Source organism: Canis lupus, chromosome 7 (assembly GCF_048164855.1).
Source record: "Canis lupus baileyi chromosome 7, mCanLup2.hap1, whole genome shotgun sequence".
Taxonomy (NCBI): domain Eukaryota; kingdom Metazoa; phylum Chordata; class Mammalia; order Carnivora; family Canidae; genus Canis; species Canis lupus.
The window spans coordinates 70,469,818-70,525,617 of record NC_132844.1 but is presented as its reverse complement, the minus strand read 5'-3'; the positions used below and the strand labels follow the sequence as shown (position 1 = coordinate 70,525,617).

Sequence of the window (55,800 nt, the reverse complement as noted above, 5' to 3'; positions counted from 1 at the left end):
TGTTGAAGCCTAATCCCCAAAGTGATGGTATTTGGTATGTCCACATTTGGGAAGTAATTAAGAGATAACAATGGAGCCCTTAGAAATGGAACTAGTGTCCTTGTAAAGGAGACCCCACAGAACTCCATCAACCCTTCAGCCATGTGAAGACACAGTGAAAAGACAGCCATCTACAAACCAGGAAACAAGCTCTCACTGGACACCAAATCTGAAGACAACTTCTCAGCCTCCAGAATCATGAGAAATAAATTTCTGTAGTTTATATACCACTGAGTATATGGTATTTTTGTTAGAGGAGCCCAAACAGACTAAGACAGTTTTTTGGGTCTGGAGTTTATAATGATCAAATTTAGAATATATTTTTGGTTCTTATTTTCTCAAATCTTTTTTCTGTCCACTCTCTTCTTCTTTTCAAGGACTTCGGCTGCCTTTGTATTGGGCCCTTTGAAGTTTTCCCATGACTATTGATAGGCTTTGTTTTTTTCAATTCTTTTTTTTTGCGTGTGTGTTTTATAGTTTTTGTTTCTATGTTTTATAGTTTCTATGTTTTATAGTTTTTGTTTCTATGTCTTCCAAATTCACTGATCACTTATTTCTGCAATGGTTAATCTACTGCTAGCCATATTCAATATAATTTTCATCTCACACATTGTCATTTCCATCTAAAGAAGTTAAATTTGTTTTTTTTAATGGATATCTCTAGTGAATTTTTTGAGTATCTGAAATATAGTTATAACTTTTATTTTCATGTCATTGTTTCTTAAATCTAACACCTGTATCAGTTCTGTGTCTATTTCAATTTATTGATTTTTCTGTTCAATTTGAGTTGGGTTTTCCTGCTTCTTTTCAAATCTGTTAATTTTTTATTGGATGTCAGACACTGTGAATTTTATCATGTTGAGCTCTGCTCTGGAATGAAGTTAGATACTTGTAAATAAATTGATCCTTTTGAGTCTTGCTTTTAAGATTTGTTCATCCGTATTGGATATTGGATCAGTTTTTAGTGTAGTGCTAATTATTCTCTGCTACTAGGGCAAGATTTTTCTGGGTATTCTACCCTATATCCACAAATTTACCAGGTTTTTCAGTCTAGCTCATGAAAGTACATTCTCTTCTTACCCCTGTTTAAACCTTAAGTACTATTTCCTCTAATCATCTTATTAGAGGGGGAAAAAGAGCCTTTCCTTACTTCTACTGGTGAATATACTTAGAATTCCCCAAAGTAGTCATTTCCCTTATTAATATCTTTGGCAAAGCAATAAAATGTCTTTCTTTAAATACTTCAATATATTCTCTCCTCTTTGGTTTTCCTAGACCTCTACCATGTTGACGTCATCATATTTGTTAGAACTGGTTTGTGCTTAGATATTTGTCTTTTTCTTTCCTCAAATTATCCTTGTATTTAAGATATAGCTTAGCATGTATCAAATTATAACTTTTCTCCAACATTTGAAAATAGCACTATTTTGTCGCTTTTATTTAGCATTGCTATGGAGAAATGGGAGGAGGTTTTTCTAATTTTTACTCCTTTGAATACTGCTTTAACAGTGCTACTCAAAGTGTTGTTCACAGACCAGTGAGCTATATTAACTATTTCTTACCAGTTCTTTATGAGACAAATACAGAAATAGAATATTACAGATGTTTTAGAACAAATCAACAGAGAAATTTTAAATATATTGAATCTAACAATAAACTAATTACAACTTGTAATTGTATGCATGTTTTTTATTAACTTCATATTTCTAGTAATTTATTTTAGAAAATTATCAGTCTTTGGGGATCCCTGGGTGGCTCCGCGGTTTAGCGCCTGCCTTCAGCCCAGGACGTGATCCTGGGGTCACTGGATCAAGTCCCACATTGGGCTCCCTGCGTGGAGCCTGCTTCTCCCTCTGCCTGTGTCTCTGCCCCTCTCTGTGTCTCTCATGAATAAATAAAATCTTAAAAAAAAAAAAGAAAATTATCAGTCTGTGATATATTAAATATAAAGCAAGAAAGAGCACTTATAACAATAGCAACTACAGCATAAAAATTCTTCTCTGCAATTAAGAAATACTGCTTAATATAATCAGGAACTGTGTTCCTGAGGACTTATGGAGCCTCAACCCGAGAGGCCTCATAATCAGTGAGGCTGAGGTCACGGATTAGAACTGGCATGCTAGGGTTTACAGAGAATGGGCTATTGTCTTCACAGTATAGATTCTTCCTGTAAGTCACTTAATATTGCAGAGATGGGAATGCTCCATGCATTTAAGATTGAAGTAAGGATAGACTGACCCAGAGAAGTTTGTCTGGGTGAAGGAAAAGATGTGGGTGCCCTCAGTCATGTCATAGAAAGAAATGTCATTGTCTTCATAATCCAAAAAAATCACAATCTTTTGTGGACACTTTCCTATCTGGAGACAGTCATCCTGGGAAATGTTTGGGGGGCAACAGGTGAGAGTCCGGTATTCACTTCCTTTCTTCTCTAAGACTCTGAATTTCTTGTTTTGTAGATCTGTGGATAGCTCACTCTTGTCTGTGAGTTTCTCATAAACACCGAGAGTCCACTCATCAATGTCTTTAATATTTACTTCCCAGTAGTGTTTTCCTGAAGTGAAGTCTTCCTGATTAAGTGTGATAAGGTTGCAGTCTCCTTGCTTATCACTAAGAGACAGATCCTGTGTTTCCACTCTAAAGTTCTCATTTCTCTCTGAGTCAGAATTATTCTGATGAAAGATTTCCATGTTCACAGTCACATTGGCTGGGAAGAAAGAAAAGGGAAAGGAAGGGTCAATATTATATATTATATAATATATATGTTATATATATATATTTCAGAAAGCTGTTGTGCTGGTGAAACCTTAAAGAAATTAATCAAGTAGTGAAAGAACCCCTGTCCTCTGAATGTGTGTGTACTGGGAAAGGTGGAGCTGTGGAGTGCTCTCACCATGGGTTCAATGCTACTTAGCTCATTTTATCTTACCTATGCTATTATCAGTGTCTTGGCAGAGTATCAGAGTGAGTTGGGACTTGCAGTGTTTACTTGAGAATAGTGTTCTTCCCAACTTCTCTACAAATTCCAACTATGTTCTTCAATTAGTAATAGGCTCCATGTCAGCTGGCCTCTTTTAAAAGAGCAGCTGTGTTACTCATCATTTTGAGCACTTTTTACACAGTTGGAGATCTCCTCAACTGAGGGGCTATAATTTCTGTTCAGAACCAAGTGCCCCGACCACCACAGGTGAAAAAGCATGGCCAATATGTGAAAGTGGAAATATAACCAGAGTAGCTAATCCTAGCAGCAATTTTCAGTTGAGGCCAACAAATAATGATCTTCATGTTCTTTCCTTTCTTTGCCTCTGTCTTTTTAACTAGGAGATAATGTTGAGAGGGAAAAATGGGATAACAGAAGGCAGGTTAGAAAGGGGTCAAAAGGATAAAAAAAAAAAAAAAAAAAGAGCTACTCACCACACTGGAAGTGTTTCTTCCTCCAGTCTGAAAAAGAGCAATACAAATTGAACCTGTGATGGAAGCATGCCCACAGAATGAAAAGGAGGGACACACTTCCTTTCCTATCTCTTCTCAGCTCTCTTTTCCTCCTCCTTTGAGCCCTTTGAACTCTGCAGTGTCCAGAAACTACAAGACAAAGGGTGTACTTCCTGCATGTGTCTCAATTAGAAATGATCCCCTCATTGGGCGGATGCTGGAGGAGTAAGTCTGGAGAACATCTAGAACAGGGTCTAGTGTTCTAGGCACCTATGCTTTTAATACTTTTGTGGCACTCCTCATTGAGGATGAAAGCTATACGATGTCCTTTCATTTTATTTTATTATTTTATTTTATTTCAGGGTTTTCCCAGCCAGTGACCACCTCAGAGAGTAGAGTTTAAGCTTATAACCAGGGCTTTTAAATGTTCCTTTTTTATTTTAATGCTTGTAATCATGTTTTTAATATTTTTCTCCAGAAATTTCTTCATGAGGAATAGAACTACATCTGCTTCTGCCTGGACCCACTTCTCTTATGACAGAACTTGTGACTTTATTTAAAGACTGGATATTCTCTTAGTGTCTTGGGGCAATAGGCAGTAAGAATTTATCCATAGGGATGTCTGGGTGGCTCAGTGGTTGAGTGTCTGCCTTTGGCTCAGGGCGTGATTCTAGAATTCTAGAATGGAGTCCCACATCGGGCTCCCTGTAGGAAGCCTACTTCTCCCTCTGCCTATGTCTCTGCCTCTCTCTGGGTCTCTTATAAATAAATAAATAAATAAATAAATAAATAAATAAATAAAACTTAAAAAAAAGAATTTATCCATAATTCTTGATGGTCTTTCACTGAGATGCTTCTTCAAAGAAGGGTAGCCCTCTATACATAGAATTGATGAATATATAAGGAGGCTGAGATCAGGAAAGCAAAAAATGATTAAATTCTTCAGCTGTGATGGAGCTAAAACTAAAATCTGTATGTCCTCATCCTTACTATACTTTGTTCTCTCCTCTAGAATCATGGGAACATTTTTAAACACCTTCTGAAAGAAAACTATTAGTAGAAATTGCATACTGACTTTAACCCTTGGGAGGGGCACCTTGACCTATTTTATCAAAGTACTTATCACACTGTGAGCAGTTGGCTGGTTCTTACCTTACTTCTTCCAATGGATCTTAATTTCTACACAGTCAGAGATTATGGTTTATGCCATCAACATCTAGAACAATAGTGAGCTTATAAAAATTTCACAACTATATATTTAAGGAAAGACCTAGTATGCTTTTGAGGTCTAACTCTGTATTGCACATGCACACACACTGTCTTAAACACACACAGTACATGGACCAGAGATTAGAATATATAAAATAGCCAATTCCCTCTATCATCAGACAAATATATCTTCACAATGGTAGTAAAATATTTAGAAAGATTGTTTTTCAAACTTTTTCAAATATAAACCTTGTTCCTGTATATTGAACTTTCCTTTCCTTATTTCAAATAGGTAAAATAAATAAAATAATAATTAATATATTTTCCCAAATAGAAAATATAATATATTATCTGCTTTTTAAAACTTTATTGAGAGTATAGCAATGCTGATATAATATAGAGTATTCTTTAGTCTTCTTAAATCTCATCAAAATCACTCTGAGTTCATTCTTCCCTTCTCCATAGTGGATGGGTTAACAATTGATGTTGAGTCATACTCAATAATATAGAATTTATAAGTCAACAGTTATTTCTCCTTTAACCATAGCTGTAAAAAACAACTGAATATATGAGCTTCCAAATACAAAATACTATAGATTGATACCAAATAAATCTTTACAACTTGCAAGTAGATGTGTGTATGTGTGCTTATATCTCTACTTATTGCACTCAGAATATCAGAGACACATAGCAAGATCTAAGTTACTTACCAGGATACAGCAGGGCCTTCTTCCAATCTAAAACATAACAAATCCAGTTCAGACAAGGCAAGACATCCAGAGCCTCACATTCTCCTCCCTCCCCCTTATTTTTTTTCACTAGTCACTCTTAAATCTTTCAGTCTTTCCCTTTGAGGAGAGGGAGCTAAGAAAGTGTTAGACATCAAAACTTTGAGTGGTGAGGAAAACCCAGTCTCTTACCTTCAAGGTATAGTGCCTTTCGCTGTTCTGAAAGAAAGAACATTCAGTGAGTCCTAGAACAGATGTAGAAAGGGGAGAAAATTCTACACAGGGCATGAGAGGAAGTAAGACTCACCAAGCTCTGCCTTGAGTTTCTCTGAAAGAAGAGATAAAAAATCCATCAAATTGGGTTTTGGCTTCTCTTGAGTTCATGGAGTAGCTGAATGAATTCAATGTGGCCCTTCCTCAGAGGTCCCATAGTTAAGTAGGTAAGAACAATTAGCAAACACACATTCAGAATCTAAAATGACAAGTGCTAGGAAAAGTTACATGGGAAACGTCATAAGTTCATTGAGGAAGGAGTGCCCATGCTTCAATGGGAATTTAAGATTTCTTAGGTGTTTAAGAAGCTTATTCTTGAAGGAAGAATAGGAGGAGAAGACAGGGGAAGACATTTCTACAAGGAGACATAACAGCACAGTTTGGGTACAGACGCATGAAGGCCATGGTGTGGTTTGAAGAGCCCCACCTTAGAGGCCTGATAGCCACTGCCCACAACTATCCAAGCTTCTCACATGGTTTCCTCCTTTTCATAGGGCTCCAGCTTTATGGAATTTGAATTTATGAAACAAGGGTATTCCATGTTTCCCTTAGGGTCCTTTGGCAACCTTTTATTTCCTCGCCTGCCTTATACAACCTGTACCCCCAGCTTTTCCATGAACCCTATTTGCTCTGCTTCCTTGATTTACCTGTGGCCTTCTGTGCCATTTCCTTTTCATTTTTCATCTGATCTCTTTCATTAAGTTCTCTCTTCTTTTTCTTTACTTCCTTTTCTTTGGCTTGATGTTCTCTCCAGCCAGTGTAGCTGATTCCAATGAGGAGGAGCATCAGCACAGGGACTGTCCCAGCCAGAGCTGCTTTCCATGGGTCCATCTTGGGGAAGAAAGGCTCTGACACAGGCATGTGAAGACACAGTGAGGACTAGCCTGGAGACCATCCTGCCCTTTCCCCAAAGCTTCTTGAGCCCTCTTTCCCTCTTCCCTGCCCTCATCACACTCCCAACTCTGCTTTGGGGTTTGTGCCTCATTCACCTGGGAGGAAGATGCATGATACTTTCTCTTGTCCGGAGAGGGGATTCTGGATGGAACAGGTCACATTGCCCAGAGAGCTGTCCATGACCACAAGAGATGCTTCCACATGGAAGAGCCCATCTTCATCTTGGGTCTGAGACTCAGAGAGGGACTGTAGATTCACTCCCAACATGTCATTCCACTGTACCTTGGGTTTTGGAAACCAGCCATCTGAAGAGCATAGCACTCGGATCCCACCATCCTCAGGTCCCATCATGTGAACATGAGGCACAGAGCCCAACCCTGAGGAGATAAGGCATGTGTTTAAGGCCTGTGGTCCTTGGGGCTTAGGAGTCCCTGAGGCTGAAGGTTGAAGTGCCCTCACTATACTGATAAGTAAACTGAAGCTCAGAGGTCAATAAACCTCTCACAGTAAATGTTAGGACAACCTGTGATTCAATTTTGAAATCTTGAAAAGTTGATGTCTTTGCACTAAGACTAAGAGAGCTTGGGGTCATTTCAAGGAGAGGAAAAAAACAGGTACAATTAAAGTTAGAAAAAGAAGCTTAATTCTATAAATTGTTTTTCTCTACTGATTGGGTGAAAACTAATGTCTGAGGGTGTCAGTACCTGTCTGAATTAATACTAGTCAATTAATTTTCTGGGGTCTTTTAGGATACCAAAACATATTCAGAAATATTGCCTTATTTGGTGTTTAAAGTGAATAGAATATATAGTCTTATCCTCACTGCACAGCTTAGAAAATTGGTATTCTGCAAGGTAAATTAATGTAAGAATATAAGGATGATCATAAGAAATGCCAAGGTAGGAATCCAGACATCCTCATTTTTCTTTTTGCTTTATACCTTGATATACATATTCTATGCCAAGTTAACATACCTATGACATGCAGCTCCACAATAGCCTCTTGGGAGCTCTGACCATCCTTAAAATGACACTGGTACTGGCCATGATCAGAGGCACGAACATGTTGGATCAGCAGGGCCACACCTCCTCTGTTGATGGAGTCCCTCACCAACTCTGTCCTGCCATGGTACTCCAGCATTTGCTCCCCACCTTGTTCCTGTCCATTCTGGTACACAAACACAGCTGGAGAGAATTGGGTTCGGTACCACCGAATGTGCATGTCAGCTGCACTCTGCTCTGGGGACAGCTGGCAGGGCAGAGTGGCATTTGCCCCTAGCAGAACCATGATGGGCTCAACGGGTCCCTTCACAGAAAACCCAGACACTGCATGAAAATCAAAGACAGATTGGGGAAATGAGTGAGGGGGATAAGACAAAAACACCCATCTTAATTTCTTTCTTATTTGCATTGTTTCCCAAAAAAGTTATATATATATATCCTAACTTTATATATATATAACCTAACTTCTTTAACTATATTCTCCAGAAGTAACAACTACTGATAGTTTGGCATTTGAAAGGACAATTTTTCCATGCATTTACAGATAGTATTTGTATGTAAATTATGTAAAACCTATATGAAAGAGATTTACTTAGAATTAAATGTGGCAAAGTAGTTCATTAAGCAATTATCCCTTCTTTTGGTAGGAGAGGAGTAGAAGGTACTTCTCTCCACACCCATCTCTTTCTCTCCCAAGAGAAATGCTGCAAGCTGAAAATGAAGACTTTGCTTAATTATGGAATAAGCTCCTTTGTCAAGTCACTTAAGGCATCTGCTTGAAAATTACTTTATTTAAAAAAAAAGATTTTTATTTACTTATTTGAGAGAGAGAACACAAGTAGGGTGGAGGGTCAGAGGGAGAGGGAGAAGAAGACTCCCTCTCTGAACAGGGAACCTGATGATGTGGGGCTCCATCCCAGAACCCTGGAATAATGACCTGAGCCAAAGGCAGACACTCAATGGACGGAGACTCCCAGCTGCCCCTGAAAATTACTTTAGTACAGAAATCAATCATAACTAAAAGGTGACTGATGTCCCCTGGGCAAAACTTGTACTGGCAAAGGCCAAAGATGTGGCTTTTTTCTATGGTTAAAGCTTAAAGGCCCACAAATATGGTGACTCTGGAGTGGGAAGAATTCAGAAAGGCATGGCTATGAGGGGACCCAGGAGTGTTGGACCAATGGCAAGGCCACATGAGCTCAAAGGAAAAATCCCATGGTCAATCTGTCTTAGAGAGGGTGGACTAGGCTAGGCAAGGAGCATGACATTGGCCATCAGGCTGGATGAAGGCCATGGTCTCCCTTCTCTCCCATTCCTGTGTAAAACCCAGAGTACTCAACAGATATGTGTTCTTAGTTAACACAGAGCTACTGGCTGTACATGTTGTATGAGTCATTTAATTTAGGGAAAGATATTTGACATTACTCATAGCCACAATGTAGTGTAAAAGTGATTTTATTTCTCTTAAATGGAATCATTACATACCAGTTTCTGTAATAAGGAACATCTAATCATTTTAGTACAGATAGGTTAGCTCTACCTATTGTTTTTGACACAGCATATAGCATCATGTTTAAGCTTTTCCTGTATCAGTGTAAATATTTATGTTGCTTCCAATTTATTATTACTATAAACAGTCCCACAATAAACATTTAATACATATGTACATATACACATGGGAGAACCTTTTTTTTTTTTAAGATTTTATTTATTTATTCATGAGAGACACAGAGAGAGAGAGAGAGACAGAGACAGAGACAGAGGTGGAGGGAGAAGCAGGCTCCATGCAGGGAGCCGGACGTGGGACTCAATCCTGAGTCTCCAGGATCACGCCCTGGACTGAAGGCGGCGCTAAACCTCTGAGCCACCTGGGCTGCTCCAAGGAGAACCTTTTATTTAAAAAAAAAAATTAAAAAAAAAATTAAAAAAAAAATAAAAAAAAAATAAAAAAAAATTTTTTTATTATTTATGATAGTCACAGAGAGAGAGAGAGAGAGAGAGGCAGAGACACAGGCAGAGGGAGAAGCAGGCTCCATGCACCGGGAGCCCGACGTGGGATTCGATCCCAGGTCAGGGATCCCCAAGGAGAACCTTTTTTATGATAAATTGTTGTAGAATTACTGAGTCAACATGTATGGATATCAAACATTTTAATACTCCCTGCTAACTGACATCAGATTAAAGAGATTTTAATTAAAAAATCTCATTACTGTAATCTCATGGTTGATTTCTCTCCAAACTAGAGTCTGAAAACTTTATCCTGAGGGTCCTTTCTATTTTATGAAAGAAGGACTCAAATCCCAGAGGAAAACAAAAATTATTTTTCAAAGATCATAACCAGATAGAGCCCAGGGTTTCCAAATTCTTTGTGCTCAGACTTGGGTTTTCCTCGCAGTGGGGAATGTTATAAAGTATATTTAACTGATAATATTACATTGAAATTAAGCAGGTTTAAATTACCCGAAATCAATAAATAAAGATTTAAATAAACATTATAGCTATGAGTTTTATAAGATCTACCCAGAGTAATAAGGGGTGTTGATATAAAGACCACTCCCATTCTTACCCAGAACCTTCCAGTCTTCGGTTAGCACTAACACAGTCACAGTTTTCTCCAATATAAGGGCCTTGGAGAGGAGGTACATGACAACTGATACATGATCTAAGTTTTGTCATCATCTAAGAAGAATCAGTAAAAACAAGCCAATAAAAAAAAAGGAGAGAGAACACTCACCTGCTGAGTACCATGTAGACACCTCAAGAAGGAGGAGAGGGAGGAGGAAGCCAGCAGGAGAATAACCAGGAGAACCCACCATCTTCTTCAGAGCAGAAAGTGAAAGGACAAAATGTTTACTCTGACAAGGAAGTACTGTGTAAGACAAGGTGGTGAGAAAGCCACAAGAGTGAAAACTTTCAAGAAAAAAAAAAATCCCCTGTTCAAAAATTTACTTTTATACACAGTTTTGGCCTGTTCTTCACAGACCACTACCAACTTCAACCTCTCCCAATGCATTTTCTTTTCTTCTTTCTGAAAACCAACTATTTCCCCAACAGATATAGAAAACTATAAACCATTCTCTTGTGACCCACGGGCTCTCTTGAAATTGAAAAGCTCGAGTTCATTTTGAGAAATAAAGGCAGACACAAAATTAATCCACTCCTATTAGCCAATCTAACTTCCTCTTTCTTGCATTCATTCGTTGATTGATTCATACATTCACATATTTATTTTGACCACAAACACTCTTGTGGCTTAACTCCAGAAAGAGAAGGGAGTTTTCTTACCATGTGACCAGGATCCCAAGCCTTTTTGTTTTTACGGCCTTCATCTCCCTCAGACACATCTCCACATCACCACACATTTCTCTCACCATTCAGATTGAGCCAAGAGACTTCCTGGAAGTTTCTGATCTCCTCAGACTACAAGGTCCAGCTCCAGACACAATTGGTACCTGGTTGCTCTTGTGGTCAGCATCCAAAGATATGGCTGGAAGGGTTGGGAATAGTAGGTTTCTAACCCATTCTTAGACTGGAAAAATATCCTTAGGAAGGGGGTTACAGGCACTGACATGTGAATGCCTCTCCTAGAATGGATCCAGTGAAAAAGTCACAACCTGTCTGCAGTTCTTGCAGCTACTTTGAAAGTGGAGGTAAGAAAGGTCATCCTAGGGGACTTTGGACTGGTGGGGCTATAGAACAATAGTGTGCCTTGGTTAAAAAAAAAAAAAGCTCAGTGTAGCTTCCTCCTCCTACCTGCAAAGGGCTGAAATCACATTATTCAGGAAGAGAGAATCCTCTTCCTGTGTGATATTCAAGGATGTTGGTCATCCCAATGTTGAACTCACAAAGTTAACCGATTGAGGGAACAAGAGTAAGAGATATAGGCTTCTTCCTACCATACCCTAACTGGCACTGAAAGCTGTGCAGGGAAAAATAAGAGTTGGAAAATAAAGGACTTTGTGCTCTGTAAAGCTTAGGGCTGTATTTCCAAATCTTTAGGGCTCCCCAAAGTAAAATGGGAATAATAACACGGTTATATGATCTTAGACATAGAATGTGCTCAAAAGGCATTTCTTACTACTTCAATTCTTTCCACATCCAAGTCATGTTTTTTCATGTCACACAAGGCTTACAGATAATTAAGGACACAAATAGCTGTTGCATAGATATTAGTATGAAAGCCACTAACAGAAAGATGAATGGATAAAGAAGATGTGGTCTATGTATACAATGGAATATTACTCAGCCATTAGAAACGACAAATACCCACCATTTGCTTCAACGTGGATGGAACTGGAGAGTATTATGCTGAGTGAAATAAGTCAGTCGGAGAAGGACAAACATTATATGGTCTCATTCATTTGGTGAATATAAAAAATAGTGAAAGAGAATAAAGGGGAAAGGAGAAAAAATGAGTGGGAAATATAAGAAAGGGAGACAGAACATGAGAGACTCCTAACTGGGAAATGAACAAGGGGTTGTGGAAAGGGAGGTGGGCAGGGGTGGGGGTGACTGGGTGATGGGCACTGAGGGGGGCACTTGATGGGATGAGCACTGGGTGTTATGCTATATGTTGGCAAATTGAATTCCAATTTAAAAACATATGTAAAAAAAAAAGGAAAAGAAAAAAAATAAAAAGAAAAATTCAAAAAAAGAAAGAAAGAAAGCCACTAGCAATCTGGCCAAAGGAATACCAAGATCTTAAATAAATATTCTCTAGAAACAGTGAGGTACATCTGACCTTTTAGAAATCAAATTTATGGAGATATAATTTGCATACAGTGGAATGCATGGTTATGAAATGTACATTTCAATGAAGTTTACAAATGTTTACACTCATGTAACTACCACTTCCCTCAAAATATGGAACATGTCCGGGCATCTGGGTGGTTCAGTGGCTGAGCGTCTGCTTTTGGCTCAGGTTATGATCCTGAGGTCCTGGGATCCTGTCCCACTTCAGGCTCCCTACAGGGGGCCTGCTTCTCCCTCTGCCTGTGTCTCTGCCTCTCTCTCTGTGTCTCCCATGAATAAATAACTAAAAACTTAAATATATATATATGGAATATGTCTGTCTCTTGCAAATTTCCCTCATCTCCTTTGTCTGTCAATTCATTCCAGGAAAAACAAACAGTACTCTGATATAAATCATGATAGTTTAACCTTGCCTATTCTAAAACTTCAAAAAACAACAACAAAAAAGAAATTATACAGTATGTCTACTTCTATGTTTGGCTTTTTTGGAAAAACAATGTTTTTTGAGATTCAACCATGTTATGTTTATCAATACATGTAAAAGTTTTTTTATTGCTGTATAATATGGCATTTTTTGACTATAGAACAATATATTCTTCTGCAGTTGTTTTCACATACTCACGCCCTCCTGGCCCAATCAGCCCTCCCCACTGAGGCCTCTGTTTCACTTGGCCTCTGACATCCACTTTAGGTCTGAAGTATTTGGGAATGGGAAGAGAACACTGAATGAGAAATATAAGGATTAAAGTTACTACTTGCTTCTTGTTTACTTTGAAATTTGTGAATATGCATGTGGGTATATTCTATTCCAAAATGTAAATAGTTTAATATGCATTTCCAGTAAAGCTAGAAATATAAATGTGAAAAATTCATATAAAAATCTTAGATAGTTTTCCAAATGATAGAGAATTATTTGAGGAAAGTCCGTTAATTTGTGGAGAATACTTTAATGGAATTACATCATGTCTATAAGAATGCTCACACGTTTAAGGAGGATGAGGAGAGGAAGGGAAAAAGCACTACAAGATATTATTGATTTCAAAAAGCAGTTTGATTAAAAAAAATTTTTTTGTTTCAATATTACTCTTTATTGTTTTTTTCCCTCTCTAGATCCCAGCCCAGGATCACATGTTTCATCTAGTCATTATTGTCTCTCTTGATACAGGAACGGATTTCTAAGTTTTAGTTGTCATTAGTGGCATTGACAATTTTGAAGAATAAAGGGCAGCTACTTTTAGAATATTCATCACTTTGGATTTGTCTGATACTGTCAAAAAGCAGTTTTAAAATGGCATGAACAGTATAATCTTATTTGTGTAAGAAATACGAAAGGATAGACATCAAAATCACAAAAAAATGATATGGTGTGATATGACTTTTTTCTGAGTGATATGATGTTTCTGTTGTTTTTGCTTATGTCAAAAATTTAGATTTTTCTCATGAAAAAGTAAAGACTAATATGTATATGAAGATTTTTTAAAATACAAATGTAAAACACAATAGGAAGGATTCATTTGCAGAAAATGCAGGACTAAAGAAATAATTTGTATTCTTGGGAGTGGATAACTGACTTAAAATAGAAACCAACTAGCACAGTCAGATATTAGAGTAGACACATCTAAAGGTCAAAATATTGGGGTAAGAGCACTGAGTGTTGCATGAAAGTGTTGAATCACTAAATCATACACCTGAAACTCATATTACATTACATGTTAACTAAGTGGGATTTAAATTAAAACTTAAAAAATATATATTTTTGGGGCTAGAAAAATGGAGTTACTGGATTCTTCAAGAATATGATACTTTAAATCAAAAAGATAATATCTAAGAAGCATAAGTTCAAATAAGCACATCAGATCCAGAACTTCAACATTCATCTAATAGGTAGGTTTTCTAAACTGGGAAGCATATTAGGAGCAGAATCAGAAGAAAGGGCACTTTATAAAGAGTTCAATTATTGGAAGAAAAAAATGCAATTTATATGTGAATTTTTTTAAAGTTTTAGAACTACAAACAAACAAAAGCCTCAAAGCTTCTACAGTCCGAAATACCTGTTATGTACAAAAGAAAAAAGAATCAGCTTCCGTTGTACATTTGTCACGTTGAATTCTTTGCTAGAAAACAAATGTAGTCTTTACATTTCCTAGTAGAAATTAGAATGATCTAAGCAACAAAATGAACATCTAAATGTAGGGGCATAGGAAAGAAGTTTTTGAACAGGCAAAGAATTAGAAGTTTCTGCCTCAAAACTTTTCGTATCTAAAGAGTAAGTGTTGCAGGTTTTGAATGCAGGGCTTGGAGCAGGGAGAAGGTTTTGGAGCTACATCCCAAATTCCATTTATTCCACTTTGGGTGGCCACTGTTATTTGAGTTGGAGTAAGGTGGAAGGATAGATTTGGTAGATATTGTCTACCAAAATTAGTTACCTAGGAATGGAGAAGGCACATGCTGACTATATCTGTTTTCCTTTTTCTGGTAGCCTTTCTCAATAGAGTAGATCCCTCCAAGGGAGATTATGTGGCTTTTCTTGTGGTAGTGATTTACTTCATGAATTTAAATTCAAGTATCATTCATATGCATGTCAAATCCCTGACTGTTTAGAAAATGTGAATCCAAATCTCTATTGAGATTAAATACTTAAGCAAGTTGCAAAAAGAATCCTCGAAATAAGAAGATAATTTTGGTATTTATTTATAAAAGAACACCTGGGAAAGATCTGGCACTCCCAACACAGTGTAGGAAGGGGTTAGGTAAGTGTCACACTGGGTCATTTGTACTAATCCATCTTAATTGCCTGCAGTGGATGTATATTAATAAAAAATTAAGAGAAATTATTGGATCTCATAAAGTCATAAAGATTTGGCATAGCATAGTTTATATAATTTAAAACTTCTATAACTTCATTTATATGTTCTATAATGATTCTGTTCATTTCTGACTATGACTATAACTTTCTTTTGGAGTTCCCAACTGATTTTGCATTATTCAATCCATCTGTATGTCATTAGCACCACTTGAAAGTCCATGTTGTTAATAAATGTATCTATTTGAAACGGCAATTCTGTTTCTTTGAATTATTTCTCTCTGAATGTTACTTTTATTTTAAAATTAATAGTACCATATCTACAATTGTATAGAATATGTCTGGTTTGTATTTGTTTACTTCTTGTTTTGCTATGTCTCTTATAAACCATATATAGATATTCAATCTTAGATTCAGAATTTCAAAAATGTAGATTAGAATTTTTAAAATTTTTTCAGTATCTAACTCAGAATTTCTTTCAGTCATTCTAAGCAAGAAACAATTATTCTAGAATTCATAGAACTTGAAGGCTCTTTGAAACAAAAATAATTTACGTAGATAGGGGACAGTAATCTCATCCTTACTCCTTCCATTATTTGCAGCACCGAAGGAAGATGAGAGTCTCAGAGAATCATTTGGGGAATTTTATACTGTTTTTCTTTTATCCTGGTTGAGATGGATAAAAGCCAGATGTCAGTGGAGAAAATTTCTGTCTGGGAGAAGAGTCAGAGAGTGTGAATGTGCCCATGTCTTCTCAGTTCATTGCCTAATGGAATAAGGGGTCCAACTGGGAGATGAAAACTCATCATCAGAATGGCAGATATATTGTGGTAAGGAAGACATTAAAATAAAAATTGCTAATGACCTACACATAATTTATAAGTTATTGATACTCTTCTAAGTGCTTTAAATACATTCATATGCTCTTCACCCAAAACTTAGGGTAGATACTATTATTCAACCCATTCTCACATGAGGAAACTGAGGCTCAGAGAGGTTGTATAACTCACTCAAAATCTTAAGTTGTAAATAGCCTTACCAGCATTTTAACTCTGGTAGTCAAGTTCTATATCTATGCTATTAATCTAGACAATATACTTCTCAGAAAGAAAGAAATCACTTGCTTTTGATCCTCTCTATACTTTGTTAAGTATGTAATCATTAAATAGACTTATTATACATGACAGGTCAAAGTTTGCTTTCTTTAACTTATTTTACTTTCAGTTTTGAGTGTGTCAGGGTGGCCAAAGAGAAGTGTACTGCTGGGAGATTCCCATGCCGGGGGGGTGTCTTTCTCTCAGTTGTTTGAACTACCTTAAAAAAACTACCCCAGGCTTCCTCCTGGGCTCCATGTTTTGTAAAGTCTGATATCCTGTGGGCATTTTGGAGAAAGTCTCACGGGAGACACCTGTGGGCAGCCAAGAACAGGTAAGTGGGAGGAATGGCAGAGAGTATTTATCCCTGGTGCCTGTGGCCATGAGTCTAGGAAGTTTCAGGATGCCTTCATCTCTGTAAGAAGAATTTAAAAGATGTGAGTGTTGCATTTTATGGGTGATGGGCAAGAGAGAGAGAAGTGAGAGCATTTGGGCAAGGATCCTAGAGGTTGGCAGAGAACAGGCCACGTTATATATGCTCACATTCTATCAAATAGGAATGTGGGAAGAGTAGAATTCATTGAGGCCAAATTAATGTTTGTGCTAAAGTCAGCTCTTTCTGTGATTGTTCACTGCCTCTTCACTGTCTCTTTGTCTCTTTATCCCCTGGACAAAGTGTTCTTGAGTTGGAAAAAGAGTTCAGAGAAATTGTGGACAGATTTATCACTGTAGAACATGGCTGTTGAGATGAAGACTGTTTCCTTGAAAAAGGGAAACAAAAGGTATTTTTTTGTGACTGTTAAAACTTCTGTAATATTCCCTGGGAGAGACACACAACAGATGTTTGAGAGCTTCTGGAAGCCATTTCCTAGAATCACTGAACTGCCTTAACTGTGATTGTTTTTACTTTATGAATCCCATTTTTGTCTTCAGTCCAGCTATTTTCAGACCTTACTCTGTGTCATACTGTTGTCTACTCTGGGAAAGATGGTGAATTCCCTGGACTCCTCTCTGCTAAGAGATTTCTTCTCTATCCTACTTCTCCAGGTATCCATGTGGGGCTCCGGTAAGAATATTTAGTATTTTATATTATTATATTCTCTTATTCTTAAACCGAATGATTAAATTACTCCAGCACTACTCATATATGCCTAGGTTAATTCTAAATCCTTTATTTTGGTATAATGATTTATCTGCCCACACACGAGGGCAAATAAGTCATTATATGGTTACTTTAGAGAGAAGGAGCAGGTGGAATTATTTCACTAATTTCTTCTAATTCACTCAGGTCTCTGCTTCATGGAGAATGCATTTTCTGATGCCCAAGACCTAATTAAAAACTCAGGTTTCATGATTTCCCAGCATTATTCCCTCCTCCTTCATAGAATTTATCACCATTGCAATTTTAAAAATCATTTGTCTAACAAGAGGCTACCCTATTGACTGGGTGGAGATCCTTTTTGTCTTGTTCACTGCCATCTTCAGCCTGAATGTGTGCTGCAGAGAAGTGGTGAATGAATGGCAGACTGTCTACGGGGTTCTACTGGGCCAGTAATGCTGCTGTGTTCCAAAATGCCTGGGCAGTTCATTGATATTCTTTTCACTGTGGCTCTATTCTACAGATTCATTCTTGGTTATCGGCCCCTCCGAGCCAATTGTGGCCATGCTGGGCACTGACACGGTGCTGCCCTGTCGTGTGTCCCCACCCCTGAATTTGGAGAGCATGGAGCTGAGGTGGTTCCGCTCCCAGTTCTCCGAGGCTGTGTATGTGTATAGGAATGGAATGGAGCAGGCTGGAGAACAGCTGGTAGATTTCAAGGGGAGAGCGGAGCTGGTGAAAGATTACATCACTGAAGGAAGAGTAGCTGTGAGAATCTACAGTCTCCGGATCTCAGACAATGGAATGTACAAGTGTTTTTTTAAAAAAGACAGTGACTTTGAAGTAGCCACTTTGGAGCTGAAGGTGATTGGTGAGTAATTACCAGAGAATACTGATCACTCTACAGGAATGTAAGTGTTCTGCATTTGATTTCAGGGGAGGATGATGAATAGGACAGAGACGAAAAGGCAGATATTCTTGGAGCTGGTCAACATCCTTGACATTGGATTTAACCTGAAATTCTCCTAATCTATTTATACATTTATTGTACTGTAGTTTAAAATTCAATGACTTCCATAAATATCTACCATAAAAATAGATCATTTATTTCCCGGGTATGTCTCTCCCTGCACATTTTGAAGGAAGCCATCATGATTACCAAAATGTACCATTACTCTCAGAGACCGGAATCCCAGTTGGCTGCTGTGATGGACAGAGGTTCAGCTGGGAATGTCAATGGTAGAGTCTTGAATGCACTGTTTGAAGGAGGTGACTGTGGTGGTCGTGACAGAGTGGACTGGGATTGCAGAGAACAAAATTTGTCATCAGAGGATTGAGGCCAGAAAATAACCAATGCACAGTGGTTAAGTGAAGCAGGAGTAGCTTTTGGGGAATAGAAAGATTCTTGAAGAGAATGGCCAGTGTGAAAAGCTGGAATGGACTGAGATTGGTCCACAGGACATTGACTTGGCCACTCTAAGGTTTATCATCATTGGTATTGTTTCATTTTTAATTATAATAAAATTATAACTCATTGGCTTGAACTCAAACAATTCAGAAACATGAAATATAAATTGATAATCCTTCATTTCCCTTCAGTATTCCTTTTTCTACTCCAAAGTAACTATTAATACCAAATTGTTCTATGTCCTTTCAATTATCTCTCTTTTTAATATATTTATATAAAGATATCAATAATCATGTATTATAATATAATAAACATTATATAATATTATGATATATAATTGTATAATATCTTGATATATAATATATATCAATATCATAATATTATATATTTATGTAGCAGACCTTAATCATTGTCCTAAACCCATGTTTAAAATGTTTGTATTAACTTGTTTAAAGACAAAATTGAATCTTTGAGCCCTCAGCCAATCAGACTAGTGTGAAATTTTGTCTTAGTTCTTACTGGAGCTTCCAGATCCTCTCCCCATGAGTAATAACTGTGCAAAGGTCCTATGTGGCCCAAAGCATTCAGGAGTTAGCTCCAGTCTTCGGCCCTCTCTGGTTGGTCCTAGGAGGCTCATCGTCCAAGGTTTTGTTACATCTCTCCCGTTGACTCCAAAGATTAAGTCACAGATATTATTAGACTTACAAAAAAAAAAGATTTTATTTGTTTATTCAGAGAGAAGAGCCCAATGCAGGGTGCCATCTTAGATCATGACCTGAACTGAAATCAAGAGTCAGATGCTTAACTGACTGAGCCACCAAGACACCCCTATTAAAGACTTAGATGCAGCACTTCAAGAAGCACCTGAGGATCTCTATCTCTTTATTAGGTTTTGAGAAATGTCTCATTATTATCAAAGCTTCCTTCATTGACATTCTTTTCCCCACCTATATTACACAATTGCTTTCACTAATTTGTGCCAAAAAAAAAAAACCCATAAAAGACACTAGAGAATCCCTTATTACAGAGATAAAAGAACTAAAATCATGTCAAGCTGAAATTAAAAATATAACCAAGATGCAAACAAAAATGGAGGCCATAAAAACAAGGGTGGAGCAGAGGTTCGAATAGGTGATATAGAAGATGAAATTAAGGAAAATAATGAAGCGAAAAAGAAGAAGGAAAGAAAGGTAATGGATTATGAAGGTAGACATAGGGAATACAATGACTTAGTAAAAGATAATAATATTTGTAGATAGATCAATGGAACAGAAAAGAAAACCCAGAAATGGTCAACTAATCTTCAACAGAGCAGAAGAGAATTTCCAATGGAGAAAAGATAGTCTCTCCAACAAACGGTGTTGGGAAAATTGAACAGCAACATGCAGAAGAATGAAACTGGACCACATTCTCACATCATACACAAAACTAAATTAAAAATGGATTAAAGTCCTAAATGTGAGACAAGAAACCATCAAAATTCTAGAGAACACAGGCAGAAACTCTTTGACCTTGGCCTGAACAACTTATTAGACATATTACCACAGGCAAGAGGAACAAAGGAAAATGAACTAATTGGGACCTCATCAAGATAAAAAGCTTCCTCGTAGCAAAGGTAGCAATCAATGAAACTAAAAGGCAGTCTATGGAATGGGAGAAGATATTTGCAAATGACATATCTGATAAAAGATTAGCATCCAAAATCTACGAAGAACTTTTCAAACTCAACCCCCCAAAAACAAACAATCCAAATTTAAAAAAATGGGCAGAAGAAATAAGGACATGCCTTTTCAAAGAAAGCATCCAGATAGCAACAGACACATAAAAAGATGCTCAGCATGACTCATCATCAGGGAAATACAAATCAAAACCACAATGAAATTCCAACTCACACCTCTCAGAATGGCTAAAATTAACAACACAAGGAACAATAGGTTTTGGTGAGGGTATGGAGAAAGGGGAATTCTCTTACACTGTTGGTGGGAATGCAAACTGGTGCAGCTACTAGGGAGAACAATGCTGAGATTCTTTAAAAAGTTAAAAATAGAACTACCCTACAATCCAGCAATTGTACTACTAGGTATTTACCCAAAGGATACAAAAATATAGATTCAAAGGAATACATGCACCCCAATATTTATAGCATCATCATCAACAATAACCAAACTATGGAGAGAGACAAATGTCCATTGACTGATGAATAGATAAAGAAGATGTGGTATATACATACAATGGAATATTACTTAGCTATCAAAAATGATGAGATCTTGCCATTTGCAGCAATGTGGATGAAGCTAGAGTGTATTATACTAAGTGAAATAAGTCAGAGAAAGATAAATACCATATGATCTTATTTATATGTGGAATTTAAGAAACAAAATAGATGAGCAGGCAGGAGAAGGAAATGTAGAGTGAGAGAAAGGGAATCAAATCATGAGAGACTCTTAACCATACAGAATAAACTGGTGGTTGATGGAAGAATGTGGTTGGGGGGGTAGATTAGATGGGTGATGAAAATTAAGGAGGGCACTTACTTGTGATGAGCACTGGGTGTTGTATTTAAGTAATGAATAACTGAATTTTACTCCAGAAACCATTACTGCACTCTAAATTAACTACTTAAAATTTAAGTTTAAAAAATTAAAAACAATTTTAAAAATGGAAAAAAATAAACTGACTTTGTTGAGGGTATTGATCATGAATGGATGTTGTACTTTGTCAAATGCTTTTCTGTATCTATTGAAATGATCATATGGTTCTTTATCTTTCTTTTATTAATGTGGCATAACATGTTGATTGATTTTCAAATATTGAACCACCCTTGCAACTCAGGAATAAATAGTACCTGATCGTGGTGAACAATTTTCTTTAATGTATTGTTGGATATGGTTTGCTAGTATTTTACTGAGAATTTTCCCATCCATGTTTATCAGGGATATTGACCTGTAGTTCTCTTTTCCAGTTGAGTCTTTATCTGGTTTTGGTGTCAGGGAAATGCTAGCCTCATTGAATGAATTTGGAAGTTTTCCTTACTATTCTATTTTTGGAATATTTTGAGAAGAATAGATATTAACATTTCTTGAAATGTTTGGTAGATTTCACCCATGAAACCATCTGGACCTGGACTTTTGTTTTTTGGGACTTTCTTGATTACTGATTCAATTTCTTCGCTGGTTATCGGTCTGTTCACGTTCTGTTCTATTTCTTCCTGTTTCGGTTTTGGTAGTTTATATGTTTCTAGGAATTTATTGGCAAATCGTTTTTCATAATGTTATTTTATAATCTTTTGTATTTCTGTGATGTTGGTTATTATTTCTCCTCTCTCATTTATGATTTTATTTACTTGAGTCCTTTCTCTTCTTTTTGATAAGTCTGGCTACAGGTTCACTGATTTTAATTTCTTAAAGGAATCAGAACCTGATTTCATTGATACATTCTATTGTTTTTTTAGCTTCCATATCTTTTATTTCTTCTCCATTCTTTTTTTTTTTTTTTTTTTTTTTGAGAGTGAGAGAGAGAGCATGTGAGGGAGGAACAGAGAGAGAGAGAGAGGATCTAAAGGAGACTCCATGCCAAGTGCAGAGCCCAATGAGGGGCTTGATCTTGACCCTGAGATCATGACCTGAGCTGAAATCAAGAGTCAGATGCTTACACCACTGAGCCAACCAGGTGCCCCTGCTGTATTCTTTATTATTGCCTTCCCTTTACTATCTTTGGGCTCCATTTTTTTTCCTTAGCTCCTTATCATATATGGTTAGGTTGGTTATTTGAGATTTGTCTTGCTTGTTAGGGTAGGTTTGTATTGCTATATACTTCCATGTTAGGACTGCTTTTGCTGCATTCCAAAGGTTTTGAACCATTGTGTTTTCATTTTCATTTGTTTCCATGTATTTTTAATTTATTCTTTGATTTCCTGGTTGACCCATCCATTGTTTATTAGCATGTTGTTTAAGCTTTGCTGCATTTTGCTCGTGACCATTTTGCTTTTTTTTCCTTTGATTTGTGGTCTTTCCGGATTTTTTTCTTGTGGTTGACTTCATTTCATAGCATTGTGCTCAGAGAAGTTGCACGGCGTGACTTCAATCTTTTTGTATGTGTTGAAGCCTGATTTGTGACCTAATATGTGATCTATTCTGGAAAATATTCCATGTGCAATTGATAAGAACATGTATTTTGCTATTTTAGAATGAAATGTTCTGATTATATCTATTAAGTCCATCTGGTCCAGTGTGTCAATCAAAGCCATTGTTTCCTTGTTAATGTTTTGTTAAGATAATCTGTCCCCTCCTATTATTGTATTATAATCAATTAGTTCCTTTGTTCTTATTTTATATATTTAGTAGCTCCCATGTTGGGTGCATAAATATTTACAATTATTAGATCTTCTGTTTGGATTGTCCAATTTATTATGATATAATACCCTTCTTTATCTCTTATTACAGTCTTGGTTTTAAAGTCTAGTTTGTCCCATATAAGTATTGCTACTCTAGACTTCATTTGACATCCAAATGCATGGTAAATGTTTCTCCATTATGTCACTTTCAATCTACAGGATTGAAAGAACTAATGAAATTCACCCATTCTGTTTTCTAAGCCAATGGCTTTGGGAAAATGTCTCTCTCTCCCATGCTTCTCCATGACTATAGCCCCCTCCTCTTCATAGCATCATGATCCCTTTCTCCTTGAAGTCACATGTCCCAAACCCTTACGTAGTTCAATGTGGCTCTTATCTCCCTTCAGTGGTGGAGTTTGTTCTGTCATCCTTCAGGTCAATTTCTGGGGTATTTAGGATGATTTAATACTTATCTAGTTGTGTTCATGGGACAAGGTGAGCCTAGGGTCCTCCTACTCATCTGCCATCTTCTTCTTTCCAATGGAAGTTTGTTCCTCTTAATCTTTTTTACCAATTTCTCCCATCCCTACTCCCTTCCCTTCTGGCAACTGCCAGTTTGTTCTCTGTATTTATGAATTCATTTTTTGTGTGTTTTGTTTATTTCTTCACTTGTTTTTAGATCATACATATAAGTGAAGTCATGTAATATCTTTCAATTGTAGAAGTTTAGAAGTATTACACAGTCTTAACTATCAACATTACCATTTATGTCTTTTTAGTTTTTTAGTGCTCTTAGATGTACAATTGTATACCAACATCACAAAAAATATCTCAACCTTCCTTTCTTCTAATATCTTTTCAGGAAATATACTGAAATGTAACATATGCAGAGAATTTACTACTGATTTTAAATGTAACACATAATGAATATTCACAAAGTGAACACACCTGAGAAACCAGCACCCAAATCAAGAAAGAGAGTTTAGTTAGAATCTAGGAAAATCCATTTTTTTTCCTTTTCAATATGATTTCCTCAAGGGTAATCAGTATTTTGATTTCTAATTTCATAGATTAGTTTTTGTCTGTTTTTGAATTCACATATGTGGGCTCTTTTATGTCTGGCATTTTTTGCTCACCATTATGTTTGTGAGATTTTTCTATGTGGTTAAGTGTATGTAGTTTTAGTTAATTTCTATCTCACTTTTATTGCATTGATTTTTACATTTAGATCTTTAATATATGTAAGTATTATTTTGGTATTAAACTTTATAGAATGCTCAAAATATTTGTTCCTAATTATTTTCACTCACTTCTATGCTATTAGCAAATGATATAGAAAATCTGTACTGATTTACAAATGCATATTTTCCATATACTCATAGATATCAGGGAAAATTATAAATTATCTATGTGTTCATAATTTATCTGTTTATTTCTTTGACAATATAATAATGTTTCCATTTTTAAAACTTATTCTCTGCCCAAACTTCTTATTTGCAATGTTTTTCTTCATTTTTGCATGTGTTAGGCCTATCTTAAATTAATACCTCTGATTTGATTTTATCTGACAAGATATCTATAGGCTTATTTTATCCATCTTCATTATGATAAGAAGAATCTAAATTTAGTAGGTCTTGAAGGAAAGAGTAACAAACTCTCCTGAGCAGTTACTGTGATCTCACTCTAGTATCTTCTAAGTAGGAAGTCAAAGCTTTCACCGTTCCAAACATAGCTTCATAGAAGTCATGCTATTTTTTCAGTACCTTTCCCATAACTGTTCATTGACCAATGGATATAAAGTCCAAAGTTTAGAAACGGTTGATTGTATATCTAGACTTACCTTCTGTTCAGTTAAACTTTGCCTAGTACAGCTGCTTCTATGCTCAGGAATGAGCATGCTTTTCTGTTCCTCTTTTTCAACATAGGTATAGTTTTTGCTTGTTTCAACTTGGAGATTCAATGGTTATATTCTTCCACGAGACACAAGGTCTATTTTGTCTAATAATATTTGCTTCCTAAGCTTTGACTGCTGCATTTTGCTCATGACCAGTTTCTTTTTTTCCCCTTTGATGTCTTTCTTCCTATTTTCTCTTCCAATTTCATCCATCCCCCCACTCCTCCCTTCTGGTAACCATTAATATGTTCTGTATAGTTAAGAGTCTGTTTTTCTCATGACAAGTTTCACTCACTTCTATTAATTTTCTTTGTTCAAGAGATTTGGCAACTCCCTTAAGCAATTCTGAAGACTGTCTTTTAGATTGCTTTCTGTTTTTTAGAAGTGTATCCCTCCCAGGCAGATTGGGATCTGATAGTTTAAATTATTAATTTCATTATAATTTTTAGCCAAAAAAAATCTCTGAGGGTTCTAAGATATTTTCTACATCTGAGTGATCAGAGTAGGACTGAGCCAGATCTAATAGGATCCATGTCATGAGATATTAAGTTTAAAAAAGACAAAATAATATATAGCCTTAAATGCCAGGATAGTCATTATTCTCAAGGAGATATTGGAGTCTTCTAGCATTCTAGTAATATAATGTTTTAATATAGGTGCTGGTGACATGGATCCACTAGTATACCCACTAGTAGACTGTGCAAAGTTGAGAAGAAATATGAAAAGAAATAAATGAGAGTGGAAAAGTTAAAATATATATATATATATATATCCCTCCATGGAATAACTGCACTTGGCTACCTTCATCTTTTAGATGTTCTCTACTCAGAGGAACAAAGAAAACTTGGAAAACATTACAAAATGAGATGTTTAAGGTAGTGATTACAAGACTCCATTGAATCACAGAAAAGTAGTCTTCCTTAAGGCTTCAATAAGTGGAATAGATAGATAGATAGATATAGGATAGATATAGGTATATTGGTGTTTTCCTAAAAGAACATAACATTGGTAAAATTTACTCCACTCTTTTCCTTTTATGACCAATTGCAAGTGTGTGTGGGTAGAGCAGGTGTGATAAGCATCACTATGGAATCCTAGTATCAGCTTCAAATTTCTTGATATCCAGCCACAATTACACATTTATCTCATGAGAGAAGAAAGGAAACTCTCTCTTCCCACCAAGAATGATGATGCTTTGTCCATATCCCCACACTGATGTTACTGTGTAAGATTAGGGACTCTGGACCAAAAGTGTCCAGGTTTCAGATGAATGACTTTCTCCTCTCCAGGTCTGGGTTCTGGTCCTCATGTTTTCATGGTGGGTCCAGAAGATAAAGGAATAAGGCTGACATGCAGAGGCAAGGGATGGTTTCCTCAGCCTGAGGTACAATGGACAGATGCAAGGGGAGAGAAGATACCATCTCTCTCTGAGGATGAGACCCAAGATGATGATGGGTTGTTTCAAATAGAGGCATCCCTCATTGTGAGAGACAGTTCAAAGACAGAAGTATCCTGCTCCATGAAGAACCCTTTCTTTGGACAAGGACAGGTGGAAACCATTTCTATTCCAGGTCAGTGTTGTTCATTTGGGGGACAGAATAAGAGTAAGGAGGGAATATTTAGGAGCTGGGATGGGACAGGATTATTTTGTATATGTTTTTAATCAGGTTTTGGGGGCCTCTGTATCAGAATCCTTCTTCCCTAGGACCTCTCCTTGGAAGATAGCATTTGCTGGGACTTTCCTCATACTTGGGGGTTTTGTGGTTGCTGTTATGTTTTTGGCCTGGAAACAACAACAGGAGAAGAGAAGAGTATGGGAAGTCCAGAAGGAAAAAAAGGAAGAAAGCAAAGCCAAAGGTAAAACTGTGACTCAGAGTTGGTGGGATCTGTGAATTTATGAGTTTGTTAGCTGTGCATATGGATGGAATCTTTTGGAAAATAGAAACATGATTGTACTTACCTAGAGCCTCAAGACTTCTAGCAAGACATGAAGCCAAGGACCTTTATGAGAAAAATATTATAATAGAGTCCAATGGAAAGAGAAAACTCACTGGTATAAACATGGAGTTAGAAAAAATGGTTATAGTATTCTCAGGGTGAATTTCTTGATCTAGGTATATGGAAGTAGCATTCAGGATCTGGATGTAGGTAACACAGTCTAGAAAATAAACCTTGGACTTGTTATCTATAAAATGTTTTGTTACTTTCTTTCCTTTTTAGAACTGCTTGAAAAAGAGCTTGGTAAGTTTTCCATTTTTCTTTGTTCTAGTAAATGAAATAGAGTCCCTACTGCATGCTGTGTATTTTGCATCTCACAGGTTATTATTCCTTTTCAGTCAAAAGGAAGCAATTGTATCAACAAGGTGAGTTATATCAATGTTATAGTTGGACCAATCATCTCATCTGTCTTTCTGTTCTGATCATCTCCTGTTCACCTTGCTAGTGAGGGAAGAATTCCCTACTCTAAGTAAGATAAGGTGGTTATATACAGGACACTCAAGACTGGACATATGAGCTTGACAGCAGTTTAGTAATCACCTATACTCACACCCTGGGGGAGGAGGACACTACAAGTCATGTGGAACCACATGTTGCACTTGGAAACAGAGTGAAGCAGCAGGGGCTGAGGGAGACAAGCTTTTTAGTAACAACAAGATGAGGTGCTACTGGTTTCTGTGGAAATGTGTGACTGGCTTGTTTGAGTAATTTTGCAGGCTGACAGGGAAGTGAAACTCATTAGTTTGAGGACCGGGTGGGGGGGGGCGGGGTTCAGCTGGCTTGACTGATAGGAAAATTAGTTGAGTGTGAAGTTTTTCCTGCTGAGTGGAGACATATCTGGTGAGAGCAGGGGAGCTTACAGGCATTTAGAGCCGTTTGAGGCTTAAAGACATCAGCACATGAAATTTTAAGCTTTACAGTACACTCTCACAAAGTTTATCTTCTCCTCTCCCAAATGAATCAGAACCTTATATTTTATCACAAGTATGTTAGTGCAATGTGGAAAATGTGAGAAATAGAACAGGAGATTAAAGAAGACAAATATCCCAGAATTGTCATTGAGGTGATGAACACAAAAATATAGCACTATCATACATCTTCATATTTTAGAGGGTTGCAGCAGTTTAATACCCTAGAGTGAAGGTACTATTAATGGGAGAATCTAATTCCTTTTTTTTTATTTCAGACTGGAGAAAAGCAAAATTATATGCTGGTGAGTAATTGATGTTGTCTTAGGACTTCAGACACCTCAGAATTTCATGAGGCATATCCAGGGCAATTTTCAGAGATGTGCTATATTCTGGAAATTTTATTTTGAAGGTAGGTAGGAGTCCAAAAAAATAAGGGAATAAGAGTAAAGCATCCAACTAGTTGAGAAGACATGTTTTTGATATAGTTTCCCATATGGTTTTTTTTCTTTTCTTTTTAGACTGGAGAAAGGAACAATTCAAAGTAGGTGAGTGACCTTATTATTTTGTCCCACATAATCTCTTCTATACAAATGAGAAAATCTTATATTTATATAAACTCCCAATAAAACCTGGTTGGGTATTCATTTCATGGCTTTCAGTTCAGTCTCAATCTCATGCTGAAATGTGAATAGATTTCTTACTTTTCTGGTATCATTCATTCATTCAGCATTAATCTATAGAACTATTTAATTAAGGCCAAATAAATAAAGCAGATCTGATTTCTCACTTCATGGGAAAGTACATGTACAAATTGTGATGAAGGTTATAAAGGAATAAGAGATTTCCATGAGAAAAAATGGTGGATTGAAGGAATTTCCCTGAGGAACTGACTTTAATCTGAGACTTAAGTTATATATATGGATTTATTCCTGTGAATAACATTGTGAACTGTAAGGGCAGTTCAGTCAGAAGGAAGTCTGTTACACCAACCTGAGACAAAGAAGAGCTTGATGTATCCCAGTGTAAGTGGAAAAATCTTAGAGTCTTTCAATAATTAATTATTAGTTGATTATCAGTTTCTAGTGCATGTTACCATAGGAGATATGTGGATGGACACAAGACAGAACATAAATTGTTTTACCTCCTCCTCTGTGGCTCTCCCTCCTATTTTCTTTCATTCTCCTTTCCCTATATTTGCATCTTTCCTAAGGCCACTGAGATATGACCTGTATTCCCCCCTATACCTGCAGCTGCTATTACTCTGGATCCAGACAGCGCTCATCCCAATCTCATCCTATCTGAGAATAGAAAACAAGTTTCTTTAATGGAAAATGTTCCTCAGAACTGTGATGCCTCAGTATGCCAAGGACAAGAGGAATGTGAAGCTGTCTTCAGTGTTCTGGGTCGGAATTGCTTTAATACAGGAAGACATTACTGGGAGGTACAAGTCAATATGGGGACAGTAGCTGGACCTGTAAATAAATGGGCTGTGGGTGTTTGCTCAAATACAGTAAGAAGAGAGGGGTGGTTTGTAGAAGGTCCAGAGAAGAATATCTGGGTGGTAGCATATGAGAAAGGAGAAGTCAAGTTTCCTACCTCCCCAGAGTCTCTGTCACTGAAGCAGCATCCTCAAAGGATAGGAGTTTTCTTGGACTGGGAAGATGGAGATGTGTCATTTTACAACATGGCTGATGGGTCCCACATCTGTTCCTTTACTGGACTTACCTTCTATGAGACCCTCTGTCCTTATTTTAGCCTTCGGGGCACTGGCACATCTGTGACCATCTGCTCAGGTTTAGATTACACTGAAAATTGTCCTGATTCTTCTCCAAATACCTCTGTAACTCATTTAAGGAGTTGTGATACAGGTGCCCCCCAAGAAGCTAAGCCTCTATTACTTCCATAAGAAGTGTCAGCACATGTGCTCAGGCTTCTAGTGGTATGTTCTCCAAGAAAGCTGCCCCTGTGTGGAGAGTAGGTCAGCTTCACTAAGTATAATTTCAACCCCTTCCAGAGAGGAAGAGGCAGAAAGAGGAATGGGACAACTGCAAAATGTCTGAAGGAATGTCCTCTCCCGTTATTTTTGGGGAAAGACAGCGTCTTTTTGAGTAGCAACAATTTGTCCCAAGAAAATTCCAAACAAATGCATGATCTCTCTTCTGTTCTAGCACTCAATGTGTATTGAAATAAACATTTTTTGAAATAAATATTTTTAAAGGTACATTTTAAGAGAAATATCTCTCTTCTTACTATTTTCATATGAAGGAGGGATGGTGTTTGAAGGGAAGAATCATAGTTGAGAGAATTCTTAATACATGTTACTAATGTTGGAGATACACAAATTTGCTCAAGTCTTGTGAAAATTAATAGTTCAGTTTGCCTTTCTTCAGGTCCATGCCCATCAACCTCTAAACCTAGAGTTTGCCATGGAGTGGGCAGGATGGATGTAGAACTATAAACCATTTGATCAGAATCCCAGGCCTTCTGTGAGGGAAATCACACACACACACACACAACACATATTTTTAAACAAAATCTCATTGGTTAGTAAGTACTGAATTGTGTTCTATATGAATATATGAATGAAAAATGAATTGATGGAACACCTGGGTGGTTCAGTGGTTGAATGTCTGCTTTTGGCTCAGTGTATGATCCTGAGTCTGGGGATTGAGTCCTGCATTGGGCTCCCTGTGAGGAGCCTGCCTTTCCCTCTGCCTATGTTTGCCTCTCTCCCTGTGTCTCTTATGAATAAATAAATAAATGATCTTTAAAAAAAGAAAAAGTAATTGATGTTGTTTGTGGTTTATATTTTCAGGGAAAAATAGTCAAATATGTATGAAGAAATATTTACAGACTTCATGGAGAAAGTCATTGCTAACACTGGCATATTTTTTTTTCTTTCTGACCATCTTCTTCTCACTATTGAGAGTTTCTTTGCCTTTAATGCAACTAAGGCTTCACTAAGTTTATGTCTTCAAGGATATAAAATATAAGCTTCTTTTGTTAAATGAGCCCCCTCTTCGTGGAGCTAGAAGGACCACTTAGATTTTCTACACTTTTAACAGATCTTCAAACCACAACTCCCATTATCAATCTCTCTGGGAAAATATATCTCCTTCGCAAAATTTCATTGACAAACTTAGAGGTAAAACCAGTATTGGAACCTAGGAAGAATGAAACCAGAGCCCAGAATATTAACTTTACAGACAGTAAAGGGAGGAGTTATATAACAAGTAAGCAAAAATGAAGGCAAGACAGAGGTAAATGAATAGTGGACAAATGTTAATAGCTATAATCAAATGGATTTAGTGAATGAGAAGGGATTTCTGGACATGAGAACCCTTTACATGGAGATAACCACAAAATAGGAACAAATGGGATTGGAATGATATAGAACAGAAAGGATAATGGGTTCCATTTTGGATATTTTACTTTTGTTACATATTCAGAACAATCAGCATGAGGTTTCCAAATGAGCTTTTAAATATCTCACCTGAAGAAACTAAATCCATATTTTGTTCTACAATGAGATTCCTTCACCTGTCATTCCTCCACTTTTTTTTTTTTTAGAAAAGTCAGCATAAACACTTTTATTGTAATTATAAAACTTGAAACACTTATATAGTGTGGGGAGGTGTGAGATAGACAGCAATAATTTCTCTCACCAAATAACTATACAGGACAGCAAAGAGGTGAGAGGGGGACAAAGAGCCAGAAAACTGAGCTCAGCAGGGAAAGCTGAACATCAAAAACCAGGAGATGCTAAAGCTGTGATGACCAGCATCATTTTCTCAAGACAACACTCAAGGATTTGTCATGATGGCTGGGCTTTCATTGGGTGTCTACAAATAGCACCTTCAATTTAAACTTTCAATTAAAGTTCTTAAAATTTGGGAAGTGAAGCTTGGATACCTATGAGATTATAAAAGTCTCCTAAATATCCATCAGAAAAAGCACAGAGTGGATAATAATAATAATAATAATAATAATAATAATGATGCATCAGGCTACAAGGAAGGCTTCAGAGGGTCCTGCTGGCCTGGGGACAGATACCTGTAGTATCCAACATCTCAGTGAGAATGATCTACTTTCAAAAGGCATAGGGTTTAAGGGGAGGCTGGGAACAGTCAGCGGAGGCAAAGCTTCTTCCCCTCTCCACTTCAGTTTCAAGTAGAGCTTTTAATTAGACCCAAGGACATCCCTCAACTTGGAGAATAATTTGCCCTCAACAGCACCTCAAATTTGCTATAACTTTGTTATGCAGCAGCAAAAATGTTTAATATATAATAGATAAAATTTCATCCAATAAAATAAAATATTCTTGCCTCCTCCCCTCCACCATCACCAATTTCTATCCTAAAGTTAACCCATTATTTGTGCTGTTAATACCTTACCAGTACTTAAGTGGAAACCTAGATCCAAAAGATTGAAACTGAACCTTCACCCCAAAACAAAAACAAAATAATATGATAAACTTAAGGTTTTGGCATATAGTTTAGTGTCGACACATAGAAAGGAGAAAGGGAAAGAGCAAAGCTGAGTGTCAGAACACATTGAGTCAGTGTCATGTTTATACAAAGAGTGTAGTGGAAAGTCAGGAAAACCTCCACAGGATTCATGCTTGTGTCTAGATGCATCAGATCCCTCCAGGCACAGCGAATGGGGAACTCAGGAAGCAGGCCATTCTTGTCATTCCAGTTTCAGAAGCTCTACGTCAAAGAGGAGAGTGGCATTTGGTGGGATGATGACTGGGTTCTTGGTGGCATCACACATAGATGTAGTCTGGGGATATAGTCAGTTTGGCTCTCTGACCCACACTCACGTGGGTAACCACTTCTTCCCAGCCTCAGATCACCTCCTGCTGCCTAACATAAACCTAAAGAGCTTGTTTCTGTTCTTGGAAGAATCAAATTTCTTTCCATCTTCAAATATCCTCAGGTAATGCACCATGTAGGTCTGACTGTGCTTGGGGAAGGTGAGCCCAACTCTGGGGAGATGGTCTCACCTGCACTCCCATGGTGCCATGGTGGCAGACACTGATCAGGCAGACTGACGATCAGGTGACCTGGGGGCGGCTCCTTGACTCTCAAATGTTGTTGTTGTTGTTAAGTAAGCTCTATGCCCACTGTGGGCCTGAAGTCAAGACTCAGAGATCAAGAGTCCCAGGCTTCTCCAACTGAGCCAGCCAGGTGCCCTTGCTCCTCCATTCATTTTAATGGATTTTGTTCTTCTAAGCTTCGAGACTGGAGATCAAAAGCTAGAGGTGGGCAATGAAATAAAATGTTAAGGTTGATGTTATATTGGAATCATAGTTGTAGAAATACCAGGGATAACATCATCCATCATATCCTTATCTCTAAGGATGGGTAAATCAACAAGCAATGAAGGGTCTCCAAGTAGCCCACAGTTCCTGACAAAGTAGTGACCATGAACTCACCACTTGACTCCATTAATTAAATATTTACTGCTGGACTGCTCTGGCAATCCCATTCTGAGTAAGCTCTATAAGGTAATAATAAGACATTCAAAAAACAAAGAGAAAGACTTTACTAGAATAAAGAACTATATTAGAGCAGGAATTATGCCTTGCTATGCATTTGATCTCTACAGTCCAGCACAGGGTATTCTAAAGATAAAATATTAAATAAATATCCTATTTATGAATCTATTCCTCTATTTCATAAATGTTTATTGATCAACTAATATATGTCACTCTTCTACTTTGTGATGATACACACACACAAAAATATCACTGCCCTAAAGGAACTTAATGTCTACTAACAATGAGGAAAAAGTTCTGCAGAGAGGTTAACAAATTTGGTCTCTGGTTTCCTCTAGTCCTTTCCTTTAAACTGAGCTGCATCCAATCTATACATCTCTTCTGAGAGTCACCATGCTTTGCATGACTGCAACCAGCTCCCTATGCATTAGGAGTGACAGGGAGCTGGATCTTTGATGGGCCAATCCAGTCACTCATCCATCAGGCATAGTGACTGCATCAGTGATTAGAGTGTCTTGATCAAGCCACCAACATTCTCCTTCCTCATGGTTTTTCTTTGTTTTATGATTTTATTTATTTACAGAGAGGCAGAGACATAGGCAGAGGGACAAGCAGGTTCCATGCAGGGAGCCCGATGTGGGATTCGATCCCGGGACTCCAGGATCACGCCCTGGGCCAAAGGCAGGCACCAAACCGCTGAGCCACCCAGGCACTCCCCTCCAAGGTTTTTCTAATTGACATTGGAACTGAGAAATTAAATTAATCCCCTATTTGGTGAGCTAAAGAAAAACATATTTCTTAATACATAGTGAAAGGATTTTACTGATAAACACAATTTTTTTTGAGACCTTCCTAGGGAAAACCTATATATTTACATATTGGGCCTACACAAGCACATAAAACTAACATGCAAAAAGTTAGACTGATCATGAAGGAAGACAAAAAAGAGGGGAGGTAGTTAACCTTCAGATTTTATCAAATAAAACATTTTTAGTTCATTAAATCAAAATAGAATAACATTAAAAATATTTTAAGAAAAAAATATTTTAAGGCAAAGTCAACACATTTACTAATAAATTTGACTTCAAAAATATAAAGGACATATAAGGGTATATTAATGTACCAAAAGTGGTAAATCATTTGTCAAACCTCACAGAATGTACACACAAAAAGTGAACCTTAATATGGACCCTATATAGAGATTATAGTTGAAAATAATGCATCAGTATTGGTTCATCTGTTGGAATAAATGTACCATACCAAGGCAAGGCATAAATAGGAAATTATGGGGAGAGAGAGGAGGGATATGGAAATGCTCTGGATTTTTCACTAAATTTTTCAATAAACCCAAAACAGCTCCTAAAAAATAAAAATTGTTAATTTAAAAAGGAATAAAGTACAGTACATGGTACAACATGGATGAACCTTAAAAATATTAAGTTAAAAGAAAAGCCAGACACAGAAAATCCATATATTTTATGTTCTATTTATATGAAATAACTGGTATAAGTAAATTCATAGAGACAAAAAAATAGATTAATGGTTGCCAGGGTCAGGGGAGAAGAGAAAAATGGGTAGTGACTGCTTAATAGTTTGGAGTTTTCTTCTGGAGTAATATCCTGGAACTGGATGTTGATGATGGTTGCACACTATTGTGAAGATATATATACCACTGAATTGTATACTTTAAAATGATGGGTTTTATGTTATATATATTTCACTACTGAAAAAATTTAAAACTAAGTCAAAGAAACGTAGGAGAATATAGTTTCAAACATAAACATATGAGTTTAAAAAATAGGAAAAAAATTCAGTGAACCAAAAGAGACACTACAGGATGTGATAGATGAGTGATTTTCGAAGGACAGTAATGACTATCATGGCTACCTCCTAGAAAGCAGCAGTGTCATTAATAGGAATTCCTAATTCTCACTTCAGAAGATTTCAAGACTTTTCCAAGTCTTTCTTTTCCATATTCTTTCTTCTTCTACAGTTTCTCTCCTTTAATTTATTATGGCTTTAAAATATTTTTACTATGTGTTGTATTTATTGCTTATGCTTATTTATTTTATAATTATTAATTTTAATTGTGCACTTTTTTGCTCTAAAAATAAAATTGGCATCTTCATATACACAATACAAAATTTTCTCTTTTTTTCCAGTTTTATTGCAAAATAATTGACATATATCACTATATAAATTTAAGGTGTGCTGCATGATGGCTCAAGTTGCAAATATTGTGAATTGATTACCACAACAGATTTAGTTAACATCTATCATCTCATATAGATACAATGAAAAGAAATTAATTTTCTTCTTGGACTAGAATTTCTTTTTCCTTAATTTTTTTTTATTTAGGTCAACACACAATGTTACATTAGTTTCAGGTGTACAACATAGTAATTCGACAAGTCTAAACATTATATAGTGCTCACAAGTGTAGCTACCATCTGTCACCATATAACACTGTTATAATATTATTGACTATATTCCCTAAGCTGTATCTTTTATTCTTGTGGCTTATTCATTCCATAACTAGAAGCCTGTACATCCTGCTCCCCTTCACCCATTTTGCCCACACCCCTACTCCATCCCTTCTGGCTACCATCAATTTGTTCTCTGTATTTATAGTCTGATTCTGCTTTTTGTTTGTTTATTCATTTGTTTTGCTTTTATAGTCCACATATAAATAAAATAATATGGTATTTGTCTTGGAATATAATTTCTAAAAAAAATTTCCACTCCAAGTCTCCACTTTCTGAAAAAATCTGGCATAGGAATTCTACATTTCATATGATATTCAAGATTATATCTCAGTGATCAGATTTCCTCCTTCTATTCAGCTTTATTTTCTTTTACTCTTTTTTACCTGTATTTTTCACTTCCTCATACCCACTTGGAAAATTGTCAGCTTCATAAAGAAACCTATCAAACAGTCTAGGCCTAATTACATTTCCCATTGGATTTTCTAACCATATCAGGTTGTGATTAGTGGCAGGCTATCAGAGAGCTTGGGATAGGGTATTTCTCTGAAGGGATCAGTCTCTAGATCAGATTTGAAGCCAGAGTAACATTAAAGCATCTTGATTTGATAGCTGGATGATGGTGTGAGCCCATTCAAGCAGCTGGTAAAAGAAGAAGACTGGGACTTGGAATACAAGCTTTGTTTCCAGAATCCAAGGTTATTTTTTTCCCTTGGAGATGTTGCAAAATCTTCTGGGTGTAGGAAAGTTGTCAGGAGAACCTACATTAAGGATCAAAAAATGAAGATGTATAGAGTTTCAGAAAAGAAAAGTGTATACAGAACACTTGTTGGTCATGTTATAAAAGGAAAAGTGTCCAGAGACTAGTCAAGGAAGATTTTGACCCTTCTTAGAGCCATTTTTATGGAGAGGATGCATGGAGGAAAGGTAATGGCCCAGTACTGGTTTCTATAACAACTCATTGTCTGAATACATTCTCATATGACACAGGGATGACTCCCTCCCTCCTTATATAGTCCTTGGCAATGCCTGAGACCCATACAGTCTTGTCCCCAACCTCTATTTCTCAGTACCATCTCCCTGACATGAACCCTTCTTGGCCTGGCACATTGAGCAAGCTGTCAAATCTCTGTAGGATGTATGGCTACATGAATGTTCATGGGTCACATGCTTGTATCCCTCAGAAAAGATCAGTCCTGAGTGAGTGGTATTTAGATACAATGTCATATTTGCTGTAGAGAAAGAAAATCCATTCTGATAATAACCAATGTGGCGAGTATTTTAAATATATTCCATGATACCAACATCCAAACAAGCAAACCAAAGTTACAGTGACATAAGAAATTTGAAGTGAAGGAACTTTATAGGGCACACAAAACAACCTATCACACATAGAAGTTCTTCATCCACAGAGCAAGAATCCTCAATAAGCAAGTTACCATATTTTTAAAGATCTTAGTGAAATATTGATACCAACAGAATCTCAGTCGAGTCTCAACTCTCAGCCTTTAAAGAATGGATGGCTATGCTATTTTTTTCTTCTCCCTTAACTAGGTAACTTGGAAATGTTAACTGAGGGATCAAATTATTGTCTTTTAATCCTTTTGCTTCTATTATCACTGTAAATTCTGATATCATTCAGCACTGATCCTCTTTGAACGTAAGCCATGGACTCTCATGTTTCATTAATTGTTGAATGTTCACTGAATTCCTCTCCTATGTGACTGCTGAAAAGAGAAGTTAGGGAAAGTGCACAGCAAGGCTGCTCCTACAAAAGGTACTCCATACTTGACTATTTACCTGACTTACCTTTTTCACAGCTTTTTCTCTTGACCAGGCCCACAAGTGCAGCAAGAAGTAATACCAAAATAAGCACTATCTTCCATGAAAAATTCATCATGGGCTCTAAAATGGAAAACCCAGAATCCCATTAAGTCATGAAACTGGAAAAATTCCAAGATCGTTCTTTTTATCTAAGCAGCTCCTCAGTTAGAGAGGAGGGTGAGAAGTGGATCTCTCAAGAAGGAAGCTGATCTGTCCCTCCCTACTCTGCAAAAGCTGAGGAAAGACACAAGGTTTATGCTAGCTTTACCCTTTGCTCCTGTAAGAAATACACACACATACAAATACACACACATTTCTTTCCCTTCTCTTTTCCAATTATATCACCACCATCACTGGAATGACAAGAATAGCAAAAGGATAAAATTATTTAATCCACAAGCATGAAGATGGTATTAAGAAAAACAAGTTTCTAATCCTGAAGACAATTCACAATAAAGAAAAAAAAACCCAAAGTGATATTGGCTTCATATCAGAAGAAGAGAGTTTATCCTTACAGTGATGATAGAGTCAATTCTTAGAAGTTAGTGTATGTGCAACAATAAAACCTGAGGGCTTTAGTCAAGTCAAAGGAGGTCAGTAGGATCTCCAGGTGTCCTGATGATCAGTTTTGTAAGAGATAGCAGATGATTTTATCAGAGAGAAGAAAATAAAAATTTAAAAATAGTAGAGCAATAAAATAAGTTTGGGTTTGTCTTCATATATATTTCCCAAAGTTGAGAGAAACACATGGAATCACCAACCTGAGAGAGAAAAATTTGCCATTTTCTCCTCGTCAAGATGGGGGTTGCTAATGGTACAAGTTACATTCACAATAGAGCTATTCGTGACCAATAGAGATGTCTCCACATGGAATAGCCCATGGCTGCCTTCAGTCATAACCTCTGAAAATGCTGGTATTATCTTTCCTTCCATGTCCTTCCACTTTACATGGGGCTCTGGGAACCACCCTTCTGAACTGCATATCAGCTCTATTTCTCCATCCTTTTGTTCTTTTATGGTGATCTGCGGAGAAGAACCCAGACCTGCGGAGTGGAGATCAAGAACAAAACCTAGAGTGTCTAATAAGTGGTTATATAGTCAGTAACTTCACTGAGAAGAAAGAGGGGGATTCAAAGGCTTGGTTGAGAGAACAAAGCTTATAGGGGAATTAAACTCCACTTAGGGATGAGACTAGCTGGAGTTGTTTCTAGGTTTGTTATGCTCATTTATTTTTATTTTTATTTTTTTGTGTGTTCCTAAAGTCATCCTCAGAGTCAGAGGAACAATAAATTTTAAATCCAGTCTTTTCTGTATCTGAAAACAAAATAGTTTTGACCAAGACATGAATCACATGGATAGGATGAAAGAAAGTGAGTAAAAGAATATTCTCAAATATCCAGATTTTATAAATATGTGCATCCAGTGGCAAAAAATGATAGAGTCCATTTAACTTCTCAACATGTGCCCCTCTGGATATTTCATGAATATGTTTATGATTGAGACCCAAAATCAGTGGGAGAAACAAATCAATTATGCAAGATGTTGGCCTTATTTGCTAACCTTGAAAAGTCAACTCTTATTCACAAATATAAACGGGGGGGATTATGATGCAGGGAGCAATTTTGTCTTTCTTCTTCCATCCTGCCACTTCTGTTGATACTTATTATTTTTGCTTGTATGTGAATGCAGTCTAGTCTTCACATAACTATTCTACCTAGTAACTATATACATTGTCCAGAATTTTTTTTCATTGTCCAGAATTTTAAGAACACCCTGTGAAATAATGAGTTCTGTGTAAAGTTCGGGAGTAAAATTCTCAAATTTCACTAATTGTATGGTCATTTTACAGAGATCTGGGGGGAGTGTACAAGTTCTACACCCAGAGAATTAAATCTGGCCCATTTAAGCCCATTAAGTACTGAACTTTAAGTATGTACTACAGTTCCTATGCATATAAATTTGACAAGCGAATGGACATTCCAAAAATTTCAAGTGCCAGGGGAAATTTCCAAGAACTAGCATGTTAAAGCAGTAGGAAGAGAGGTTGAATCCAAAATATCTGGAATCCTTACCTACTACCTTTAGATCGAAACTGGCCTCCTGATAGACACCATCTTTTTCAAAAAGGCACCGGTACTGCCCATCATCTGACACTGTAGCATTGTGTATCTGCAGAGTCAGTCTCCCTTCCTCAGAGGCATCATTCACCAACACTGTCCTTCCTCTATATTCTGACATCTGCTCTTCAGTCACATGTTCCCCATCCGCATACACATAAACAGCAGGATAACGGTGTGATTGGATCCACCTCACCTCCATGCTTTGTGCATTAGTCTCAGGGGACAGATAACAGGTTAATTGTATGTCTTCTCCCACTCTGACAAGGATGGGCTGGGAAGGTCCAATCACTTTTAAGGAAGCTATGAGATACAATAGACAAAACACAATAAAGACACAACATGGAGTAAATAGTGTCATCAGTAAGAACATCTCCAGTGGGATTTAGACTCATGGGCATCCCGGGGAGCTGTGAGGCACCAGGTCATCTTGCAGAGAGAGGGAGGTTTCAGGGGAATCAGGATAGACCTTGTCCCTGAAAAAAGGAACTATTAATAGAACCCACACCTGCCTCTACCTATTTTATTCAGATTACAACCCAATAAAATAATTTTGCAGTTAATACTCCTAGAATAAAATTAACATTTTATCACTTCATATCTGTACGACCACCTTAAACTACTTCTCAATCTGTGTATACCTCAATTTCTTAAACTGTGAAATAAATATATTACCATCAAAATCATAAGATTGTTCTGAGTTAAACAAAATAATCTATATAAAACTTTTGGGTGACTATACAGTGTGAGTGAAGGCATGCAGACCATGAGACGTGAAGGCACAGAATCCAATCCCATTGCCTTGATAAAGAGAAGGGATGATGATGAGTTTCAGGTGGATTTTTAGTAATGAAATATGAAGAAACCTTCCCCTGGTTTGATTTTTATACCTTATAAGTCAGACCCAACTACCATATTTTAGTTCCCTGAAGTCCCACGTATGTGGAGCTCTCAACATACACCAGGTTCAATGTGCTTAGATTATTTTGAGAAACATTGTAAGAGCAAGAACTGGGGATGTTGCCAAAATACAAAACACAAAACAATAATGAATACATAAAAAGTCTAATACTCCCATTGTGAAAATTGGAGATTTTCCCTGATGTCTTTCCTGGACCCCAAACTATGTTACGCTTCCAGTTCATCAGTCTCTGGCCATGCTAGTTTTTCTCTGTTCTAAATTGAGAGTCATCCTTATCTATCAAATGATAAAAATGCTTTCACATAGGTTATGATAATTTCTAATAGGTATATGGGCATAAATTTGTATATTGTTACATGGGAGTCAATGACCAAAGAGAAAATGTAATTAGATAAAATCTGCTAGGTACTTCTTTAGAAAGAAAACTTACACAATATTAATTTTCAGATTATTCCCTTCTATTCTAGCTAAAATTTGACTCCCAACTATTTCCAGCATTTTGTTTGCTTTATCTTTCAATTTTACATAAAACAATATCTCCATTGCAAATGTATCCATTAAAATCTGAAGATGAAAGTAGGATTCAGAAAAAATTCAACTAGGGATTAGTCTGCTGCTATTTCTCCTTCCATATATTTTACAGTAAATTACTTAGTAAAATAGACAATTTCCTAATCTCCATCACCCATATAAGTAGATGCATTATAGATATATGAAACTTCTGTTATTTCAGAATTCAAGTAGAAAATAAAGTTTAAGGTACAGGAAAAAAATCATGCAACTCAATCTGCTAAAAATTGATATTCTACTAGAATACAAGCTCCTTGAGATAAGCTCTGAATAATCTTCTTTAGATACTTTTATCCATAGCCTTCCACACAGTTTGTGCTCACATTTATTGTTTTGTTTTATTTGGGGGGTATTATATGTATGTTACTGAAGTGCCCTGAATGTTACTGAAATATTCACTGAAAATTAAATCCTTTCTGGAGTGTGCAGTTTGCTGAATAATATACCAATTCTTTGAAACCTGATAATCTCATCATCATGTCATATAATCCACTTTCAAACAGCATATTCAATTAAGATGGCTCTCATTTCCTCAATATGCTATATTTTTATATTATATAATATATTAATTATATCATATCATATCATATCCAGAGTTTTAGAGCCTGACACTACATCAGAGATTAAATTAAACATGGAAGTTCCTCAAGAAGTTAAAAATAGAACTACTCTATGACTCAGCAATTGTGCTACTGAGTATTTACTCCAAAGATATAGATGTAGTGAAACTCTGGAACATCTACACCCCAATGTTCATAGCAGTAATGTCCACAATAGCCTAACCGTGGAAGGAGCCATAATGCCCTTCGACAGATGAATGGATAAAGAAGATGTGATACACACACACACACACACACACACACACACACACTATGGAATATTACTCAGGCATCAGAAAGGATGAACACTTACCATTTGCTTTGACGTAGATGGAACTGGAGAATATAATGTTGAGTGAAATAAGTTAATTGGAGAAAGACAATTATCATATGGTTTCACTCACACATGTAATATAAGAAATAGTGAAAGGGACTATAAGGGAAAGGAGGGAAACTAAGTGGGGAAAACTTAGAAAAGAAGATGAACCATGAATGAACCATGAGAGACTCTTAACTCTGAGAAACAAACTGAGGTTTGCTGAAGGGGCGGTGGGTGGCAAGATGAGGTAGCTAGGTGATGGGCATGAAGGAGGGCACATGATGAGATGAGCACTGGATGTTATATTTTGGCAAACTGAATTTAAATTAAGAAAATAAAAACAAAAAAATTAAAAAATAATTATTGTTAGAAAAAGAAATAATCTCTGAAAAGCATTTAGCATCACACCAGGCATATAATTAATATTTTTAAATTAGTCATTATTTTTATAATAAGATTATTTGATAGAGATGAGTGGGGGATGGGATAGGTGAGTGATAGGTATGTAGGAAGGCATTTTTTGTGATGAGCACTGGGTGTTGGATATAAGTGATGAATCACTGAATTCTACTCCAGAAATCAATATTGCACTGTATGTTAACTAATTAAAATTTAAATTTAAAAAGAGATTATTTGCCATAGTGGGACTTCTACAGCAAGCTTAGTCTGCCAGCAGCCACCTGCAGTGGGACCTTGTGTTTGAGTTCTAATTCATGGATTAACACAGTGGTATCTGTGAAGCTCCTGGTGTCCTCAATCAACAGCACTCAAAGCTCCTGAGGGCGCAGCCCTGTATCCCCCACCCAACAGGGAGCCAGGGGGAGCTCCATATTTTCATCATGTTTTACTGTGGTCCCAGAAGGTCAGCACCACTAGGAACAACACAACATCAGATTGTACTTAGCATGCTGGGTCTCCAATGGACCTGTCAAATTGGTTCAAATAACTCAGAGTGACTCTTCACCTAAAGTCTTCCTGAGGGACAGAGCCATGTGTCCACCTGCCCCAAACACTGGCTCGACATTCTGGTCTGTAACTAACAAGTTCTTCTGGTCAAGGTTTCTGTCTTATTATAAGCAGATGCTGCCCAGGCAACAGGGGATCTGACTTGGAAGGTACAGCTTACCAGGGTGCAGCTGTCCATGGATTGTGGAATTACCTTTGACCCTCCTGAGGCCCTTCTCTTTATCTTTATGGCCTAATGAGGTCGAAAGTGTCACACTAGAACTCTGGCAGAGATTGGGGTGTGTTTGCCATCCTGATTTTCCTCAAAACTTCCTACTTGGGCTGAAGAGTATGCTCAAGCTCACCTAATGTGCACATAGGTATATGCGCACACACACATTTCTGTAACCAGTGAGTGGAGGGAGAGCAGGAGATTAGTGGAAAACAAGTGATACAAGGTCATATGTATCTGGGCAGGAAACAGGCTGGTTATCATGGGCTGGGAGAAGAGGTCACAGAAAGGAGGAAGTGGTAAGGAGGCAAAGGAGAAACTGAAAGAGGCTCAGATATCAGTTGGTTACTTTTTAAACCACTTATCTTTACCTTAGGTACAGTAAAGTAATACTGCAGTCCAACTGTTAAGTGAAGAAAGAAAAAGAAAAACAGGAAAATGATTGATTGCCTCAGGCAGTGTTCCAGGCTACATCTGGGAAAGTTATGGCTCCCTCCCAGTAGTGATGAGGTTTGGATCCACTGGGGTGTGCAGAAACCACAGCAGGGCCAGAGGGTTGAGGTGACAGGTGGGGAACTCTAGTTACCATGATGACACTGCCTTCACACTAGAAAGATTTTAAAAGGGTTCCCAGAGTCCCACAGTCTGTTCTATACCATCCCTTACACACACAGGTAGCACCCTTTCCTCCAGCCAAATAAAGCAATGATTATGTCTGTGCCCTTTATAGGTGTCCATCTGAGGCTTACTGGGGTCCCCGTGAACACTTAGTCATGAAGTGCAAAGGTACCTGAGGGAGCCTGTGGAGGCCTGTGTTTTGTCAATCCCCTCTGATACTAACTGAACTTGACTTGGTAAAGTCATGCCTCAGTTTCTCTTCTGGATCACGAGTTGTCATGGTAGCTCCCACTGGCTTTGTCTGAGGTTATTGCTTCCCTTTGGGGCAAGCAGGGTCTCCTCTATACTAGCACATCCAATATCTACTTACCTAGCTCATTCTGGAATTTCTCTGGAAAAAAAAAACAAGAATAATATATTAAGGAATTTGATCTAAGGGAAAGGAGAGAAAATATTTAAAAAGAAAAAAAGTTCTAAATTTTATTGATAAGCTCAATTCATAAAAAAATTTTTTTAAGATTTTATTTATTTATTCATGAGAGACACAGAGGCAGAGACAGGCAGAGGGAGAAGCAGGCTCCCTGTGGGCAGCCCGATACAAGAATCAATCCCAGGACCCCAGGATCACGACCTGAGCCAACAGCAGAGGCTCAATCACTGAGCCACCCAGGTGCCCCCATAAAGAAGAAATTAAACACAGAAAAATATTCCTTCCCATGGATCACCTAGTGATCCAGCTGTTTTTCCTTTTATTTCCAATAAAAGCCTCTCAGTTCTATTACCCCACCATAGTTTATTTCTGCTGATATTGAACATATTGATATTTAATATCTTGTCAAACTGATACATATTCTTATAAGTGCATAAAAGCTATAAAAATATATGGACATAGGTAATTATCACCTATAATTCCAAATTGAAAGATAAAACACATATAAAGCATTTATATAATATATATTCAGCTGCTTTTAACATTCACATATGATGTTTTCTTTAAATTATTTAATATATCCATTTATATAAGTAAGAATAACTAAATCTCTATATCTAAATATAGAAGATATACCAAAAGTCTTAGTGCAGTTTTAAGTTATTTAAAGCCATTATTCCTTATGTGATTGGAAATGTTTATAGATAGATACATAGGTGGGTAGATAGGTAATAGATAGATGTAATCTTTATATAAATAGTCCGTCATGAGGATTTTTTCAACCATTAAAATCATTTGAAAATAGCATGTTTCATCAATGCTATAATTTATAGTCACATAAGATACTTAACACTCCACTATTGTATTGTGCCTTTTTAACTGTTGTTTTATTGCTATTTATAAATGAGGCTATAAGTAAGATACTATTATTTAATAGCTGTCTCCATCTCTGATTATCTTCACATGACAGGTTCTTAAAAGTAATTGGCACAATGTGGTACAGGAAAGCATTTTAATTGAAAGAATATAGTTTTATTCTCTTTATCATGTAATGTATATGTGAGTAAAGAAAATTAATTCAGAAAGAAGAAAAGGTGGAATTTGAAAATAACTAAACAAATTAATAATCACTATTTAATAAAAATATAGTATATATTCCAGTCATAAATAGTTTATACTTTTTAATACATATTACTAAATTTTAGATATTTTCCTTGATAAAAAAATATTAGGTGCTATGGAACTGTCCTTTGAGACTTTCCTGCTAATCTGAATACACTGGTCCTAGAGACAGAGCTCTGACCTGGAATGGAGATGACTGAGCTCTTCTTCTCATTGAGGATGGGGTTGTGGATGAGACAGGACACATTCTCCACAGAGTCATTCCTGACCACAAGAGTGGCTTCCACATAGAACAGGCCATTTTCATATTGGATTAAATGCTCAGAAGCAGCCAGCAACTTCTCTCCTGTGATATCTTCCCAATAAACCTGAGGTTCTGGGAACCAGCCTTTTGCAGTGCACACAAGTTGGATTCTACTTTCAACAGGTGCCTCCATGTGGATGTAAGGGGCAGACCCCAGACCTGTATAGGAAAGACACAGCCCTGAGGCCTGGAGACCATGGAAGCACAAATCACGGAAACCAAGATCCCAGTAAAATCGCTCATAGGGAGAGGGTAGGAGTTCATGGGTCCAGGGAACAAGTCATCCAAAAGTCTTCTTCCCATTCAAATTGGATTTCATATACACTTTGCTTGTTCCCCATTCTGGATCTTTAAACTTTAGCATATGAGCAGTATTTTTCTTCAGATCCAGACAGGAGGAGAATAAGAGAAAGGGACATAATGACATTTTGCTTATGTCACTAGAACTGCCAACAAAGATGTGTTATAAATTTATTCATTGAACTTTCCCATGCTACAAACTCTGTGTGGCATTTTAGATGATATCTTGACTCTGATTAATTAGAATGTTTACTATAAAGCTAGAAATCATCTCAATGGGGATTACTCTTCACTTTTTTCTGTTGGTGGTTGTGATCTTAGGGAGCAAGCAGATAACCTGGGCATGTAGATGCCCTTGAGGAGCCTTGGTTTCTAAGTATTCCTTACAATCAATGGGAAAATGTTCTTGAGAAATCCTAGTTTTATGTAATCATGAAATTCTTTCCTTATTCAAAATCGCTCTCAAACCCAAACAAAGGGACTATATTTCCCATAGATGATAACTCTATCACTTGCTGAGGGAAAGAGACTCACTCCCTTCATCTACAGCCTTAGAAAATGTGTGGTTTATTTTCAAAGGTTCCTGATAGTGAACAGCTGCTTTCCTCTCTCCACACCTCAGAAATACATAGATTCTTCCATCCATCTTCAATCACCTAGAACATAACAATAATAATCATGGGTGTTAAGAAAAAATGGTGTTAGGAAGCAGCCTCAGTCTGAGTCAGAGATGGTAATATCTCTAGAGAACTATTTCCCTGAGAAGATAAATAGATTTGCCTGTTTTTCTCTTTAGCATGTGGGGGAATTATTCTTGCCAGGGAATTATTCTTGCCATATAATTATTTACTTTTCAGATACGTGTTTTTCCCCTAGGACAAATAGTTTTGTAAGTCATCCCCTTTTTCTTAACTGTTTCCCACTTTGCTAATACAAAAACATCAGACGAAAGCCCGTCATTCACAGTGGGGATGTCCAATTGCATCTCAATAAAAACATAAAGTTCTTAACCTCTTTGTTCCCAGCATTAGCTTTCTAACCGGGAGCATTCCACAAAGAAAGACAATTTTCCCATTTAGTTACTGCATATTGGAGGGTGGGTAGATAACAATGCATTCCATTGAGATATGGTTGCTGGGCAGTTAGCTAGACTCACTCACTCTATGATTGACCTGCCCTAACACACCAGCCTGATACAGCACAAATTTGTGCCTCAGTAAAATTGCTAATGACCAGATGTCATGGATTGCAATTAGTGGTCAAGAATAGTCAGAATAGTCAATACTGTGTAAGTTAAATTCGAGAAGATTGTTTATAAGTGAGCTTGCTTTGAAGACTTCAGAATCACTTGCCTTCAAAGGAATCAGGACAGAGGACTGGTCATTAGGAATTACCTGGAGGATTGAAAGGGAATTTTTCAACTTATTTTTCAGTTCATTGCCATAAGCTTACCATAAATTAATATACTTCTCCCTCCAAGACTCTATGTCTTTTCCAAGATATTCACCTGTAACTTTAAGCTGCAAGCTTGTTTCTTGACAATAGTTATTCTCTTGGATACAGCACCAGTATTCCCCATTATCGGATGGCTGGATATTGTTTATCTTCAGAGTCACTTTTCCCTCAAGAATGCCATCCTTTATCACCTCTACCCGGCCTCTGTACTCCTCCATCTGCATCTCGGTCACATCAGCTCCATCCCAGTGTGCAAACACAGGTGTGCTGGGCTCTGAGCGGTACCAGGTCACCTTCATGTGCATTGCGGTCCTCTTGGGGAGGAGCTGACAGGTTAGTAGGGCATCTTCCCCAATCCTGGCCAGGATAGGATGTGTAGGACCAATCACTCTCCAGTTTTCTACAAAACAGAGTGAAAAAGAGGTACCAGAAAATGCCAATTGGAAGATTAATATGCTTGCTTTGGGATGTCCAATCTATCAAAATGGAGGCATCTGGAGGAGGGAGGGCTTTATTTTCAGTGATTTAGAGAAATCTAGCACAATGCTTTGCACATTTGGCTGTTAAAAAGACAATTTCGTGTGCTGAAAATAGCATGCAGTTCAAAAATTTGAGTGTTAGTGCTAAATCTGTCACCAGCTGTGTGATTTGGGGGGACAAACCCATTATTTTCAGTGAGGTCTGAGATTTGGAATCTCAATTTCTTCATCTTTAAGGTACCAAAGCCACCATCTCTGGGTTGTTTTTATTTTCAAAGAAGTTAATGTGTAAATTGATTTTTTTACATTGAGAACTTTGTTCGTGTTTTATATTTTATAGTAATTTATTTTATAATTAATGATTTCACTTTATATTGTTAGTGACTGATTTCATAATCATTTTTCCTAAAATAAATTTGTTCGATTTTTCAGCTTTTCAGGAGTAAAGTTCTAGTTAAGAAACTGGGATTATTTTTTAACTTAAAAAGATTTTTGGGTCCGGGGCGACAGAACTTCCATCCTGGAATCATGGCCCAGTTCATCCCGTAACCTCGCTGAGAAGCCTCCGGTGCTGGTGAATGCTGCTGTGACTTACTCGAAGCCTGGATTGGCCACATTTTGGCACTATGCCAGGGTTGAGCTGGTTCCTCCAACCCCTGCTGAGATCCCTACAGCTATTCAGAGCTTGAAAAAAATAGTCAAGAGTGCTCAAACTGGTAGCTTCAAACAGCTCACAGTTAAGGAAGCTCTGCTGAATGGTTTGGTGGCCACCGAGGTGTGGATGTGGTTTTATGTCAGTGAGATCATAGGCAGGTGTGGATCATTGGCTATAATGTTTGAAGACCAATCTTTAACATCTCTTTCTATGTGGCTTATTATTTGAGTGTTCTTGGACCATGTGTGATCAGACTGGTATTTGAATAAAATAAGATAAGGTATAAAAACCAAAAAGATTTTTGGTCTGGAACAGGCAAGACTCCAGTTACTGGAGCTTTATATGTACAATGCTGTTTTTGCGAAGATTTTTTTGTGATGGATTAAAGACAGCAGTTTGTCTAGAGAATCTGTGCCTTTTAATAAAATTTTTGGTCATGTTTGACCTTTTTGTCATTATCTGCAAATCGAAAGGATATTTAATAATCCAGGTGTTATGATGTTTAATAATCTCATAAGTCATATATATTATATTCTTTCTCTTCCTAAAATGCTCCAGGGCCACTTGCACTTGCTCTGCCACATCCAATCATCCCAAGAAGGAACTTCAACTTGCTCCCTTGCTGATAATATCAAACTGATGTTGGTCAACAGCTCAGTATAGAACTTACGGGAGGCCCGCTTGCATTCTTCATTTATAGAATCTAAATACGAAGCTAAATCTGAAGCTAATCCATCTGATTAACTTCTTTTACAGGTTAGGAAATTGATTTATACAGAGGGCTGGACAGCCTCCTGCCACATTACATAGCTTCTGGCAGCCCTCAGTCTGGAGCCTGCGCTTCTGGTCCCCTGTCCACTGTTTTTTCCACTTCTGCTTTGCTGTACTTTTCTGGGGACTCTGATATTTCCCTCTGACACTGAATTTTCATAATCTTTTTATAAGGTACAATTCAGCCAGTGAGATTTCCAAGAAATGGAAATTTCTAATTTCTTGTTTCCAAGTATTTTTATGCTGCTTAATTGATGGTAAGAAGCAGCCATTTTTCTTGTTCCCAAAGTGCTGTCCTGCATGGAGACAGAAAAATAGATGAATAACTTAATGTGTTCTAAATACTACTTCATGTGCAGCCTCATTTAATTCTAAAGCCTGTCCTAGCCTATAAGACATAGGTATGTTGTTATTCTTATTGCAAAGATGAGGAAACTAAGGCAGAAGGCACTCAAGTAACTTTTCAAAGGTAACACAGCTGGAAGTTGAGGACCCTCTGGAACACAGATGCTTTGGTTCTTGGACACTCAGTCCAATATTGTCCTATCCCTTTTGATCTGGAACTCTGCATGTGGACTGTATTGCTGGGGCATCGGGGTATACAGTAAAGAGAAGACCGGCATTCTACCTGGCTGTCTCATGGTGAGCAGCACAAGGAAGAAAGAGGCAACTGCACCTGACAGACTGTATCCTGGAAAATCCACCATTCTCCCTGCAAAAAACACAAGAGAAAAATATGAGTACACCCAAATGAGGCTATAATGGAGCAAGCTCACTTTGTGGTTTTCAACAGCTACATAACCACAATGAGGAATCAACAACATCAGCGCCTCCACAGTCAAACAAGGAATGGATTTGGTTCAATTTCTCTATGGTTACGGATCATTTCTGACTGCTTACTTAGTAAGCGCTGTGAAGTACACTAAGTACTTACTTAGTGTGTTGTACTTTAAACTATTTTTTAGGCCTCTTTAAACTATTTTTTAGGCCTGAGGGAAGATTTCTGATTGAAATGAAAAGCCCTCCTGAGTTAAAGTGACAACAATATTTATTTGTTTTTAAAAACTTTCTAAGGTCCATTTATTCTGAGCAGGCAGAAATTATAGGGTAGGATTCAGATATTTTTTCTTGCCCTCCTCCCAGCCCCTCCTGCAAAGTTCTTCATCACTACCCTCTCCTAGATGTACAGGAAAGAGCAAGAAGGCTCTGCATCCTCACTCTTCCACCAGGAAGCCATCGCTAGTGCCTTGGGAGAGGCCAAGGTCTGGGGTTCACCTTGGAAAGGGAAAGAAAGAGTGATGGAAATGGTACTACAGTAAGATACCTCCAAGGAGACCACCCTCAATGGCCTTTCAGTGTCGTCTTGAAACACATAGGAATGAGTAAAAGAAATAGCCCAACTGCAGAGATTGGCAAACCCAACATGTTCATTACATCAGCATTATAAAAATATTTCCACACAGCTAAAAAGTTTTAAGACTACCAGGACAAAAATCACATGCCAGCTTTAATTTCGAAAACTGAGAAATGCAGAGTGAAAGAAGCCTAAGACTCAATCCATCTGAGTGTCGAGGATCTTACTGTCTCTCACCAACTAGAAGGACTTGTTCAGGAGCTGATGATTGCTTCTCTTTCCCCAGAAGCTAATGCCAGTAAGATTCCAGAGGGCAGGGGAAAAGCAACAGTCACTGAAATAGAGTATAAACCAAGTGATTCAGGAGATTATTTATAACTGTTTTTAAAATGCATGTTTTCATCTAAAATAGCTCTAGGGAAACTGATACAAGCCCAGTCACAACACCTAGATCTCAAAGGCCGTTCAAATATCATTATGAGGGCAGCCCAGGTGGTGCAGCGGTTTAGCGCCACCTGCAGCCCAGGCTGTGATCGTGGGAACTAGGATCGAGTCCCATGTCGGGCTCCCTGCATGGAACCTGCTTCTCCCTCTGCCTGTGTCTCTGCCTCTCTCTCTTTCTCTCTCTCTCTCTCTGTCTCTGTCTCTATGAATAAATAAATAAAATATTTTTAAAAACCCACAAATATCAATATGAAAATAGGACTGAGCGTTAGGAGACAGCATAGACAGCCTGTAGCTCACCACTGGATACATATCAGTCACTTCCCCTCCGAATGAAGGGGATTGCCAATGCCTCCTCTTGTGAAAAGCAGAAACCTTTCGTTCCACCAGGTAAGAGCAAATAAAGCCTGCAAACTTCATCCCAAGCACCACTACTCAGTCGTGTGAACTAAGAAGGACGCACATTTGCTACAAACTGGTTTATAGATAAATGTGTTCCTTTAGGTCTTTCAAGTTAAAACAGGGGGAAACCTACAAATGTAACTTGGAAAAAAAATTGCTCAAATTAGCAAAGCATTTGAAGAAAGTTGTGAAAATGCATCTTAACCTTCATTGGTGCTCAGAGACAAATTCATGAGCAAGCGTAAACGGGGGGGAATAACTGCCTTCGACTAGGGTTCTGAATGGGAAAATTGATAGTCTTGCCCTTGGAGGATCTTTAGCAATTTCTGCAGAAGTTTTTGGTGGTCATAACTGGGGTAAGAGGGCATTCAGTGTGCTGCTAAATATCCTACAATTCACAGAAAAGCCCTTAGATCAAAGAATTATCCAGCCCAAAGTGTCAATAATGCCAAGGAATAACACTGCCATAGATCATAAATCTATGATGAAAACTTTTGGCAGATTTTTTGTAAATAAACAACTGGACTTACACTGCAAACTTTAAATTAAAACATTTTCATTACAAGGCTTTTGACATTTCTATTTTACTATTTGAATATAGGCTGAGAATCAGAATATGGTAAAGTTGGGTATTGTCAAGAAATGTGATCTAATATGTATATATATCATTGAATGTTCAAAAACCCATGTTTCATTTAATTTTCTGAATAAAGTCTAATGTTAAGATGGAATGGTGAGTGATAAGTGGTAGCATGTGTTGAGGTGAATAACAATTCTGAATTCCAAGGTCACTGTTACAATTACTACCAAATAAACTTACAAATTACTATATGTCATGGGTCATTAGAGGTGGGTTTTTTTTTCCAGTAAAAAACCTCAAATGTTAAATACTCAAAATGCCAAGTGACCACAGTAATAACCTGGTGAGAATAAATTTATTAAGTTCACAAAATTTGAAGTTTATATATCTGTATTAATTTTAAAAATAGATATAATTGATTATATGTTAACACATTTTTATAGAGAGAAAGCAAAGTAAAATAAGAATTCTGGAAGACAGGTGACTTTGTGTTTACTTCTGTGACCTGAGAATCTCCTTTTATTTTCTTGAAACTCTCCTTTCCCTCCTCTCATCCCTAACATTTTCTCAGCTGTATCATCACCACATGACACACAAGTGAGGCCCAGAGACACAAGCACAACAACATGCATGACAAATGAATAACATGAGCCTACTTTTCTGAGTTGTAATCTAGTGCCCTCACCCCTCCCACTGCACAGCAATACTATAAGGATCACATAAGCTATGGCAGACTTTGAAAAACATGGAGTGGGGTACAAGTATCTGATGAAAGTTGGAAGGTATAATGGCAAGTAGCAGAGTTTCCTGTGGGGGCTGACTGTCCACATGCTCCACTTCCTCATCTTAGTAGACTTCCCCAATTTCCCATGGTCATCAGCTGCCAGGGACTCATCAAGCCACTCACGTGTCTCTTCTCTCCTTCAGGATGAAACCAGAAGCTGCTGGGTCTTCTCAGTGGGTCTCAGGTGTACCCTTCATCCATGCAGAAGGTGTCCAAAAGGAGGTCAGGGTCCTGAGGGTGCTGACTGGCGTGAGAACTGAGAGACAGCCAGATGGTGTGGAGGTAGCCCCCAGTGACCCCTGGCTTTGGGTGAAGGGAGACTGTGCTGTGTCACCTAAACTAGCACAAACCTAGTCCTGGAGGCCCACCCTGAACATGAGATTCCAAAAAGAATAGCGTGTTCACCTCCTACTGGCTGTAATCCTCAGAAAAGTGAAACTCCGACAAGTGGACTTTGACTGGGTTTCGTTATGAGTTCTTCAGGCTTGCAGATGAGATTGTGACATTAACACTCCTCACCAGGCCCAGAAAGCCAGGGCACTAACACTGGGCCCAATTTGACAACTAGTCTGTGCCATCTCCAACTGGCCCTCACACAGCACCTAGTAGTGGTGGTCTGTCCTCAACCTTTTCTCCACCTCCCACACATCAAGGGTCCCCCCACCTACTGTCGAGTTTGCTTCTGAATGCAGTTTGCTAGGGATTAGAGTTAAAAGCAAGACTGAAAAGCAAATGCCCCATCTCTGCTTTTACTGGTGAGAAAACAGGCTAAAGAAAGGAATTACCCTCCCCAACATCATGGCACCCAGCTAAGGTCTCATATGTGCAAGTTTATTGCTCTTTTTATCTTGATTCTCTATCCCTCTTTGCTGAGTCAGATATTGACTCTGAGATACTAAGAAAACTTAATAAGCTTATCAACCAGATGTTTGGGCACAAAAATAATAATGATTAAAACTACAGGCACACTTTCTTTTTTTTTTTTTTTTTTTTTTTTTTTTTTTTTTTTTTTTGGCATGTGTCTTTGTTTAGGTTAGATTTTCCCTTAAATTTCCCTTAAGTCAATTTTCTTGAATCAGAGTGCAAGTCTCCCTGGGTTCCGCAGAGATGTTCTCAGGGATTCAAGAGTTCTCCAGAATAATTTAAAATTTAATGTTAGATGTTCATTTCAATATAAAATATAAGCATTTGTGATATTATAATGTGATATGGTTTGAGTTTATTTTTTTTCCTGAAGTGTCTTCACTTCACAATCTGAATGATAAGCCCATATTTGGGCACCTAACTTGAAGTTGCTATTCTTAATGTAAGATTTTTTTCCCTTCATCTTTCAATGTAGGTGAAGACCCTTCCCACTGTGGAGAAAGAGGATTTTGAAGAGGAGAGAAAAATAATTAAACATTGTTGAGGATCTCCTGACTCTCTCTCTCAGGTAGATGGGGCAAGTGCTCCACTTTACTTCTGATTCCTAGAATGGCTGCAGTGCCACATACTTCCTCTCCCACAATAACATGAAGGCAGCAAAGGAAAGTCACCCAACGTAAGAAGAGGTGGACCTTGTAAGGCTCAAATGCTGGAGGGAAAGTTTGCAACCCAAAATGCTGGTGTGGAATGATACAGCAAGAGGATGTTGTGAAAAGAACATCAGCACCAATGTGGGAAGGACAGTGACCACTAGGAGGCAAGATGTTACCAAGGCGTATAGTGGGAGTCAGTGGTGGAAATATGAGGACAGCCTTCCACAGCAACCCTGCATCATCCCTACCTTAGAAATAACCCTAGGCAGAGGGATGTTTTTAAATTATTAATTGTTATGAATGCCACTGACTTTCCTCAGCAATTACTAGCTTAATTCCTCTGCCAAAAGGCATTATAGCGCTTGACATAAAAATTAGGATCAGTAATAGGAAAATACAGAAAATTTTTTACACTTAACTTTGTGGTGTGAAACTATTCTACCCATTGCACATATTCCATATCATTTCAATTATATAGGATGCTGGAATTCTCCCAGAAATCTTTAGTACCTACCTTTGCATTTTATTTATGGTCAGTCACAGTAGTAGCAACTGCCCACTTAAGGAAGCTCATTTAAATTTTTGTACATCTCTTCTCAAAAAGCCCTTACATATACTTTCTCAAGGTCTTCCAGTTTGGAAATAAGAACTCTGTCCTGAATTATGCTATGAATTACAGGTGTCCGGTTTTTTGTAGGGACATGTTGACACGTGGGAGAAAAAGGCAGGAGATGCTGCGGAGACCAGGCAGGCCGAACAAGGATCTGAGAGAAGACAGAACAGAAGGGAAGAAGAATCATGTATCTACTAGATACATGGTCACTAGAGGGCAGCAGAGACACGCTCACCATTTGGCCTTCACTGGCTTTTCCCCAAGACTTGATTCACTATTTCCTCCTCCAAATACTGCTATCATGCATGACACATTCATGACTCCCTCAGACAGTATGACAAAAGGAATCTTGAGCTTAGGATATCTGAGATTTTAATTCTAGTTTTGCTATGAATTTAGGTAAACTTTACTTTGAATAAGTTTATTTGTAGGGCTTTAATTTCCTTAGCTTTAAAATAAGGATAAGGCTAATATATGCACTATTCATATTAAAATGTTCCTAAAAGGTAGTGTGAGAATATAATCATGACACAAAATTCCTATTTAGGTATAGGTTTCAGTAATGGGAGTGACATTGTGGAGAGAAGGGTGACTAA

General features: G+C 37.4%; 3 protein-coding genes and 1 pseudogene across 15 annotated transcripts; 1 reads left to right on the top strand and 3 right to left on the bottom strand.

Annotated features, from left to right (window-relative positions):
• Nucleotides 1-1,707: 1,707 nt before the first annotated feature.
• On the bottom strand, nucleotides 1,708-11,235 carry LOC140637259 (butyrophilin-like protein 1). Of its 10 annotated transcripts, none has more exons than XM_072833559.1 (10): nucleotides 10,859-11,235; nucleotides 10,308-10,442; nucleotides 7,547-7,897; nucleotides 6,668-6,949; nucleotides 6,326-6,526; nucleotides 5,713-5,733; nucleotides 5,598-5,624; nucleotides 5,388-5,414; nucleotides 3,451-3,618; nucleotides 1,708-2,743 (listed from the first exon to the last, which is right to left on the bottom strand). In XM_072833559.1, exons 2-10 carry the CDS (start codon nucleotides 10,387-10,389, stop codon nucleotides 2,214-2,216), a joined length of 1,689 nt encoding a protein of 562 aa, XP_072689660.1. In that variant the 5' UTR covers nucleotides 10,390-10,442; nucleotides 10,859-11,235; the 3' UTR covers nucleotides 1,708-2,213. The 10 variants fall into 10 exon arrangements, with proteins under 10 accessions (XP_072689660.1, XP_072689657.1, XP_072689659.1 ...); XM_072833556.1 differs by having other exon boundaries at nucleotides 10,308-10,392; XM_072833558.1 differs by having other exon boundaries at nucleotides 10,308-10,389.
• A 5,128-nt stretch (nucleotides 11,236-16,363) lies between these two features.
• On the top strand, nucleotides 16,364-30,651 carry LOC140637258 (butyrophilin subfamily 1 member A1-like). 2 transcript variants are annotated; one of them, XM_072833554.1, is made up of 10 exons: nucleotides 16,364-16,556; nucleotides 17,156-17,288; nucleotides 17,845-18,192; nucleotides 26,246-26,527; nucleotides 26,646-26,813; nucleotides 27,177-27,197; nucleotides 27,293-27,319; nucleotides 28,141-28,167; nucleotides 28,384-28,410; nucleotides 29,116-30,651. In XM_072833554.1, the coding sequence occupies exons 2-10, from the start codon at nucleotides 17,210-17,212 to the stop codon at nucleotides 29,769-29,771; spliced, it is 1,635 nt and encodes a 544-aa protein (XP_072689655.1). In that variant the 5' UTR covers nucleotides 16,364-16,556; nucleotides 17,156-17,209; the 3' UTR covers nucleotides 29,772-30,651. The 2 variants fall into 2 exon arrangements, with proteins under 2 accessions (XP_072689655.1, XP_072689656.1); XM_072833555.1 differs by having other exon boundaries at nucleotides 16,899-17,288.
• A 1,896-nt stretch (nucleotides 30,652-32,547) lies between these two features.
• On the bottom strand, nucleotides 32,548-53,534 carry BTNL2 (butyrophilin like 2). 3 transcript variants are annotated; one of them, XM_072833552.1, is made up of 10 exons: nucleotides 53,198-53,534; nucleotides 51,102-51,198; nucleotides 50,139-50,222; nucleotides 47,658-48,005; nucleotides 45,728-46,009; nucleotides 44,365-44,385; nucleotides 39,745-40,092; nucleotides 38,434-38,715; nucleotides 37,658-37,753; nucleotides 35,382-36,609 (listed from the first exon to the last, which is right to left on the bottom strand). In XM_072833552.1, the coding sequence occupies exons 3-10, from the start codon at nucleotides 50,215-50,217 to the stop codon at nucleotides 36,548-36,550; spliced, it is 1,518 nt and encodes a 505-aa protein (XP_072689653.1). In that variant the 5' UTR covers nucleotides 50,218-50,222; nucleotides 51,102-51,198; nucleotides 53,198-53,534; the 3' UTR covers nucleotides 35,382-36,547. The 3 variants fall into 3 exon arrangements, with proteins under 3 accessions (XP_072689654.1, XP_072689653.1, XP_072689652.1); XM_072833553.1 differs by lacking the exons at nucleotides 35,382-36,609; nucleotides 51,102-51,198 and adding an exon at nucleotides 32,548-33,122; XM_072833551.1 differs by lacking the exon at nucleotides 51,102-51,198.
• LOC140637257 (peptidyl-prolyl cis-trans isomerase FKBP1C-like) lies at nucleotides 32,555-32,882 on the bottom strand (annotated as a pseudogene).
• Nucleotides 53,535-55,800: the final 2,266 nt, after the last annotated feature.

Coding starts and splice junctions, on each gene's coding strand:
- LOC140637259 (XM_072833556.1), bottom strand. Junction 7,898..10,307: donor GTCTACATGGTACTCAGCAG/GTGAGTGTTCTC, acceptor ATTTTCATGCAG/TGTCTGGGTTTTCTGTGAAG. Junction 3,619..5,387: donor GAAGGCCCTGCTGTATCCTG/GTAAGTAACTTA, acceptor TTTGTCTTGTAG/TTTCTGGACACTGCAGAGTT.
- BTNL2 (XM_072833552.1), bottom strand. CDS start 50,217: ATGGTGGATTTTCCAGGATACAGTCTGTCAGGTGCAGTTGCCTCTTTC. Junction 37,754..38,433: donor GGCAAATTTTTCTCTCTCAG/GTTGGTGATTCC, acceptor TTTCCATTTTAG/AGCCCATGATGAATTTTTCA. Junction 36,610..37,657: donor GAGAAAAAGCTGTGAAAAAG/GTAAGTCAGGTA, acceptor TCCTTAATGTAG/GTTCTCCTGACAACTTTCCT.
- LOC140637258 (XM_072833554.1), top strand. CDS start 17,210: ATGGTGAATTCCCTGGACTCCTCTCTGCTAAGAGATTTCTTCTCTATC. Junction 18,193..26,245: donor TTTGGAGCTGAAGGTGATTG/GTGAGTAATTAC, acceptor TCTCCTCTCCAG/GTCTGGGTTCTGGTCCTCAT. Junction 26,814..27,176: donor GGAAGAAAGCAAAGCCAAAG/GTAAAACTGTGA, acceptor TTTCCTTTTTAG/AACTGCTTGAAAAAGAGCTT.